Source organism: Micropterus salmoides, unplaced genomic scaffold (assembly GCF_014851395.1).
Source record: "Micropterus salmoides isolate LMB-PRFRI ecotype aquatic unplaced genomic scaffold, ASM1485139v1 Ms_hic_scaffold_6, whole genome shotgun sequence".
NCBI lineage: Eukaryota > Metazoa > Chordata > Actinopteri > Centrarchiformes > Centrarchidae > Micropterus > Micropterus salmoides.
Window position 1 is genome coordinate 21,911,845 of NW_024044348.1, and position 72,089 is coordinate 21,983,933.

The 72,089-nt window shown below is 41.2% G+C and overlaps 2 protein-coding genes across 3 annotated transcripts; one reads left to right on the forward strand and one right to left on the reverse strand.

Moving 5' to 3' along the window:
- Positions 1 to 1,791: 1,791 nt before the first annotated feature.
- On the reverse strand, positions 1,792 to 8,486 carry LOC119890172 (fibulin-7). Its single transcript, XM_038701284.1, has 8 exons — positions 8,331 to 8,486; positions 5,864 to 6,023; positions 5,598 to 5,768; positions 4,841 to 4,966; positions 3,452 to 3,631; positions 3,223 to 3,360; positions 2,645 to 2,780; positions 1,792 to 2,450 (listed from the first exon to the last, which is right to left on the reverse strand). Exons 1-8 carry the CDS (start codon positions 8,397 to 8,399, stop codon positions 2,087 to 2,089), a joined length of 1,344 nt encoding a protein of 447 aa, XP_038557212.1. The 5' UTR covers positions 8,400 to 8,486; the 3' UTR covers positions 1,792 to 2,086.
- Positions 8,487 to 10,171: 1,685 nt separating this feature from the next.
- Positions 10,172 to 37,917, forward strand: LOC119889720 (C-type lectin domain family 18 member A-like). 2 transcript variants are annotated; one of them, XM_038700520.1, is made up of 12 exons: positions 10,172 to 10,938; positions 11,998 to 12,089; positions 15,376 to 15,609; positions 15,726 to 15,823; positions 15,908 to 16,029; positions 16,459 to 16,581; positions 16,766 to 16,858; positions 17,386 to 17,492; positions 17,767 to 17,896; positions 18,070 to 18,166; positions 18,993 to 19,084; positions 37,737 to 37,917. In XM_038700520.1, exons 1-12 carry the CDS (start codon positions 10,812 to 10,814, stop codon positions 37,772 to 37,774), a joined length of 1,353 nt encoding a protein of 450 aa, XP_038556448.1. In that variant the 5' UTR covers positions 10,172 to 10,811; the 3' UTR covers positions 37,775 to 37,917. The 2 variants fall into 2 exon arrangements, with proteins under 2 accessions (XP_038556448.1, XP_038556449.1); XM_038700521.1 differs by having other exon boundaries at positions 10,173 to 10,938; positions 16,474 to 16,581.
- Positions 37,918 to 72,089: the final 34,172 nt, after the last annotated feature.

Consider the following 72,089-nt stretch of genomic DNA (forward strand, 5'->3'; position numbering starts at 1 on the left):
AGGCGTTACTGTACTGACCACAGCAACTGTGGGCAATTCTGGCATACCTGTTATTCCCTCCCTCCTCCCTTCACCTGCATACCCACATTAAACAGCCCTGAGCCAAACTGACTGTGGAGTCCTGTCTGCACTCTGTGGAGCCTCAGCAGACACAGTCACACTCTCCTTTGTTCCATTAAACTTCAGACGAGACCGAGGTATTCCCTTTCAAAAGTAAGTAGTGATAACCCAGCCTGCTGTCAAAGAGAGTGTGCTGGTTTCTTATGACCATACCTCACAACCAGACTGAGATCAGGATATTGATTTCAGTCCCATACACACTGGCAGCACTCATTAGGAGAGGTTTTTATCTGTACGGTGTGACTCAGCCACATTGGAGAGAGCTGCAGAGAAAGTGTGGAGGAGATGGAAGAGTGGGGATAGAAGGTTGAGAAGGTGGATGTAATATGATATGGTAGAGATGGGCCAAAAAAAGAGGATAGTGAGGGGTGAAAAGTGAGACAGCAAAGACAAAACACCACTTTGTAGCCCAGTTTCTATATTTGTGTAAGTGGTTGTTGTGCACCAGGCTGGACCTCGCAACAAGCAGTGGACAGGTAAAACACAGAGAGGATAATCTGGAGTAGAAAAGGAGTCTGGTTTGGATACTGAATCATCACCACTCCCTGAGGGACAGACATAAGGATGGTCTCCCATTCACCTCTATCTACATGTAGTCTTCCATTAAGACAGAGAGAGGTCTATTCTGGGGTGGTAATAAAGACAGCAGTTTTTAATTCAGCCTGCACGCCTCAGCCAGTGACTGGCTACTGTGAATTGTCTTCTGTTCAGCCCCCTCTGTTCAGCCATCACTCTCTGTCTGCAATCTCGTTTTAGGATCCCGTGGCTAAAGCTCCCCTGCCCCCTTTAGTGGTGTCATTGGTGAGTCTCAACCACTCTTATTTGTCTCCAGTGAACCGACACTTTGCCTCACTATCCACACATGTACTTTTGTGTGGTTTCTTTTTCAAAAAAGTGTAACACCAAGGAGTAGAGAGATGGCGGGTGCAAGCACAGAGGTGACACATTTCATCACGCTTCTCTAAAATGCCTCAGTTTTTCCAAACAAACAACTCCTCATGAAAGGGAAATGATTACACATACATTACTTGCAGCAGCAGCAGGGTGCATTTGACTTGTGCATTTTTCTGTGTGCTTGTTTTGCAAATTTCAAAGTTAAAGTTATTCATTCACTGTAAGAACACAGTGGCTCTTTGAGGAGCCTGTATTTGGCTGTCTGTCTGCTGAACAGCACTGCTCTGTACTGCATAAACTGAAGTTTCCATAACAACCACTACTCATATATCACTGCTATCTATCTATCTATATACAACAGCATATTTCAGCAGTTCGAGAGTGCATATGCAACATATGCATTTGTAAACAAATGAGAACTTTTTAGGGTTTACATGGTGTTTTAATGATTGTATTGGAAGCAAGAATATTATAACTGTACTGAAACCAGAATATAAACAAAACATGCAGAAAGAGAAATACAAAACCTTCACATGACATGATCCCATGTCCGTTATACATAATATCAATGTCATGTCAAACATAGCAGGATTGTTTTCTTTTAGGGTGCATTGTCTATTTTATCTGGTTCCTTCAGTTGAATGCTGTTTTACTGTTTGCTTCATCAGGTCCTTCCTACACTTATTTCTATCTTTGTGCAATAAATATGTTTTAGTTAATATAGTACACACAACACTTGTTCTTATTAAGTCAACCCAAACACCACACTCAATTTGCATTTCTATAGTTTATTACTAACATCCTCGAAGAACCCATATTCTAAAACATTTATTGCGCACAGCTGTGCAAGACAGGTGTTAATCCATCCTTCACTTGAGAGTCAATATGCTGCTTCATACTTTACTACAGTTTTGAGACCTGGCTGCTGCAACTCCTTAAGCAACAGTATAGGCGACTTCACCACGTTACATCAGATCATCACACATCCATAAATAGTGTCCTTAGCGAAATCCAAACCAGACTTTTGTTTGGCCTTTGTTCTATAAGTGTTTCCAATTTCATTCCTCCCTTTCTAGAACTCGTACTGAGAAACAAACATGGTGACTTTGGTGATGTACCTCCCCAGCTGGACTCGTCTCTCCAGCTCGCTCATCTCCACTTCTGCCTCCAGTGTGGCAGGACCCTGAACAGGGCTCACCAGCATCAGCTGGCCTGTCTGACGGTCTGAACGCTGGACCGTGAAGTGGCGCTGGGCTAGCTTTCCCCCCAGCAGGGAGAAGCGAAGTGTATCACCCACTGGACGTAATGCTGAGACCCTGAACATGACGCGGGGAGCTGACAGGTTGGACACCACAGCCAGATAATGGTAGGAGAAGGAGTTCGGGGTCTGAGAGCATGCCTTATTGTCCACAGAACAGGGGTTACGTTCACAACGCCTGGAAAAAGAAGTGCAAACTGAGGAAGATGTAGCTGAACGAGTTCATCCAAATGTGTGTGAATCTATGGAATGAAACTAGTTATACTGTCAAGGTTTGTCGAAGATTCAATTCAAATTATTCTCAAATTAAATCTTGTTCATTCAATGGGGAGTGAACCTAGATGTGATAAAATAATTAAGGATAATGCTCACATAGGCGACGTCTTGACATATGTTGCGTTAGGGATTTTGGGACAGTCCACACGGACACACTGGAAACCACCGTACGTATTAATGCACATCTGGTCCTTTGTGCAGTTGTTTTGTCTGGTGGTGCACTCATCAATGTCTGTAATAAAACATCAACACAGTAAGACTTTAATTTAAACTTTAGTGGGGAATCATCATTATCGTACTGTACGAGAATTACATTCTTCATGTTTTGCAAAGTGGAAACATTTTGATAGGAGCCATTTTTAAAGAAACCCCTGTAAAGAGTCTCAAATGTTTGAGCTCTAATAAAAATAATTATTTAATGTCTAGGGCTGGTGTTTGTGGCTTTGGTCCTTAACAGAATAGGCTTTCTAAGTAAGCAACACAGTAGCAAGAATGTTAAACTATATATAAAAATGGGACACCAGGCCAAAGGTGTCAAATACTGTGTTGTGGCATTTAGGTATAAACAACATTTTGTGGAATACTTTATGTAATGTTGAGTGCAGACTCTTGAAATAAAGAAAATGAAAAGTGGAAGTAAAACAAAACACAGAAAAAGAAAACCCCAAATGCACCTTTACAGCTGCGTCCATCGCGGGTTGAATCGTATCCGACAGGACAGGAACAGCGGTAGCCTCCAGGGGTGTTAACACAAGCATGTAAACACAGTCTCCCAGCCTGAGCATTATGGAACACCTCACATTCATCTATATCTGAAGTGAACACCGTACACACAGTTAACATCCTACATGGAAACATAAAGGTGTGTATCTGTTTTAGTTACATGGCAAGTTTTAGGCGCACCAGTGCAGGTATTGCTGTCCCTGCCAGAGATGGTGTATCCTGGCTCACAGGTGCAGTGGGTGGTCCCCTGGACTATAGTGCATCGAGATGGACGAACAAAGGGCCCAGTGGTGCCAGCAGGCAAGGTAGCAGCAGCAGCAGCAGCAGTGGCGGCAGAGGTGTTTGTTATGGTGACAAAGACTGAATAAGGAAGACAGAAAAGAGGAAAAGTAAGCAGTAGCTCTGAATCTACCCTGGAGCTCACCAAAGTTCATTCAATCAATCATTAATGAACAATGTGTGACAGACATGGCTGATGTGTAGAGTATTATGATATGAGACATTGTCAGTCACACCTGCCAGTGTCAAATGGAATTTAGGATGAGAGTAACTGGATTTTATCTCAGCATAAAGCTCTTATATATGTGTATATTGCTTTGACAGGGCAGTATTGTAAGTATTGTGAACTCCAAGCTGCAGATACTCTGCATGTGTAAATTCAACATTGTGGTACGATTCATGTAATTCAGGTTTTTTAAACAGGTGGGCTGTTCACACAAATAACATCCAATGTCATGTGATTTTTTTAGTAAAGACGGGATGACTCCCCTAGAACTATACTAATAAATAAGCTACAGCAATACAAACTTAGTACCAATAAGCAATAAGAAATAGTGTTGTCATTACAGAGTTTGTCTACCAGGACAATGTCCCGCTCTGTACACATAATTGTCAAAATACTTAATACAAATACAAATGAATACAATACTAATTTAAGGGATCCTTATCCAAAATGTTTGCATATATTATGTATATATATCTATTTATCTGATATATTATTACTGGTCATTATCAGGACTTTAAAACCCTCAAATATTGACATCAGTTATCAGCCTTAAAAATCCAGCATCAGATTCACCTGGTGTCTACAGTGTTATCTACAGTAAGACACTTCATGTCGGCGAGAAAATATTAAATAAACAGAGAACAGCAAAACAAACTGAGCTCCACCATCCACATCAGAGAGCAGACCACTGCAACTCAACCACCATCTTCTTGGACTGCTGGAATTCAATAAAACCCACTTTGTGGTATGTAGCACAGGCTTGTATTGGCAAGCCAAACCACTGGCTAATGTAATCTCCTTTAGCAGACTGGGGGATTTGGATACCGGCCTATAAAACATTTGCTCTGCAGTAAAGTGTTGTCTTGAATACTCATTTGTTATAAAGGTAATTAAGGTAATATACGCTAATAGTAAGATATCAAACCATAACGTGCCACCCCCTGTCTCAATCCCCAGCTATATGAAGTGTTACTTTTTATCTGAATGTGAACAGCTGTTAAGAGTAGTGTGAAGTTAAACTACATCTCTGTGGTCTGAGTAGTATGTCGTGTAATTATACGTACATGTTGGCACGGGGCTCTGACAGGTGGCTCCAGACCAGCCTTTGGCACAGACACAAGAAAACTGGTTTACTTCATCCACGCATGTCCCACCATTCAGGCACGGTAAGGACGCACACTCATTGATGTCTGAGGGAGAAGACAGGAAAGGATAGGTTATATGAGGAAACTCCATTGCTACACTTGAACCTTCTAGAGACACAAAGACATATGCAACCAAATATCTTTGATGCTTAAAGATATAAGAAAACATGACATCATGGCATGTGTATGTTAGGGAACCAATAAGGGAAAAATGGAGCAGATGAGTTAATTTTAGGTGCAGCCCAAGTGTAGGAGAAGCCCTGTCTTGATCAAACAGCTTTCGAGCTGTTATCTTAATGTCAGCGAGCTGTCAGAGGACATAGACGTTGGAATATCGCATGTCACAGCATTCAATAAGCTCTCTGGACAGCGACCAAAGTACATAAAGAGGAAATCTGATCATAGGTCACATATGAAATGTATCTCTACCTAGAAAAACTTTTGTGACATGCATAATGCACAAAAAGAGGAATGGCAATAGAGAGCAGGAGAGGTGAAGGATACAAAGAGGACGATGACAGGGTTGTAAAAGTGATCAGTGAGTTAGATAACAGGGTGAGTGATGGTCAACGTGAAAAAGAGGAGACACTGGTGGGAAGGGGGTGAGGAGGAGGCAGTGGAGAAAGTGGCCAGCACAGTGACGCCAGGTGGCAGAAGATCAGTGCTAGTCTCTCACCTCGGCAGGTCGTCTGCTGGCCACTCCAGCTCAGGCTTTCCTGACAAACCCTGCTCTCTGACCCCACAAGTTCATAACCAGGGTCACACAGAAAGTGAACCTCATGGCCTGTGCTGTGTGACTTGCCAAGTTTCCTGCCATTGATGGGTGTGTCTAGTTTTGGGCAGGTACCTGTTGGATAAGTAGAAAATGAGAAAAAAGGAGAATGGCACATATTTCAACATCTAATATTAGAATAAATCAGTCTTTCTGAGGGTTTTGCTTACTGTTGATGGCTCTTGTGCTCTGCTTCCCTGCACTGCTCTGCAACAGGTTTATTTTCTTCTTCAAGTTGCGAAGGCTCTGCATGTAAGAGGCTTCATGGGCTGAGAGAAGCCTCTGGACCTGCTTCAGAGAGCCCTGTATTTCCAGTCTACTAGGACAGTCCTGTAACAAAACAGAGAGGACGACTCATTTCATAAGAGTTGATTAATATTTCACTATAAACTTGTTCCAAGCTGCAATTTACTGACAAGATCACAACAATCTATGTTATGTTGAATGTATCTAATATGGATTTTCTTATTCTTTGCTGCAATGTTAAATGTTAAAAAGTGTAGCCACATAATTGTAATTAATAATTTTGACATGAGAAGATTGGGACACTGCAATAATGTTAGCCATATATGCATTTAAGAGTGTATTGCACTATACATAGTGCTACTATTTAGATCTTGAACGTGACCGATGTTGTGTTCAAACTTTTTATGAGATGCTACACCTTTTGGCTCAGGTAAGTTAAAAATAAGTCTTTGTCAACATGAAAAAAGAGACCACAGGACCACAAGACAGTGATGTCACTGATGTATTAGTCGGAGAACTAACTTTCTAGTCATTCACAAGATTCAAAATGGAGTTTTTTTTTACCACCAAAAAATCTTTATTCCTTTAATGGTGTCTGAGCCTGAAAATGTACTTTCCTACAAAGGGGTTTCTAAGGTAACCACATGAGTCTACATTCTACATCATTACATTGCATTTGTAGACTTCTGTCTATAATTGAAATTTCCTTTCCCAGAAACCAGACTACTTCACATTAATTACTCTGTAAATAATGTGTATGGGTTTTTTTGCACATACATGTGACCTCAAACATTTATGGAATATCTGAGGTGACTCTCCTAAAGTACATTAATCTTTTACTAAATTATAAGAGTAGGTGGTTTAATTAAAAGTACAGTATGAAATAAAATCAAGGTTGTTCCTAAAACCTGGAGTTGGAGGGAGCTCCACTGCATGTAAACAAATGAATGTCTACTGAAGGAGTGCACTTGAAGACCTGTGCAGCACAGAGACTGGGCTGTTGTGTGAGGAAGTAGTAGAATCAGAGTATGTTAGGCCACTGTAAGAATTGGCAAGTAGGAACCTCCTGGTCTCAAAGCTAAATCCTGTAACTCAGTCATAAACACAGAAACACTCTCTGAAAGTAACCGGTTTTTAGGTGTGACACTTAAACGCTTAAAATCTTCATTACGTAACATTATGTAACCATGGGTGGTGATGGCACTAATGGATAAGACGATGCCTTTGGTATGAGAGACCCGGGTTCAATCCCCCACTGTGACCCATCCACCCTTGTGTCCCTGAGCAAGACACTTATCTCCTAGTTGCTCCAGAGGCGTGTGACCTCTGGCATGTATAGCAATTGTAAGTCACTTTGGATAAAAGCGTCAGATAAATGTATACCATGTGTCACTATTGCTTTTACGTGGTGGATTTAGGGTCAGTCATGCGGGTATAAACGCCCTCAGCATAAACATCACCTGTGTTACAAACTCCCTTTTTATTGGCTGGAGGGGCAGGGAGTGGCACTGAGTTGTTTTTTATTCGTTCAACAGCGTCATTCTACACCTCCTCCCTGTCGTCTCATGCATGTTTTCAGACAACCAATTAGTGTTTGCGCCCAGCCAGAGTTATGTAAGAAGAGTAAATATTTGTTGAAAACACCTTTCTGATTTGGACAGAACTGGGGGTTGGAGAGACTTCAGTCAGTCGGGATGTGGGTGGAGGGTTGGGGAGGGGGGGTGGCTGGTTGGTGTTTATGGTGTAGCAGTCAATGGCCTCTTTCTGCCTGTGCTAAGCGACATTTCTCATGGCTTCATGTTAACTGGGTGACAGTGTGTAGGAGGCATGCATTACTGGACCTCAATATTACAGTACAGTACTATTAAATACAACCCAACCAGATTTGTTGTTACGTACACATTCTCGTGAACACATCTACAAGACCTAAACCATCACACTCACATTCTTATGGACATTTATAAACACACAAACATGCTGGCTATCTCTCAGTACCACACATGCAAAGACATAGACATGCATGCAGAGGCCTAGAGACTCATTCACAGACTGATGTAGCTTGTTGAGAACGTTCAGCAGGATTACAGTGAAGCGTAGCATAGATATATTGTGTGTATTCATTCAATGGAACCTCTGGGGTCTTGTTCTTGAAGCTAGCGTGGAAAGTGAAGGTGACTCAAAGTTTGCTCTGTGAGAAATAAGGACATTCACAGCAGGACCTCTTGGTAGTAATAGTATTAGTAGTAGTAAGAGATATTTGAGCAGTTTTTGCCTTTCAAGCCACGCCTGATAGTTATTACGAGGCATATTGTAATCAATTAATCAATTAAATAGATAGAAGGATGTAATTCATTAATCAGCATATTAGCATGTGACATCGTTCTCACTCACCTGTCCAAAAGTAGAATGGAGCGAGCAGAAACACAACAAAGTGATGGCAATTGCAGTTGACACAAGCATGTTTCCACTGATCCCAATCCAGTCGACGATCAGTCATCAGATGAGTTAAAAGTCGCAGGCAGTGGGAACTCTGAGTGTGTGCAGGGACTCCAGGTGAGAGAATGACCGCAGTTAGCAGTGGAAAAGCTGCTGCAGCGAACTGCTGTGGAATGTTGGGTTTACTCTATACGAGCCAATCAGGGAAAGAGACTTTAAAAATGTGACCACATTATTATCCCTGTACTTAATTAACAGTGCACTTCCTCTCTGGTAAAAGCAACTTAGTTTATGTCTTGTTTAAAAGAGAAGTGGAAGAAAGCTGAACTTTGCCAGAAAAGATTTTCTGGATCACGTACAGTACAATGATGATCATTCTGAAGGACACAGTAATGTAGCACTTCAGTGCTTTGCAAAATGCAAACAAAAAGATATTAACACAATACAAAGACACAGGATTAGAACCTATCACTAGTTTACAATGTATTCTGATGTTGTTGAATGCTTGTTTACAGCAGTGATATTTGTAAACACAAGAGTAAAGCGTTATATTTACATGAAAAAATACATCTATATAGTAGAAAGCTGCATTTGTTGCCACTGATGGACATTGATGGACTAATTTACATAGCTTCAGAGAAGTTGTGCCCTCTACAGGCATATATTCATACATGCAGTCCTGTCCTGTATGGTAGTTGCACTGAACAAAGAAACACATATTTTTTCAGGTACAGTACAAGCAAATGGCCATACCTGACAAGGCTATGGACTTTGAGACAGTGGGGTAGGGATGAAGACAACAGGTAGTAAATATTTTCCTTTATATATTATCACTGCAGTCTGATAATGATGGTGATTAACTAATCAAACAAACAATGGTAAAGACTCAGTATAACTATGCTGCTGTAGACAAAACATTTATTGTGTAGACTTTTGTCCTCTGTCTGTGCAGCCGACACCATGGCAGAGTATTGAGGAGGCTCGTGCTCCTAAGTACTGCTTTGAGTTCAAGCAGGAAGGAGTTCACGGTGGTTCCTTTGGTTGTTGGATTCACCTGAGAAATCATCCTAGCGGGTGGCCGTGTCTGACTCAGCCCAGAACAGACTGCATGCACAGCTGTCATTTGTCTCAGCAGAGTCAGACAGTCTCTAACTGATGCAACAAAATTGAAGAGATAAGAAATAACAGGGCAGCCTGGGGACCGAATCCTCAATGCAAAATGCATTCAGCCCAGTGGGGAGAGGAATGAGCATCTATTGTGTTGTGCTGGCTGGGGTCATGTCCAGACACTGAATCATCCCACAATGCGCAAATAATGATTCATGCTTCCCACACTGGGTCCATAAAAACCCATTGTCACCATGTCTACACAGATGCCCAGACAGCTCCATCCTGTACCTTTCCACACTCAGACCAATTGGTCATATTGTACCAATTGAAGTTCTTCCACCTGAGTGTTCTGCTACACTTTAATATCTCAAAAACATCAAAACAAACTTCCCCTCATTTAACAATGATGACCACTCAATACAAACATTTTGTCATTTGGATCAGGAAATGATGAGAGAGATGATTAAGCAATATATTTTATCCCCAATGACTGACACACCTGCTGTCAGCGGTAGAAAGTATTTACTTTTAAATGCACTCAAGTACAGTATGCTTTTGCTTTACTTGAGTATTTCCATTTTGTATTAGCCTACCACATCATTCTGTACTTTGTGTTATATTGCATTTATTTTACAGGATTGTCACACTTTTCAGATCATGATTTTACACACGAATCACATGATCAGCTTATAGTGTTGTTATCCAAAAGCCAAAACTCAACCAATTAAAAAGCTGAATGTTGAATGAATGAAATAGCACAATAATTCAATAGTGTAATATTTATAAAATGTTACTCTAAAACACACATACCTTTAGTTATGCAACATTTGCCTTTTACTTATAATGTGGCATATTTACAGGGTAGTATGGGCTAGTTTGTACATATTTTGTCTTTTTGCCTGGATTTTAACCTGAAATGTTCCTTTTTATTCTTTTAGAGGCAGAGGTCGATCTGAACTTTCTTTATCCTCCATCTGGATGATGAAGACCAATTGTTCCTTGTTCCTTGCGCATGTTTGCCATTACCTGCACTGAAAAACGTGCAAGAATAAACTGGGGAATTTACCCTGATTTTTTAACAGGTACGCAGCAGAAGGGAAAAGCGTTTTGCATAGATTAGCCTACTTTCCAAAACAGACTGATAAAAGGTACAGCCTAATGATGAAATGAAACAATAAAAAGATTACGACACTCTGTAACAGCCTACCGTCCCTGTAGGAATAGTGAATCTCTGAACAACAAAAGGGTGGAGGAGCGTCGTGTGTGTGTGAGGGGGGTGGGCAGGATAAGTGGCCGCTGTTGTTGGAGACACTTCAGGAGTTCACGATGTTGTTTGTAACAGCCTGCCGGTGTTTAGATCTGTTTGTTGTTTTGTCTATGCTGTTTCCGTTTATCCACGCGAACCGGATTATCACAGACAGACCGGACCACCAGAAGTCCACCACCACGACCGGTAAACACACTGAGCACGAGTTTAGTGTCCTCGAGGGAAACCTTTCTAAACGAGACCTTGAAGGCTAGTGGGCTTCATCAACCTGCGCACATTTTGACCGCAAAACAGAATTTAAACATTTAAAAAAAATCTAAATTAAGTTAGCCCATAGCAAGTCAGTTTAATAGATTACAGTTTTATAACTGGAGGGTTTTAGTCTGTCTTGTGTTTGCGATCAGGTGGCATTGCTTTAGGCTGTAGACTCAAGTGGGCTTTCTTAGCTAAGTCCATCTGGCAATGCACCAACAGCCCAACTTTTCTGCCTCACTGCCTGCTGTGCTACAGACGTTTGGCATCCTCTTGAGAAATTACCATTTTTATGGTACTTTCCCAAAACACGTGAAGAAATAATTAAATCCATTAGATGAGTCCATACTCTTTAACTTTTTGGTGAAATGTACTCAGATGTAGTTAAGTGACATTATGGAGTAAAATAAGTGAATTTGATGCTCAACTGATCAAAGTCATTATTACATTATTGTTTAACCTATTTATCAATAAACAGGATATACACTAATAATAAATGGTTTACAACACTTTATAATGTAGTTATAAGGAAATGTAAGGACATTTTAGTTGTGTATTAATCTTTAGACATGTTTTATATAACTACATTGGTATATTGTCATTCATTATCTATTTATACCTGTATGTTTATAGTGCTTATTAGTGCTAATATATGGGGTTCCGTTTTTACTCACCAGGGTATTATTAATGGGGGATATAGTGATATAAGCCTAAATCATCTTGAGTTTGTAATAGCATGTGTGTTTTAGGGATGCTTGCTCCCTTGGTACATGACAAAAATATTGTTTTGGGTTTCATGTGACCCTTCAGTTGTTGAATTGTGAGTGAAACAGTGACAGACTGTATGAACCCATCCATGCTCTAACCTTACACACACACACACACACACACACACACACTCAAACATCCCGCCAAACACATTTGCATTCCGTTGCTATAGCAACGGCAGTAGAGGTATAGTAGCCTAATTGAGTGTTTTCTGTTTTCTTCCAGGGCTCGGGGTGAAGGAGCACTCACAGATTGTTGCCCAGCACAATAGGCTGCGCAGCCGGGTCAAACCCATGGCAGCTAACATGCAAAAAATGGTTTGTGGCATCTATTGTCTGTTTCTTCTGTGTGTGCTTGAATGGTATGAACGCTCTCATCTAAATGTGAGTTTAAGGCAGTTTAACATTCAACTACGACAGGAACAGTAGCAGCATAGTCACACTCAAATTGCTTAACCAGGAAGGACACTTGAGATCATTTGCTTTGGTCCCTCTGGACTTTTACAGTTAAAAATATCACTAAACAAAAGCATGGATATAATATATTTTTTTTCATTGAGCTGTCTTCCTCTGAAGTGCTGATAGTCTCAACAGTGTGAAATAGTGGTGTGAGTGCACAATTCGTTCAGCTGCAGTGAGCTGAGTGATACTGAGGACAGTTCAAAATCAATAAGTTGTGTGTAGTCTTGAAATGACATCAATTTTTTTTACCAGAATAAGAATAAAACTAAGCAACATTTCTTAATACTAATAATCAAGACATAGAGTTAAAATACTGTACACAAAATGCCTATACAGTCACATACTGATAAAACAGTAAGATGGTCATGGTGGTGTTGCTGAATGTGCTGCAATTCTTAATATTAATTTTTAAATCAGGTTTTTCTTATCCCACTCTCTGCAAAACACTCCAGCTAAATCCTATTTTATCCTATTATATCTATTGCTATGGTGTACAGCGCTTATCTGCACAACTGTCTTGCCTGCATGTGATTATGACCAAGAAGTAACGATGGATTATGAGACTCACAATGTACTAGATATCCTCTGGGCCTAATATGAGATTTGTGCCAGGGCAAACTGTCACTTTGTCATAGATTACATCCTCAAAGCCACCCGCACAGACTGAGCCCCTTTCTTCGACTGCTCTTCAGCCTCCGAGAACTGTTCTCAACTGATAAGGCTGTAATGAGAAAAAGAGGATGTGGATAATCATTCTGCATTCACAACTCTGGTCTTACAGGTAATTTGCCTGAGAAAACCCTCAGAGGAAGATTTGCCGAGCTGAAGAGGCATATTAAAGAGCTTTACTGATAACGTTAAAAGGCTCAAAGCTTCAGCTGTGTTTGTGAATATCTGAATAAGGATTTTTTTTTCCACACAAGAACGAACCAGTAAGCATTGTGGTGAGATTGTGTTGAAGTGATTATAATATAGTCCTTTAGGCTTTGCTTTCAGGGTGAGAAAAAATACCAATATTTTAGAAATGAATGATGCTCCTCCCTTTCTTACCCAATGCCCTGTCTGTGGGATTTCTTTGCGCTCTTGAAGCTAAGAAGTATTATGAGGTCATACTGTCGCTCTCAAAGACATAAATTAAAGTTCAGTGTATACTTTTGACATGTAAACCTTGACCTCTGTTTGTAAGATTGCATCTCATTAAACTCATACATTTTAACACAGCTAGGGTGAAAAAAAACAGACATGCAGACCTTCACAGCAAAATTATTAATTATTAATTCAGCAGCAGTTGTTGGTGGTGCCACAAAGAAGGCAAAACATAGATGTTTCTTCGTGAGACATCAAAATCCCTCAGCTGATAGAACATGACATCCTTTAAAATGAAATCTCTTAAATGAAATATTGCCCAGTGACCTTGTACCCCTCTGGTGGCATCAAAGTGTGAGCCGGTGACTTCGGCTTGCCGACATCAGAGAGCAGAGTGAACAATGAACTCAAGGGAGCTCAGCTTTTCTACACCACACATCAGTGTCACACCTTTGATGTCTATCTTCCATACTCTGTCTAACCATAGAGAAAAGTTGTTGGACATTAGACAATAGATTATTTGGAGGTTCCACCTTTAATAGTGCACAGACTGTAAAATGTGAAATACAAACAGGATTCCCTGAATTTTTCTGGACTACAGGAAAGTCACTTAAGCTAAGACAACAGCTACAGACATTCAAGTGTTGCTTCTTTAACCGGAATGAGAGTCTGCTTTCTATTTAGGCAAAAAAGTAATCACATGAAAGTAATGTTTTACAAAGTAATGCACCCAACAAAAACCTCTGATAAAGTAATTTTTCACAACTTAAAAAGCCCCAATAAAGAGTGTCGTATTAGTATGTGCTGCCCAAGATAGTTTAAAACTGACCAGTCCTCCGAAGAGGTATAATAAATTGAAGATGTGGTAATTCAAAAACGATAATCATTCCGCTTCAGTTCACTCAACTTCACTCATTTGTTTCATTTCATTCATGCATTATATTTTTTCTATAACATCTCATGCGGAGCTTGAATCTGTAACTCCCCACATGTCATTGCCTTTCCTAATAGTGAAAGAACCTGAAGTGATGATTGTACTACAGCAAATATCGCAGAGTGACAGTGGAATGTTTACGTGAAAACCAGTTGTTCATTTAAAATCTTGGAAAACGTTCTGCTTAGTGAAGGTATTTATACCAGTGTGGCACACAATGAGTGTCGGTCTGTCCCTGCCATGCAACAGGCAGGGCGTCTCCCTCTGTGACTGGCTCTGACCCTTGAAAAGGATTAAGTGGGTACAAAAAAATCACTCATGTACTACTAGGAATGACCTTCATGCCAAAGAGTTTCTCTTTCATCCAGTTTTCATCAGTACCCACAAAGTACAATATGACCTTTATTTGAGGTTTAAGGTGGAGCTCCAAGTCCATCAGACCCCTTTAATATATTTTGATGATTAAATAAGTTGATGATGAATATTTCCTGTTGGTAATTATTGATATAATTGAAAATTAATTATTCAGTTTACTAAATAATATATTGTTCATTATTCATGTTAAATTAAAAGACTTTAGAATTCCTTCATATGTATCTCTGGGTTGTCTGTAAGATGTCTCGAAAGGTTTTGTGAGCTTCTGACAGACATGCAGCAGCTGACTGATGACCTGTGACAAGGTCGCCTGCCAACTCCATCCATCATCGTCAACCGCTTATCCTGCATACAGGGTTGCGGGGGGCTGGAGCCAATCCCAGCTGACATCGGGCGAAAGGCGGGGTACACCCTGGACAGGTCGCCAGTGAATCGCAGGGCTGCCTGCCAACTTCAAATATTAATAGTCAAATCTGACAGAACAGTACATAGTAAATATAATCTGAGGGTTTGTTATATATTTTGTCAACTGTGGGGGAAGAGTTGAAAAGCTTTATTGTTTTTTATATAGATCTGCTTTAAAATCATATAAAACAATTCAATCAAAAGACAGATACAGTCCTGTGAAGCTTCTTCTGACTGCAGTCACTGTGCTGGTTAGCAGTACACCTCCCCTGTGTGCAAGATAAAATAACATAACATAATAAAAATGTGTAATGATACTATTAAATGTTATTGTCTTTATAGGAGTGGAATGAGACGTTGGCCTTACTTGCAAAAGAGAGGGCAGCATCGTGTGAGAGAGACCCCTACCCTGAGCACTCCTCATCTTTCATTCACATTGGCTGGAACACACATCTTTCTGCTTATGGTGTCACCTCATTTTCTGATGTCATTCACTCTTGGTTTGAGGAAGGGAAAGATTTTCTCTACTTAAGTGGGCAATGTAGAGAGAATGCCACATGTCAACACTATACGCAGGTATTAACAAGCAGAACTGTACCTACATTTATGTGGAGTTGTACTTTTACACCTCATAGTAACTGTGTTTTTTTTTTAAATGTGCTGATGTGTCTCAACTGTCTGTTGTTGTGTAGTTGGTGTGGGCCACTTCCAGTCACGTTGGCTGTGCCAGCCAGCTGTGTCTGAGAGAGGGAGACCTCTGGGAGAGATTTGTCTGTGCATATTACCCTGGGTAACATTTACACTCATTTACGTTTTTTCTCATTGTGTGCCTCTTAGTATATGTGTTCTGCATTATATATTTGTGTTGCTGCAGGGGTAACTGGGAGGTGAATGGTTGGCTTGTGATGCCCTACAAGAAAGGGGTGTACTGCTCTCTCTGCACCTCTTCCATGTCTGGCTGCTTTAGACTGTGGGACCATGTAGGTGGATTATGTGGTAAGACAGTAAAAAAAATTAAATTAAAATAGATATATAGATAGATAGATAAATATAGATTAAACACAAAACCTTGAAACAGACACGCATGCATAGTATTTTAGACAGATTAAAATAAAATAAAAACTACTATTATCTACCATCAATGTCATATTTAGTGATTACTAGCATTGCAAATTAAGTCCAAATAACAAAGACATACACATGATTTAGTTCTGCTTATGAAATCTTTTGTTCACTGTTTCTACCAGCTGATTTTTATGCAGGTTTGTTATTCATCAAGTGTTTTGAGTGTTCCACACTATCCTGCTTATATCATTCGACTAGAAATTACAGTTCTTCTGCAATGATGTTGACAGCTGATTTGGGTATAAATGATCAAATGTGCAATTTCCAGATGTTCATTTTGGCAACGTGCACGTTTATTAGTGTTTTTTCTCTCAGAGATTCCAAGGAATCCGTGTCGTATGAGCTGTGGCCAGCACGGCCATCTTAACATCTCATCCTGCAAGTGCAAGTGTGACCCTGGCTTCACCGGACGCCTCTGTCAGGGTACCAGTTGTTAACATCAAGTGTAGTAGTATCAAGATAGTATACATATTGGTATCATAAAATTGGTCTGTTCTCTATATCTTAGTATTTTATTTATTTATTTTTTATTTATATTTTTATTATTTATTAGTATATTCAAAGTAGAGAGACATATTTCACAGTATTGTAAGTGTCTGTTTTTCAGTGCGGTGCAGGGTGCAGTGTGTACACGGTCGTTTCAAAGAAGAAGAATGCTCTTGCTTGTGTGATGTTGGCTATGGTGGTGCTGAGTGTGCTGGTAAGTGCAGTGTTCTTTAGTATATGTCTCTTTGTGTTTTCATACACCTCAGCAATTTGCACTCAGAGACACAGATTGGCTTAAAATTCAAAAGCATGCACATACTGAGAAAATTCATCTAGTTGCTGCTACACTATTTATCTTGAGGGATGCAGAGTCTGGTAACATGATGAAAAGGCGGTGAAAACATGGTGAAAGCACCAACCATGTTTACATGTTAAATCAAGACCATTAGTGGTTATGTAATGTACCGTATATATCAAGTAGAAGTGGCACAGTTCAATTACTCAGTGTGAATTGTCTCTATGTATTTCTGTGCATTCATGTTTTCTGGCTAAATAGGCAACACAATCATTTCAAGCTGATTTAGGTTTCTGCAAATTTTACATGTACATTTTCACATTTACAACCTATAGCGTTAAAATTTTACACTATTTCTAAGTTTGTTCTTTGAAGATGAGCCATTATGGATGGTCAGCATCATTATTGTTCTTTTCAATGTATTTTGGCGGCTTATGTTTCAACAGAGAAAGTGCAGTTTCCCTTCCACCGCTGTGATGTGATAATAGATGGTAACTGCTTCATGGTGTCTTCGGAAGCTGATACCTACTATGGAGCCAAGAGTCAATGTAAGGTGAGAGACAGGTGTGTGTGTTGCCTACTGAGAGAGTGAGATGAGTTCTACAGCAGTGGTTCTCCGACTTTTTCTGTCACGCCCCCCTAAATAGCCTTGCTTGCGTCAGACACATTCATGCAACTTTAGGTCTGCTCAACATCCATGCCCCCCCCCCCCCCCCTCCACCAGTTTGAGAATCACTACTGTACAGCTATAGCACATCATACAAATCAACATATAGAGGCTTTAATTCTGCTTTCAGTGTAGCCTTTTCTTTTGTTTAAATCACCAGGAACGAGGCGGCATTCTAGCTCACATCCACAATCAGAAGGTTCAGGACATCCTGGCATTTTATCTCAGTCAACTGGAGACAAATAACGAGGTCACCAACGTTGACTTTGAGACAAGAAACTTCTGGATTGGTACATTTATTTTGGTCATCCTAATAAATGTTAAAATGTCATAATGTTTTCCAACACCGGACAGCACCAGATTAGCTGGCAGACTGTGCTGTCATTTGGACCAGATGTACTGCCAGGTGGGGGTTGTGGAGATCAGCTTCATGGATAATACTGCAATGTTTTTTGCTCCACAGGTTTGACATATAAGCCTCTGAAAGATTCATTTCGCTGGGACACAGGAGAGATGCCCCGATTCAGCAGCTTTGCCTTTGGGCAACCTGACAACCAAGGGTAAGAGACACATTTACTTACAGACATTAACTACTGCAGAGTATATAATATAATAAACAGAGACAGCTGAGTACAATAGAGCTAAACAAACAGACAGACACATGAATAACAGATCACTTGAAAGGTAGAAAATTACTTTTTTGGTGGGCGCTTCAGGCTTTTTAAAAAATCTGCAGATGTGTATGCCTGTGGATCTACAATATGTATGACTGAAAGATTATACCAAGAGATTACTATAGTTCGGTCTTTCATTTGTTTTCATCTCTGAAATAAAATCCAGCTTTTAAATAGCATTTTAAATGACATTATTCACCAAGGTTATCTCAAATAAATGACATTTTATCTATGGACTAACCAGGAGAAGCCCAGGCGAAGTGAAGTTGGCTGACTTGCAACCTTCACCCTGACCACTAGATGTCTCTCTCTTTCTGTGTCTCCCTTTCTCCATTCCTCTGATCTGTTTGTCTGTCTATCTAAATAAAAACACCTATTACATCTTGAAGCAATAATTAGTTCTATAATAAACTATAAATTACTTATACATTCAGTAATTATTACTTTGAATCATGGAGTCATTTATAATACTGAAATACTATGATTTCTAAATCTGAGATTGAATTCTATTTGAACTGAAATATGTTCTTGTTTGCTTTGTGACTTACTGTAGTAAGAATTGCAGCGTCCTCTGCTTCATACAGCTTCATTAGAAATTCAAAAGAAAACTGGTCTGAAAAAGACCCATCAACTTTACAGTAAACCTTTCCAATCTGTAGCTGATAAAGCCTGAGATTACAGAGTCACTTACTCCTTCTCTTTCTCTGTCTAGTTTTGGAAACTGCGTGGAGCTGCAGGCATCAAGTGGCTTTAACTGGAATGACCAGCGCTGTAAAACACAGAACCGATACATTTGCTTGCATGGTAAGGCTCCTTCTGGGAAAGGGTGGACATAAGGATATAGGATTTCAGATGGTTAAGACTTGCCATTGTTGACATACTTCGGGCATCAATCTAGCTGACCGATATTATTGCTTTTTCTCTTGCCACTGAAAACTATACACATTTGGCGACAAGATTGGCTGAACTTCTTCAACTGCAGCAGCATGTCCACAGATGACATGCAAGGGACACTGGTTTGTCCATATTTCCCCCAAACTTGGCCTTGGCATGCTACTGTCTGTCCAGCTCCAGCTGTTTCAATGCAAAAAAACACCAGGCTCTGGACTTCATGGTGTCTCTGTAAAACTGTGTTGATAGAATCATTAGAAATTCAGGTTATGTGGGTTTGGCATCTTTTGACAAAAAAGTAGCCGACCTCCATTTTCTTTGCCTGAGTGTGTTTGGTGGTGCTGGTGGTGGTGACTGGCCATTCTGTGAAAGTGTCTCCCAGATGGTACAGGGAAAGGGTGCCTGCCACCAGTGCACAAGTGTTCTGGAAGGTGACTGACTTTTATGCGACCAGATTCACATCCATCCTTTTGTTATAGTAATGTCACTGCATCAAGTGTCAGACTTTTCCCTATTAAATGTGACTCCTGCGACTTTTTTACATTTATGTTAGACCATTTTGACTACCAAAAATACAGTCTTGATATACCATTCAATTCTCAAGATAATATACCTACAACTGCTAACAATTTTTTTATTTAACCCCCAGCATGACAATCCGACAAATGAATGCAATCTAATGTTCCCTCAAAATTTAGTTCTGGTTTGGTCCACCAAATCCTTATTTTTAAATAATACTGTTTGAGCATTTTTACATTTAGCTGACACTTTTGTCCAAATCAACTTACTATTGTTAAGTATGTCAGAGGTTGCCTGAGGTTAAGTGTCTTGCTCAGGGACATATTGGTGGATGAGTCACAGTGGGGAATTGAACCCAGGTCTCTCACACCAAAGGCATGTGTCTTATCCACACCTCCCCGTTTTTATTAGAGATACCAATAGGCTATAGAGAATACCAGGGATCTGATATGTGGGTGTTTACTGGAAATGGTTGAGTTTTTGTATGATTATGAGAGCAATGATATGCCATAAAGTAAATGTGAAGGCCAGAAAACTAATACATTGAACTAAAAGTGGCTCAAATCAGCGAGCTTAAATTACATTTACATTTAATCATTAAGCTGATGCTTTTATCCAAAGCGACTTACAATTGCTATATACACTTACCGGCCACTTTATTAGGTACACCTGTTAAATTGCTTGTTAACACAAATAGCTAATCAGCTAATCACATGGCAGCAACTCAATGCATTTAGGCATGTAGATGTGGTCAAGACAACTTGCTGAAGTTCAAACCGGCATCAGAATGGGGAAGAAAGGGGATGGTTGTTGGTGCTAGACGGGCTGGTCTGAGTATTGCAGAAACTGCTGATTTACTGGGATTTTCACGCACAACCATCTTTAGGGTTTACAGAGAATGGTCCAAAAAAAGAGAAAATATCCAGTGAGCGGCAGTTGTTTGGACAAAAACGCCTTGTTGGATTTCAGAGGAGAATAGGCAGACTGGTTCAAGATGACAGAAAGGCAACAGTAACTCAAATAACCACTCATTATAACCAAGGTATGCAGAATACCATCTCTGAACCCACAACACACATCGAATCTTGAAGCAGATGGCCTACAACAGCAGAAGACCACACCAGGTGCACATTACGCACGCCGTGATGTCAGTGCCACTGTTAAAGGGACAGTTACATATTTCCTCCAGCTCAAGATAGTAAACATCTGTACCACAGGAAGCTGGATTCCAACAACTGATTTCCGGAACCTTCACCTTGCATCAGTGTTTACAGCAACAGCACCAGCAGCTTACATTATACAACAGCCAGTCCCAATAGGGGCTCCCGGCACCGAGATGCCATCACCTCCAGTCATACACCTCTAGGAACCACAGCAGTGATTTCAGCAAACATCTCCAGCCGGGGCACCGAGATGCTAGTGCCCCCAGCCGCCCACCCTCAACCAACCACAGTAACAGACAGCAATTACACCAAGCAACCCCAGCAGCTGCCTGCAGTAGGGGTTTGGCACTGAGATGCCAGCCCCCCCCCCCGCCACACCCTACCACTAACCTCAGCAGAGGGCATCAGTAGGGACTTCGGGCACCGAGATGCCTAACATCGAGCTCTTAGTTGTTCCGATCTCAGTCGTTTTGAGCTAACATCGAGCTCTCAGTCGTTCCGATCTCGGTTGTTTCGAGCTAAAATCGAGCTCACAGTCGTTCGAGGTAAACATCCGGCTCTCAGCTGTTCGAGCTAACATCTGGTTCACGATCATTCGAGCTCTCAGTCGTTTCACGCTATCATCCAACTCTCAGTTGTTTCGCGCTTTTGCCCGGCTCTCAGTCGTTTCGCACTATCGTCCGGCTCTCAGTTGCTTCGCGCTATCGTCCAGCTCTGACGTCTCGAGCTCACAGTTGGCTCTAATTGACATTCAGTTAACAGCCATTTCGAGCTCAGTCATTTTGAGCCTAAAGCATTTTCTAGGTAAGGCGTTCCGAGTTGTCTTTACCTAAATCGGTATAATCATTTCAAGCAAACAGTAGTCGTCTTCAAGGTAAGTTGTTTTCGAGAAAACATCGAGCTAACAGTTGCCTCAAGCGAAAGCTAACACTCCTTCAACCCAACCGTTAAACCAAAATAGTTTTGAGCCAACAGTCGTTTCAGCTAACATCTGGCTTACAGTCGTTTCTAGCTAACATTAGGGCTAACAGTTGTTTCGACCCAACATCTGGTGTACGGCCACTTCGAGCTAACATCCGGCTCACAGTCATTTCGAGCTAACAGTCGTTTCAAGAGAACATCGAGCTAACAGTCGTTTACAGCGAACAGTCATTTTAAACCAAGTTACCTTTAGTTAAAGTCACTACGAGCTCAGCTGCTTCGATCCTACTTCAAGTCAGTCGTTTCGTGTTAAAGTAGTTTTGCATTACAGCTTTTGCATTAAAGTTGCTTCAAGCTATCGGCCGCTTGAGCTCCCAGTCACTTCGACCTCTCAGTCACTTCAAGCTCATATCAGTTGTCTTTTACCAAAGTCACTCACGTCGCATTAAGCCGTTTCGCGCTAAAGTCGCTTCATGCTAAAGTCTCTTTGAACGCTCAGTTGCTTCGAGCTCACGTCGAGCATAGTCATTTCGAGCGAACATCAAACTAACAGCTTTTCGAGCTATCACCGAGCCAACAGTCATTTCATTCAATCCAAAATCATTCGAGCGAACAGTCTTTCAAGCTAATAAGTGTTTCAAACTAAGCATTCGAGCTAAGTCATTTAGAGCTAAAGCCGTTTCGAGCTTATTGTTAATTGTCTCGAATGAGCAGTCTCTTCAACTAACAGAGCCTGCGGGCCAGTCTCCAATGACCCTGAACCCTTGCAAGACCCTTGTGAACCATTGCAAATCTGGGATCCCAGAGTACAACACGCCAGATCGTCTCCGAGTTGGTTCCAATGACCTCTCGATTCCCAGTGCCACCGCCACTCCCGCCAAGCACTCTCTAGTCATGCTTTTCTCCCATCCATTACCCCGGTCACTCCTTCAGTATCAGAGCTACCCTTTCCGCCTCCGACGTCATTCTCAAGCATCTGATAATGTCATGCGCTGCTGATCCTCCCAAACGTACCATCGTCACACTCATTCAGACCTCAGATCAGCCAATGCTCTCACGTAAACAGAAGCTTTTGGGGGTCCGTCGTGCCCGGGTACTACGGCGGATTTCCCTATTTTAGGCCTCTTAGTACCAACTGACCATCGTTTAAACACGATAGCCTACCTGAGTATTGTTGCTGACCATGTCCATCCCTTTATGATCACAGTGTACCCATCTTCTGATGGCTACTTCCAGCAGGATAACGCACCATGTCACAAAGCTCAGATCATCTCAAAATGGTTTCTTGAACATGCCAGTGAGTTCTCTGTACTCCACTGGCCTCCACAGTCACCAGATCTCAATCCATCGGAGCACCTTTGGGATGTTGTGGAATGGGAGATTCGCATCATGGATTTGCAGCCTACAAATCTGCAGCAACTGCATGATGCTCTCATGTCAATATGGACCAAAGTCTCTGAGGAATGTTTCCAACACTTTGTTGAAATATGCCCCAAAGAATTAAGTCAGTTCTAAAGGCAAAAGGTGGTCCAACCTGGTACTAGCAAGGTCTACCTCATAAAGTAGCCAGTGAGTGTATGTCAGAGGTTGCACGCCTCTGGAGCAACTAAGAGTCTTGCTCAGGGACGCATTGATGGATGTGTCACAGTGGGTCTCTCACACCAAAGACATGTGTCTTAGCCACTGCACCATTGCCACCCCACAGACTCTTTGTTTTATGTAAAAAATAGTATTATCGCAGCTCTGTCACTGATAATCCAGCAGGGTAGTAGTAAATAAAGGCCAGCTTTGCGCGCTCCCTTCAAAAGGGAGGGGCGGATGGGGGGCGCAAAACAGTCCCTTAGCAGCCCTATGAAATTCTTGTTACAGTTACATATATACAACTATATAAATTAAACTATAGTGTATCAGTGTATTATAATCCTTATGTGCTTCAAAAACATTAAGGAGCCTATGAAATTCATGATATTATCTATATACAAATAAATTAATTCAAGTATAGCGTATTATAGTCCTTAAGCCTGATAGACTTTAAAGCAGATAGTACAGAGAGTCTTGCTTTCTTGGAGATGAGTTGTTATTTGTGTGAGTTGAAGTGTTTTCTGGGGTGGACATATGTTGTTTTCTGGGGTTTATCTTTTCACATCGCCTGCATTTGGGGCCACAGCTGTGAGATCACATGTCTAGTTCTACAAAACACCTTAAACATTATTGGTTGCTCAAAAGGGTCAGGAAGTTTCATGTGCCCAGCACTGTTTCTTGAGATTTTTTATTTAACAACGCCATAGAGGTTGCAATTCTCTCACAACAAATCTGAGACATCCTATCACTTCTGAAACTATATATTAATCTAAGTTTCTGACAGCTCATCAGAAGCTCATATTCTTTAATATTGTAACAATTCTGCTTTAACAGAACAGCTGAGAATCAACCATAAGAGTTGTAAGCAGGAATTTGATAGTATTTTTGTCCAGTTACCAGCCCCATAAAACTCAACCATCCTTTCACTCACGGTTTCAATAGTAAACTGCCATAGGATTGACAGATACCGATAAAAAAATATTATATTCTAAGCAGAAACGTTTAAGAAAACGTAAATTACAAAGTATATTTTGTATTTCATACAAATAGAAGGTTTTTTAGTAATTTCTATCAAAAGCAAAGCATCAAGGGATGTCTGAGGGACGGCCTTTAAAGCTGATAGGCTAAGGTCCTCAAATTCCGCTGGAAGCCATGAGAAACTTACTCACTCTTGTGTTTTGCTGGCAACATCTTGATTATTAGCTAGTAAACAAGATACTTCAGATGTGATACGTAAAAAACAAATGTTTCAAATGCATGAGTGGTTATTTTTCGTTCACATTCCTCCCGAGTAGTGACGTCACTGATCGAAGGGGGACACTCACACACACACACACACACACTCACACACACACACACACACACACACACAAGACGGGATGATCCCGGTACTAATTTGGATTCGCCCGTTTGAAAAGAGAGTAATCCAATGCTCTACATCTGTGTTTAAACGTGTATTTAGGTTACACAAACAATCCACCCACTTAACAACGATAGCGGTGAGTTAAAAGAAATAGCCCGTGATTTATTGTAAACGACATTGAAATAGTGTTATTTTCCAGAACAAACAGCGCATCACATCCATACCATCGTTTGGCTCGATTAGGAAGCGATAGGCTAGTGTTATCTTTTGTTTGTTTTAAACTCTCAGTAACAAAAATGATTCAGATGTGTGTGGGAGAATAGGATGGGATCACAGCTAGACAGCTGTCGGTTTGACATGAAGGTGCGAACGCGGTTGTATATTAGCCGCTGTCTAACTCAGCATAGACCCTGATGTCAGACTAAACAGGTATTGCAGGATAAAACTGAAAGTAGAGCGTAGATGCTTTATCTTTATCATTGTGGGATACAGTAGTACCTGATAACAACAGCGCATCACATAGACTAAATGTTACGAGGAGCAAACGGTATAGTAAGTGATGGGATGGATTTATGCGTGAGAACGCAAAACAGATATGGCTCACAAGATGTTTACAAATGGACACACATAGCCCACGCAAGACGGGATTCCCCTGTTTGAAAAGAGAGTAAACCAAATGCATTACATCTGTGTTTAAACGTGTATTTAGGTTACACAAACAATCCACTCACTTAACAACGATGGTGATGAGTTAAAAGAAATAGCCCGTAACTTGTTGTAAACAACAATGAAATAGACTAGTGTTATTTTTCGTTCTTGTTTTAAACTCCACCTGTATGGCAGCAGGGGACTGTAAAGACCTGTGGGTGATGCAGAACAGGGGTCTCAATTATAAAAACGTCCCCAGAAACCTGCAAATGCACCCTTGTAAGCTTGTTCCCTTTATAAATCACAATCAACTTGAAATGTGGTCTGTGCGAGGAAGCGCCATATCCGATCCCTTCAAACGCTTACAACTGTCTATAAATGGTTAGTGGAATTAATATTAATATGTACTGACTGTGGGAAGAAAAGGAGGCAAACTCTGACAGTGGAGCTACACAACGAGATTTAACTCAGTGGTTAAACTGTCATATAACACAAAAACAGATGGCTCTCACAAGATGTTTACAAAATAATAATTGTGTAATTATTTAGCGTTCTTGTTTTAAACTGATTATGCATGAGAACACCAAAACACAAGGCTGTCAACCTGTTGAAAGCAGGCGCCTGTCGGCCTGCGCTGAAAGAGCGAATCTTGAATGTAGAAAACCTAACATCCGTCTGATCAACGTAATATCAGATATTTATCTTACGAGGAGCAAACGGTAGCCTATAGTTAGTGAGAGGGACGGATTTATGCATGAGAACACAAAACAGATGTCTCTCACATGATGTTTGCAAATGCGTGCGCGAGTGTTTATTTATCGTTCTTGTTTTAAAACTATTAGTAACAAATATTTCAAATACATGCGGTTCTCCTTCCTTTATAACCGATCTGCAAGAACGGGGCACTCCTCCTGCGTAGTGACGTCACTGACCGAAGGGGGACACACATACGCAAGACAAGGATGACCCGGTTGAAAAGAGAGTAAACCAAATGCATTCCACCTGTGTTTAAGCATGTATTTAGGTTGAGCAAAACAGTCCACTCACAAAGATGGCGATGAGTTAAAAGAAATAGTTTGTGTAGTGTCATTTTCCATGACAAACAGCGCATCACATCCATACCATTTTCCGGTTTTATACTGCAACACAGAGCGTCGGGCATTGTGGGATTTAAGCTGAGATAGATATCACCCTATCTACTATTCTAACAATAGGAGACAATTTAAGTATCTGAGAAATAAAAAGGCTTTCGAACTAAAAAATAAAACATTAGCTGCAAGACTTCAAGTCGTGTACACGATACGCAGAGTTTTTCCTGATCTGAGAACTTTACCATACCATGGCTGTTAGGGAGACTGATGGTTTTGATTTTAGACTACAACATCCTTTTAGTCTAATTGTGTCAGGTCCTTCAAACAGTGGTAAAACATATTTTGTGAAAATGTTGATTGAAAATGCCGATAAGCTCATTTCAAAACAGATTGAAAATGCTTGATGATTGATTTTAAAGCTAAGACACCTGATGATTTCAGACTCAGAACCGACTTGCTTTCAGACCTGCCTGTTGTGTATGTGCCTAAGAGAAAGTAAATAAACATGTCTGATTGCATTAAAAGAAACCTGTCTTTACTGCAAACTATGCACGGAGCATCTCCATCTCAGAGAGTGAATATTATTAAATCTGCATCACCAGACCTTTTGGTAGCGTCATGCGAAATAGCTTACAATGTTTTAAAAGATAAAATTCCTTTAAATAAGACACAGTATCAAAAATTTAAAAAGAAGAAGGCGGGGATTACACTGCTTGCCAATAAAAAGGTTTGCGCTTCAAAGAAAAAGAAGACGTTGCTTAAACAGTCTGATAAAATGTCCTCCTCAAAAAACATATCTGCATGGACTGAACATGGGGAGTTTGTGTTTAACGGTAATGTTATTAAAGGGTCTCATGTGTATGATTTGATAAGAGGAGTAACTGCTTCTCACAACATGTCTGACAGCCAGAGACCTACAGGTTGGGATGAATATCTGAAATCGTTGGCTATATTGAATATACCTTTATCAGTTGTACCAAATCAACAGGTCAAAAGAAAAATTGACGAGATTAAGAGAAAGGCTTTTGGAGAATCTTTTCCTCTTATTACTGGACCGCCATCTACACCTCTTGTTACCAGAGGACATCAATTAGCAAACAATGAAACAAGTCCATTTGTATCTCCTAAAATGTGAATGAGTAATTGGATAACTTTTTAATTGTATATCGTTATCAGTTTTAAATAAATACATAGAGACATAACTATAATTTCAAAGTGTTTTTATTTATAATAACAAAAAACATTGTCGTACATGTTTCAATCTATAAATCATTTTGATGATGAATGGCACACAACTTCTAATATTATTATACACACTTAAAAGAATCTGATACTTGGACACACTGGTTACATTCTGCATAATTATCTTGACCACATACAACCGAGGGTCGTATTATTTTCACAAATTTGCACACCCTAAAATCATTGCATGACAGTTTATTACTATATTTAGTCATTACATTGCCATAAGATAATCCTCTATCCATATGGTAAAGAAAAAACACTACAGACCGCACACTACAGAATCCACATCTTGCACTTGTCTAACAGAATGTTTCGTGGACTTACAATTACTGTTGAGAAAGACAGAAAAGGATTCAGGAAAATGTGAGTATATCGGAGAGTTCCCAAAACTGTCAAAGAATGATCCCACACCCTGCTTGTCAATATAGATAGTGACCCAGTGTTGTCCTCCCAGGTGGGAGGGGTCTGTGTTTACCACCAACATGGCGGGTCTCTTTTTAATAACTGATTTAGGAAGCTGGTAACTAGCAAATACTCCAAGAAAGACGCCTTGCTTCACTACCTTATCAAGTACTTTTGACAGTTCTATCGTATTCATACTATTGTTTGTTAAAGTTAGAAAAAGTCAATGAGAACCTGTCTTCCTGATGATATCTCAACTATAGAATCATACGTGCCGTAAACAACCGTATTTATTGTGCGTTGAAGCGGATTTCTAAAACGAGCCTCTAATCTAACGCTACCGTTTTTAATGAGCGACATATGGTCTCCGCATCCTTCATCAGGGCTCAGGTTAAAAGAGAAGAGACTATATCCATTACAAAACTCATCGCGGGTTATGGCCATAGCGTTGTAGATACTTTCCAGTTGCTGAGTACAATTGATGGTACTCCCTGATGGCATTCCCTCTGGTAAAGTTGGGTTGAAAGGGTTTTGAAGGATATTGCTGGCCGTCAGCGTATAAACATAAAAACTCTATATCATAATGGTTAAATGTAAATGGATTATGTGCATAACTACCTGTAAATGCCTCATGATCTACAAATCCTACTACAATAAATTTAGGTATTTGCCCCAAGAATACATTTTCTTGATTACAAACACAAGTGCCCGTTGGGACGCTAACATTTTTAAGACACACTCTGTCTATGGGATATTTAACGTTGCCATGCGTTAAGATATCTTTAAAGGACGCTGTAACGCATTTACCACTCTTATTTTTTAAACAACGCACCCATGCGTATTTTGAAAACAAATCTATACACGTTAATAAATAGCGTACCCCATCATTTTCAGTAGAATTAGCGTGTCGCGACATGTCGACTAGATCTATCTGGAATTGCCAATCTATTGAATTCACTAAAACCTTGTTTCTCTTAAAATGCACTGGAGCCGTCTTGTGTAGAGTACAGGCATCTTGCTTCATGAGCCATTTTTCTACGTCTGAATCTGCGTACCGAACCCCTGTAGTGTCAAATATGGCCTTTTTAAGTTTTTGCTTGCCTCCGTAACCCCCTGCATTTTCAGTCGCATAGTATATATTCCTCATCACCTCCTCCATGATCTTTGTTACAAAGACTGACGCTTCAACGTCTGTGTTCAAGTATTTTATTTCCAGTGACATACGCAACATATCCGTCAGCAATGATTATAAGTATACACATTTCAGAAAATCAGTACAAGCACCTATGTTTTTACAAACCAAAGATTCAGTTAAGCAATACATCACATCAGCAACATCAAATACACACAAATCAATGCTAAAAGTACAAAAACAAAACACATGACCTGTATGAAAATCATTGTCGTTCACAGGAAAAACATTTGCTATATCGAGTAGAGTAGATTTCACATCTGCATATTTATCCGCTGTCATTCGCACCATGGTACGCCATCCAGAGGTCATTCGTCTAACACATTCTGTCTGTTTGTCAAATCTAGAACAACATAGTGTCCTATCTGTGTCACATATTGCATTGTTAACAGCTTCACACAACAGTGTTCTCATCTTATACACGATGTATCTCTTTTTGACATGGTTTAGTAGACTAGACACATTCCCCATTGTTTTTTGGTGTTGTTCCCTTCCAGATGTCCAGAGATTCCTTGACTACTGTGCTCACACTGTCCTCCACTCTAACTACCCGTTTAAGCGAAGCAATGAGAAAAGGGTTCCTCAGCCATATCTGTAGAGCAGCTGCTGCAATGCCTCGAATACTGCATTCACACGTTGGCACCAACCCAAGACCGCATAGTTCATACTTTTGAGCATCAGTGAAATTTTTGTTAAAAAGCTTCTGCGTAATTTCTCTCTTATGTCCTTTAATATAAAAGAAGGGCAGCGTGTCAATGCATGTGTGAGGTTGTTTTCGGCACCATTCGTCTGTATATGCACAATACACACATGTTTGTATAGCTTTTTGTTGCAGTATATCGTATAAATAATAAGCTACGGTTACCTGTATAATACCGGTAGCAGTAGTGTTAGGAGATGTGTCTTTGTCGCAACAGTCCAGAGTGTCCAAACATGCACCCTTGGGCTTGGCCCTGCTCTTGTCCTCTTCTGCTTTTTCTTCAGGAACAAGAAATGTTAAATTTCTTTTCCCCAGATCTTTGCCATAGTCATCCACCCATGAGTTATCATCGTCCCATAGTACTGGAAAATATTTAGGGCTGCTCGATAGACTTTCACCTGATGCACATGTCCTCGTACCTGCACAAAACATTTTAATTAGAACAATGTCACCGTCAGCCCCGTCGTGGAGGTCTTTGAGGTTGTCTGCGGTGTTTGTTGTTCATCTTGCTTGTCCTCAGGACCAAAAAGTTTTCTTTTGATCCCTACATAGCTAACATAAGGTTTATACCATCTGAATAATTTATCAATGTGTGAGAAGATTTCAAGGGTTCTATCCCATTCTCCCCACTGGACCACAAAGCCGGTGCTGAACCACGTCTCCCACTCTTTAGACGTGATGGGGTAGCCTTTTTGTTGCTCTGGAGTTCCCATCCTTGCCTTTTGAATGATAGAATCGTCCTTACACGATCTTAAAAAGATATAGGATTCTGGGTCGTAGGCTTCAAGGTCTGTTTCTACACAATAGAGCTCTCCTGGCACAGACCTGCACCATTGTGTGGTATAGACTCCTTTTGAAGCACTCATATCTTTACAGACTTTGTTTCTGAAGTAATTCCAGTCTTTGGCTGAAAAACTAATGTGCGGTGTGCTTTCACGAAGAAAAATTTCATCAAGCTCTCTTGTATAAAGATGAACTCATACAAGAATCCCGATATTCTAAAATCTTCCACCGCCCATTCAAACTGAGGCTCCCATGCCTTTCGGTCCAGAAAATCAGCCAATGTTGCTGGGGGTTCTTTCTGGGAGCCATACTCATTGCAACAGGATCTATAATTATACGTCGTTTTGGAGTCATTACTCCTAATTGATTACCTGCGACGTCCATGATTGTGATGCTGCAAAGATGGTGCTGTTGTTCTGCACGAAAATAGCTCTTTCCGATACGAATTAGTCCCAAAAATCGTTCAGTCACACTGTTCCATGCTCTCGCGGTCAGATATAAGTCAAAAAAACTAGCCCCCGCTATATATATACAACCATTGCTAAAGCCACTCCCAAACAGCCACTTTTAGAGGCTAACACCGGACATCCCATATACATATTTTGGTGATCGACCCCCACCCCCACTAATAGAGGATGAGGCCGGACATGCCCTAATACACCCCCCATGTCTTTGTTGTTCAACCTTGCTATGACCCCAATCTTTTTTTTTTTTTATTAATAAATTTTAATTTTAATTAATTATTTTTAATATAATTTTCAATAATTTTTTTGATTAATTAGTTTTGATTAATTAATTAATTAATTTTTATTAATCAAAATGTATTCACGTGCACGACTGTTACACGCACTATGCGCGTGCATGTGAACGTGCACACGCATAATGCATGCTTTGCTGGCCTTTATTTACTACTCAGGGTGAAGTGTAAAATGTTAAACCAGTGTGTCCATTAGAGGGATAGTCTGGGATTTATGAAATGTGGCTGTATGAGGACTTATCCATAGTCAGTGTTTTACCTGCAGTAAATGGCATCAGCTTACCCAATTTGGGGAAAGAGAGTGTTGTACCAGCCCAAAAGTTAAGCAACATATTGCTGTGGACAGGGTCAGCAACAAAATGTATTGTAGCCACCCATAAGTAGGCCTACTGAAAAAATCTATATCAGTTCAAGTGTATGCTTTGTGATTAATATTTTAAGCACTTTACCTTGCTATCAGACAGGCACTTCCTGTGGAACTACATTTTCTCAACTGTAGAACTTCAGTATTCATATGCATAAGCGCAACTTGGCTGTGCATGTATTTCACATAGCGTACACTTGAACTGATACAGATTTTTTTTTTAGGTGGCTAAAATACATTTAGCGGCTGACCCTGTCCATAGCAGTACGTTGCTTAGCTTCTGGGCCAGTACAACACTCTGCTTTTTAAAACGGTGAACACGCCGACCACCATTTACTGCAGGTAATAAAATGTCTATCGATAAGCCCCACTTCAGTAATCCCAACATATCGCTTTACATTTACATTTATCTGACGCTTTTATCCAAAGCGACTTACAATTGCTATTTAGAGGGTTAAGTGTCTTGCTCAGGGACACATTGGTGGATGTGTCACAGTGGGGGATTGAACCCAGGTCTCACACCAAAGGCATGTGTCTTATCCACTGCGCCATCACCACCCCGCTTTAATGATGAACACAATTTTGAAATCATTGCGTGATCCAGCCTAAACATTTAAACATGGTACTCAGTCTAAATCAATGGCACTCAGTGCTCGGCATCAACAGCCTTTGAACAATCAATATACGTCCACAAAAGCTTGCAATGTTTAGACACACACATACCACTTAACATTGATCATAAGGAATGCGATGGCAGATTTGTTTGTTTTGTTCACTTAATTGTGTCTTTGCAAGTGCTTGGTGTGTAATCTGGTATTGATCACTCATAGCTGAAAGAGTGATCTGCTATGAATGTTGTCAATGTTGTTAGGACAACATTTTTATAAACTGCTTTTTGGAGACCTCTTAACCCTTTTGTGGTGTTTGTATTTTTGTCAATCAGCCAATGTTTGTGGGTCTTTTGGACCCACAGCATTAATGGGGTTTTAAAGCCATAACAATTTATGTAAAAAAAAACATAACAGATTTTGACTAAATCTCATTTTCAAGCAATAAACAGCATATATGATTAATACCTCAAAACTTCGGTTAATAGTCCGGGATTTTATTTACTTCCTTGAACGCACCCTGCCTCTATTTGGGACAGGCGTCTATATGGGACATACTGTACCTTTAATTCTGTTCCTGCAAATCTCTTGCTCAGCAAAGATGGGAAATAGGCTATCAAATTGTTTCAGCCAGTAGGTATATTACTTATATAAAAGTAAGCCTATCCAATAACATTAATTAGGAATCATTCATTTGATCTAGCTCTGAGAGACTAGGCCAACCTATAGCACAGAGAGAGAAAGACCGACCATATCCTTCTTGGGTCCACAGACATCATATCACTTTTTCTTGTTGCTACTGGCTGCAACCTAGAATGAAAGAACTAGTGCAGAAATTTTACGAATTGTTTTCAACTGAGCTGCCTTCTACTATTCATGAATGCAATCTAGTATGGGCCAAGGCAAAGAATTTAGATTCTGCTGCTGATTAGCTTAAATTTAGGCAACTGCTAAACAAGTGTACTTCGCTGCTCAGGAAGGTCATGTCGGAATTTTTTTTTTCAGTAACCACTGAAAACCTGAATGACCCTAGTAAGTTTTGGAAAGTCTGTTTCTGGCAATAGTGTCACATTCTACCTTTAGGCCATGTTTAAGTTTTGCACTCTGTGAGTTTTGGTCAGTTGATTATCTGTTATTTTGGTCTGTCGTGTTTTGGTGGTCTTGTCTGTTGTCCTGTGTCCAGTCTGTGTTTATGGTGAGCTCTGCCGTTTTCTTGTCTCCCTTATGCACTCTGTGTTCTTGATTCTAAGATTTGGGTTTTGCATCTACATTTTAGATCTGTTCTGTTGAGTTTAATTCGCTGTGAGTTTACTTTTCTGGGTTATTATCTATCTAGTTATTATCTGTCAGCTAGTGTTTAGTGGTGTTTTGGTATTTTCCTTATTTCCGTTCTGTTCCTAGTTGAGTGTTGTCCTGTTTCCTGGTTAGTTCTGTCTCTGTTCCCTACACCGGTATGTGTAACAGCTTGTCCATGTTTTCTGTTGGAGGTTTGTTCCTTGTCTTGTGATCTCTGTTTAGCCTTGTTTATTTCATTGTTCATTCGCAGGTTCTGTTTAGCTCACCTTGTACCTGTCTGTCATATCTCTTAGGTTTAGTTCTGCATTTTGGTCCCGTGTCTTAGTTTATGTCTGTGTTTAGCATCCACTAACCTAGGTTATGTCTGTTACCCCAGTTATCACTCTGCCTGCCTGTCTCTCTGTTCCCCCCTGCTGTCACTGCCTGCCTGCCTGTCTCTCTGCCTGCCTCGTTAACCTTGATCCCTGTCACCTGTGTTGCTTGTTAGTCCCTGTGTATATATGCCTGGTGTTTCTGTTCAGTCTCTGTCTGGTCATTGTAGTGTGAATACACTTTGTTGTGTCGTGTGATGAGTGTTCTGCCTGATTTGGAGTTTCCTGAACTGTTTGGATTTTGCCTCCAACCTGTAAGCCATCCTGCTTTTGTGGATTAAAACCCCTGAACTTAATCTCTGCTCTGGTGTCTTGCATTTGGGCTCTCACCTCCTCTGCACTCACCCACTCAAATAGTCATATTAATGAAATGTGTATGACAAAACTGAAATGCTCACTTTTTTTAATTGGCACTATGTTTCATCTGGTCAGCTGTTCGATTCCACATCCTGGGCTTCTGATCAACCCTGTGTTGAGGAACCTGTGAGAGCTGGTCAGACTTACAGTTTTTCACCATTCATAGAGCAGAAAGTATATAAGGCTCTGAAATGAGAGATAGCCAGCAGGTCAAGATGTCTTGACCCCAGGTTTTTAAAATTGGCAATAGCCAAACCACTTGCGTATCTGTTAAATCTTTCCCGAAGTGTGATGAAATATCTGCAATATGGAAGTCTGCTTTTGTTCTACCGTTTTTAAGGGGGGAGATCCCTCACTTTTAAACAAGGCCAATCTTGAAGCTGTCTCCCCTGGCTAAAATTCTTGGAACCCTTGTAAATGGACAGCAAATGCTGTTTTTACATACAAATTCTATTTTATTTATGTATCAATCAGGCTATAGGAAAATGCATAGTACACTTACAGCAGCTATGTAGGTTTTAAATGATATCTGCACTTGATAAAAAAACAACAGTGTTTCACTTTTTATTGATCTATCTAAGGCTTTTGATCCAGTAAATCATACTATACTGAAACAGAGGCTGAGGGCATAGGTCTTTCTCAGCATGCTGTTTTATACTTTGCTAACTCTGTCAAATAGAACTTAGTGCACACAGTTTAATGGGCTAGAATCTGATATATTGCCTGTTCCAAATGGTGTTCCCCAGGGCTCTGTACTTGGCCCTCTTTTATTAACTATTTATAAAAATAATCCACAAATGTACAAAATGCCCAATGCCATTTTTATGCACACAACACTGTTATTTATTGCTGTGATTCCACATTAGCAAAAGCTTTTCACAATTTTCAAACTGCTTTCACATTTTATTTTAGGAATAAGTTTTTTTTTTTTTTTAAAGCCAGACGGAAACTTATTTCGGCAACTTTTCTGCCTATACTAGTTCATGGCGATAAATTATATACGAATGCCTCACTGTTTGTGATCTATTAGTATTGAGATTTATCTCAAACTGCAAAGCTCTTACACACCATTGCACTTTATATGCTGGGATTGGATGGCCTTTCCTGGCAACCCATAGACTCAGTCACTGGTATAATTTTATTTTTATTTGAGGCTGACTCCACTATAATTTTAGCTCTGTCGATTTATTAACACAATTGTTAAGTTGTTCTTGTTTTTTATATCTGTATTGTGGTATTGTATTCTTGCAACTTTTATATAACGACTTACTGCTGCCTATCTTGGCCAGGACACTGGCAAAGAGATTTTCAATCTCATGAGACTTTCCTGTTTAAATAAAGGTTTAATAATTAATAATACAAAATGTTACTTACCATACACAAACACATACATACATACAGTGGTGAAAGAAGTACTCCGATCTTTTACTTTACAAAGCAGCAATACCACAGTGTCAAAATACTCAAGTAAAATGCATTAAACATTTTTACTAAAGTAGAAAATTATTAGCATCAAAATATAGGCTACATAAAAGTACTAAAATAGGAATATATTAAACAGAAGAAACAGTTATTATCAAAACATTTATAATTTTTTTGGTATAATTTATATTCATTGAATTTAATTGATCAAATTTAAACATAATCTTGTTTATTTAATTTTGATGTATTTAAATTCATTTATTTATTCTAAATGTGTTAATTTAGTTTAATTTAATTGATTTAATTTATTAAATTGATTGAATTATATATAAATTGAATTAGATTCATTCAGTTTGATTTAATAAATTTAAGTTTATTTGAAATATTTTATTTATTTTTAATTAAAATTTTTAATTTGATTTAATTTTAATTGATGTATTCAATTATTTTATTAATTTGATGTAATTTATCAAATTAATAAAAATATTTATGTATTGTATCCAATTAAGATTTAATAAGATCAATTACATTAAATGATGGTTCCACTCTGGGCTCAGCTCTGTCCAGATGAGACAGTGAGATCTAAGATATTGAAGAATATCACAAGCTTAGAATTTCTTCTTTTGCAGCTGTAGCCAGTCACAAGGTAGTCTAAAATGTCTACCCCACCTTTTGTGGCATTGTAATCCATTATGATTTCTGATTTTTTGGAGCTCTTGGTCACAGATTCTCATATCTCTATGCAGCGCACTCATGGGTACCATATTTTTGCCTTTCTTTGACATGTGGACACCAAGGATGTACTTTGGCTTTTTTCCCCCTTCTTTTTCCTACCTTTGTCAGCTTCCTCGGAGCTCCTGCCCCTGCAAGTAAAACAATTATCACATGTGATGTGCATCATTTCAAAGACAACCTGCATACCCTGGAAAAGTTATTTATACTGCACATGAATAGCTTTTAGGCTATCGGTGCATGAAATATAACAGTTATATTGTGTGTGTGTGTGTGTGTGTGTGTGTGTACTTGCACACACTACAGAGAGTAAAGTGTGTGAGTTTCATGGTAAAAAACCTCATTATACACTTGTTCTTGAATGAACATTGAAAATGAGTCCTACAGACCTGAACACCACACCAGGGTTAAAGTCACACTCTGCAGTTTGTGTTAACTAGGACCAATAGATCAAAGGGGACTTGAGGGTCACATTATATCAGCGGTAGTTAAGCAAGTAGTGTAGAACATTAACAACCCTATCTAAACATATCTAAATAATAATCATTTTTGCACCCTTCCTCTCAAAATGAAAGTAGATTTTCATACATACAGTGAAATGCATAAATTCAGCTGATTAAAAGCATACAAAGGACTCCACCCCATTAGAGTAATTTCCTGCTTTCATTGCTGGTGGTGTTAATTGGTAATAAAATGATAAGTGGATATCACACAGCCTGAGGCAGTTGTTAAGCTATGTTTCTCCAGAGTACTGTCTGTGTGCGTGTGTGTGTGTGTGTGTGTGTGTGCGCGTGTTTGTGTGTTTCCATATGCATGAAAAGGAGTCTACAGATTTAGTCTCTTATGTCGTGTTTTACATTATTAACAGTTTCTTCACGTTTGACTAATCAAAGGAATCCTGGGGATTTATGACACAAACCACATTTTTCCTGCACACTTACTTGTTTTTCTTTTTTTTTTTACAGCAGTTTTGTGCTCTACATGCTAACTTTCATACATATTTTCATTGTTCATGTTTTTATAACGTGTGTGTTTGTGTGTATTTCACAGCTGCAGAGCACATTGTCCAGTGGGAAGAAGGCAGGTGACCCGTCTCAAAGGGGTGAAACTATGTGTGCAGTACATGGTTGGGACAATGGTCACTGTTGTTGCTATATGCTTTGTCAATCATTGTACATGTACTGTATATACTGTTGGTCTAATGCAAATGTTTTAACATTAAATAGTTGTATGTTACAAAAAAATATATTATTTCATTCTTTCATTCAGTCAACCTTTTCTCTTATATCTCCTTCAGCCCTCATGTGACCTCAAACCTATTTGGTCTTAGAGGGTACTTCGGATATTTTTTTAAACCTGAACCTTATTTTTACATATTGTGGAGCCTAAATGACTAATACGTACAACTTTTTCGCCGTCATCTTCCTGCAACTCGGGGGGAGGGGGGGATACCAAGAGCCAAATCCAGCAAGAAAATTACCTCACTGTCATTGGACTGAGGGCAGACTGGAGACTAAATGGTATCTTGAGGTACAAAGTGGTATTTCGAGACAGGATGGGAAGAGACTAGCTGGTATGCATGCTACCTTCCGTAGATTTCTCTGCAATACAATACATAGACGTCTTTGACATACCGTCATAACTGGAATTTTTTTTTCACATTCTGTTTGAAATTTTAGTTTTGATGTTTTAAATTAAAGTTGAGAAATATAACTCCTTCAACTGATTAACTTTCCAAAACTGCAAAAGTAGAATGAGTTTCAGAAACTGTGACTGAGCCGCCTTTTTTCCTCCTAAACCAGGTAATCATGAAAAACTTTGGAAGGAACATTCTATTTGCTGAAAGATTGATTCAGCACCTCGGACAGCGAACATTTCTGTTACAGTGTAATGCCTATAAAGATTACAACTAGAATTGTAATGGAAATGCCTCCAAAATTAAACTGTTGCTGCTCATGGCATTTAATATTTCAGACACAATTTAACACACACTTACCAATGACATTATGACACACACTTACCAATGATATTACTAATTTTATATAAATTTTTCATGCTCTTATCTTGTTTTTTTTGTATTATTCTTTACACTTGTTAAAGCACTTTGTAACTTGTTTTTGAAAAGTGCTCTACAAATAAGGATTATTATTATTATTACTAGGATGTATAAGGTATGATAAGGATGCATTCAGTATAAGGGTAAAACTGAACCTGAACTGGGGCGTAAGATTCACTTGCCCTCAACAATCAACAAAATAGATTCCTCAGAGGTGCTTAATGTGTTTCTGTTGCTGACTTGCCCACAGAACTCACTAACACAGTGACTCAGTGGCCAACAACAAAACTGGACTCCAGAGGAAAGAGGAGAGAAAATGTAGTAACAGAAAAACAGTGAAAGGTAAAGTTAAAACAGTGAAATATGAGTTAAGAAAATTAACAAGGAGAATTACTTTTAAAGATAAAGTGTAAATTTGTTTTATACAGGTTAGCTAAACATACAGTAAATTGTTTCTTGATCTGCAACACTCAGACTGAATAGTAAACTGTATAAAATTTAATTTGTAAAAAAGATCATCTAAATACAGAAGTAAGTAAGTAAGTGTGTGTGTGTGTGTGTGTGTGTGTGTGTGTGTGGTTTAAATGTGCGTCAGGTCAGTGGGTGTTTAATGGCGGCTCCAAGGTCAGACACCATGCTGCCCCTTCAGTGAACAGAGGAAGATCCTGCTGGATGGTAGGTGATGATACCCTCAGAGGGAAGAGAGGGATAAAGGCTGAAGATAATGGGGTCAGACCAATGTGCAGAGCTGCAGTGAAGTGGTGCAAATGAACAAAACAGGGATGAGATCACAAGGTTGAACAGCTGGGAGCAAGAAGAGCAAACCAACATCCTAATTTTCTTTCAGCTCTACTGGGTTTCCACTTTACTTGACACACTTCATTCTTTCCCTCTGTAAGCCAAGTATACAGTACCTCTCAAGGGCATAGGTTTGCATATGGACGGTATGGACATGTGAGTGAATTTGTTTGCATCATCTTTGGAATTAAGTCATATCAGATGATTATGATGCGCCCTCTCAGAGGTTTTGTCAAATGGCTGAGATACATGGGATTATAGCTTAACTGTTGTTTCAGAACAGTGGACAGCGCTGCGAGAGTGAGAGAGAGCTGCAAGCTGCAAAAAGTTGTTTCTAAGCGTCTCCCCCTGCTGATTTTGACCAAGCGGCATCCTCCGGATCTGGAAAGTGAAGCCAATGTGCAAGTGCCTTAAACCTGCATTCTTTCTAATGGCCAGCAGGGGGCAACTGCAGTGGTTGTAAAAAGAAGTCCAAATGCTTTAAACCAGAGACAATTTAAACTCAATGACAAAATGACTCTAATTCTTACTTGATTTATCACCTCAGTAAACGCTTTCCGAATGATCGTCTCAATCGCTAGTTTCAAGTCTTCTTCAGTAAAGCGTGATGTTTGCTTTGTAAATCATTCATATCCACTACACTGTGTACATTTAGTTAGCTGTAAACTTGTTTTTGAGTGTTGTCAGTTTACAGCTAAGAACTAAGAGTGTTTTCAGTTCATGAAAGTTAAGTTCGATTGTACTGAAAGACATTCTAAGGAGTTAGGCTGCTGATTTTTTTCTGGTAAATACATTTTGTTTTAAGCCTTTCGTCAAAAATAGCATTCTATTTAATATCACAGTTAACGTAAATGCACAGTGCTTACCAAGCTAGTTAGTTTGTGCTATCTGATAACTTAGTCACCAGCAAACTGAGTTTAGAGCTTCTCTCCAGTTCCACCCTCTCGTTAAAATATGGTCACTTCTGGTTCCAAAAAAAAACAAGACGGCCAAAATGCCAAACTAGAGGCTTCAAACTGGTAACGTTAGTCCACAAACCAATGGGGGAAGTCACAGACTATGTCCACTTCTTTTATACAGTCTGATTTTGACAGTGAATAATCCACAGTCCATAAAAAAACATTAAGCGCTCTGCTAATGCTTGCTCTACATGGTGGTTAGTCTGATTTGTTAATGCTAAGTGATAACTTGTCAATAATCATCAGCATTCATGCAGAACGAGTTCAACATTTCTAAAGTTTGCTGTAGCACTACGTCAACCTTTGTTTTAATGCCCCACCCCATCCAGGCTGTGATTGGTCGGTTCACGAAAAGTGACATTGATGAGCAAGTTTATGCACACGCTTGGATAAAAAAGCACCCAATCTTCTCCCTACTCCGTCTCTGCCAGTGGAGTGGGCAGGAATGAGTAACGTTCCCGGCAGCTTGTGAGAATTGTTGATATGAAGAAGAGAAGGTGGGACCTAAAGAAAAGGGTCAAAGCAATGCAAAAATGCACACAATGAATGCTAACTTTTAAAAAGAAGTAGCTGAATCCTGGACATTTTGGGCGATTTTGTTAGGTCCCAAAAAGAGGACATGTACTGGAATAAGAGTACGTATGGCTTACCCTATTTAAAAGCTATCCATTATATAAACTTTGGCTGGAACGGCTGGAATAGTGTTGTGTAGCAGGATGCGGGTAAAAAACTAGATAGTGCTCCAAAAAGGGCATTTGATGATTGGATGAAAGATGTTTTATTGGACACAGATCTGACAAAATGGTAGACGTAATAATGTCAAAGTGTGAAAACATCAAGTTTTGGGATACTTGAAATGACTATTTCTAACAGCTAACAGTAATAATAAATAATAAAAGTTCTCTTAGCTATGCTAATCTAAGCTAACCATCTCCTGGCTCCAGCCTTATATTCAACAAGCAGATATAAGACTTTTTTGCTGATGTATTGGTTCATGCCCATCACAACCTCTCTAAACAAAGTGTGAGCGTGTCCTGAATGTGTTTGTGTGTGTGAGTGTGTACTGTATGTGTGTATTTTTCACCTCAGATGCGTTGCTCGCATAGCTTGCTGCTGGTCTCATGGTGCCCCCTGATAAGCTGGTGCTGCAGAGGGTTTCAGAATGGCGCTAGTGGCAGTGGAATTAGCTTCCATTGTCATGATAATGACAGTGATACTCTTGCCCCATCCCCGACTCAGACCAGCCATTGTATGGAAACAGGAATGCAATTTCTCCTGCAGCGGCAACTGCCAATCCTCTATGAGAGTAAAAGGTCCCTAAATGACTCTCCATTCAGGCGAGGCTGAGGGGCTAGCAGCCAATTAAAGTGGGAGCAGCAGAACAGCGCCATCCCAAAGACCTAAGGCTAACTCTAAACACACACATTAAGCAACACCAAGACACACATATCCCCCCCCACACACACACACACCCACTCACCCACCCATTAGTCCCTGTATTTTCCTTTTACAATGAACATCTAATACTCTAAAATATCTTTTTCCTTACAGACCCGATTCTTTGGGGGGCAGTTTGCAAAAAATAACTCAAGAGGTGTATTCAGCACAATATGTACACAGACTCAAGAACATGAGTTATTGATTTGAAAATGCTTAGATATTGGAGTTGGGGGACAGAGTTCCTGAGCAAAGTAGAGACACTCTCCAAGACCATCCATCATGGTTAAATTCTTTGCTGGTGTTTATGGTATGAGACAGTCTCCTCTGGGTGTTTATCTGGCAGCTGAGGCAGAGTCACGATGGAGGGTGAAGGGTTTTGAAAGTGTTCACTCTACTGAGCTGTGAGTAAAGTGGATGTCTGCCGTGAGGCTCTGAGAGCCTTGAGCTGGGAAGAAATCCATTGAGCCAAATAAGTGTGTTTTAAGCAACACCACTAATAATCACCTAGCCCTGACAATGACTCAGAGATTCTCCTCAGACCAAAACAGTTGTCTTGAATGCCTTGTTTATTCTGTAGCCAGTGAAAACGCCCTGTGATAACTGATAACATACTGTATATTTTAAATACATGTCTATCTTTAATCATTTATATTTTTTGTAGTTTTACCAGCCTTCTGCTCATTGAGAAAATGTCCTGTTTGGGCATAGATGATCTCCTTTGTCAACCCTTCTAACTTAAATCTTGTATTATTGATATTTGTCACTTGCTAGCACACATACAGAAATAGTTATGTCAAGAAAAAGAGAGAGAGAGTGTTGAAACCCTGGCTTGGACAAATTCCATACTTTACAAATACTAGCTGTTGTAGGAAATTATTTAGCCTCTAAAAAAAATAAAACTAAGGAAACTTTGTGACTCATTTGTAAAAATCATCAGTATGAGCTTGAGTCTATTACAGTAAGAGTACTGAAGAAGACAGACAAACGCATGGTTGGTTTTGGTCTTTGCATGGCTTTTGTGGACAAAAAGAAAAGTATAGAATAACACAAATCTTATCCTTCAATTTGCCAGATACTGTGTCCATAAGACACTATGACCTGTGAGCTTGTAACATTAATTGAGTGAGCTGTTGTATCATTAAACTTCTCCTCTGTTAGAATTATCTGCCAATCATGGTGGTAAAAGCCAGACTAAAGGTGTTTCTCGATTTTTTTTAACCTTTATTTATTCAGGGGAGCTTCACTGAGAGGAAGCCTCTCTTTTGCAGGAAAGCCCTGATCACATTCACACCACAGTACAACCACAGCCTGGTCTTCTGGCCATTAAGCAGCAGGGTTGGGGTTATGGGCCTTGCTCAAGGGCACCTCAGTGGTGGTAAATGAGGGAGGGCAAGCACTGCTTGGTTCACTTTCCACACCCAGATTTTATCCTGCTGGTGCAGGGCGACTCAGGGACCCCTGGCAATGTTGGCGCCCTAGGGGAGATTTTAAATCGGCGTCCCCCCCCCCCCCCCCCCCCATGCCCAACCCTAGAAAATCTCAGGGGTTGGGGCCATCGCTCCCCTATAATCAAGAATTATTTTAAACGTTCAGCAGCCAAATTCACAATTTTAGCATGTATAGATGAAAAGCCAAGTCAGTAATCATGGTCAATAATGAATAAGTGTGATCAGCATACTTGTCAACCTCAACATCATAGCCTAAATTGGGAGACCAAACCTATTCCCGTCCATATACTGTGAGTCAACCCAGAGGCTGTTTACTTGCAGTATGTCTTAGATTCCTAGAAATGCAAGAGCATTGGTTTAGTTTCAATAGCGGAGATGACTCAAATGAAGAGGAGGGTCTGTGGGCACCCCCCCCGGAAATTTAAAGCATTGAGGACTTAATTTTCTGCCTCAAATTATGGTGGAAAAGTCTTCACTTATGTAAAGGGGAATAAAAAAATTCAGGCAGCAGGTGACAATTCAAAATATAAAAAATGTATAGAATATAATGCAGTAAGGCTTTCAGACATTCTGTAGCTATTGTTTTTAATTTTATTGTTTTAATAAAATTTAATAAAATCCCTGCTGAGTCAGCACACCTGCAGGCATGATTCAGTCTTCCCTCCTCTTTTGTGTCTTTTGCATGGGGATGTGCATATGGCACCTTTTCACTTCATATAGTTATATATTCCTGGACTTTAATAAATCCTGTGTTTCAGCAGGTTTTCTGCTCATGTTCAAAACTTTCTGCACATTGAGAATCTCTCCCACATCTGTGTTCTCTGACATGTCGAAAAAAGAGCAGACTAATATTAAGAGACTAACATCATCATTTGATGAGAATTCATAACATTTTTATTCTACCTGCCCTATACTCTGCTGTGCATTAGGCTACTTATTGCTGGAATAATCCCCTTTAGACCGTTTGACCGACAGTGCACAAACTGCATGTTGCATGTGAAACCGAAACCAACTCACCACAAATCCCCACACGTTAACTACAGCAGCTCCGGTAAAGTGCTGCTCACAGTCCCAAACAAAGCAAGGCAACTGGGCTGAGATGATTTGTGCCAAGTCGAAAACCTCCTCTTGCGGCGCCCCCTGGCATTTTGCGCCGTAGGCAACCGCCTACGTCGCCTATGCCATGGGCCGGCCCTGGGGCAACCTCCTGGTCACAAGCTCGCTTCTCTAACCTTTTGGCCACCACTGCCCGCATACACTTACACTTACAATACAGTTTTGAGTGCATAAGTGCATTCACACTGACTATGGCACTCATAATGGTTAGAAAGTTGAGCGTGGAATGCTGGACACTTCTCAACAGTCACCATCTTAGATACGTAGCGGAAAAAGGGAAGGGACCACCAACGTATTTTAAAACTTCTAAAAAATGGTAGCCGTGGAAGCTGCAGCTCTTGCGATTTTGTAAAAGTAGAAGTATGTTAATTTTTATTCATTTTTAATAAAATCGAATTGAAGTCAACAAATAGACATAGGCTACATAGTGTATGCGGTGTACTGCTTGTTAAGTGTACTAATGGAAGTATCCGAAGTGAGACACATTGCATCATTCAGTCCTGAAAAAGTGTTGCCTTCTGACATTTTGAGTATTCTGATGTCAGATGAAAAAAACAGACTGATAAGTCATGAACAAGGAAATGAGAGGAACTAGGCATTATATGTTAGCTCTTAGCAGTACGTCGGCTGGCACAGGGTATCATTTGCATTCCAAGGTAGTAACAGACAGTAGAAAATCTGTCCATCAGACGATAATGCAAGACAGGGGTTTAGATGAAAGCTCTCATCAGACAGCAGGATATTTTTTCTTATTGTAAATAGGGCTCTTAGGTGTTTAAGCGTCTTGTTATAGTCATTGAAGGCTGCAATCAGTCTCCAATTATCACTCTTTACATCTCAATGAGGAAATCCAGCTGCACTGCAGGATCTGATGATACAGGAGGAGGAGCAGCCCTGTATGTTTATGAGGAGATGATACTTACAGAAAGAACAGGGTGATTTCTCATCTGAACAAATCAAGTAAGGATTCGCTTTCTGCCTCCACCTGCTTGTGTCCACTATTTATTGGAAGTAGGACTGTGTTTTTATCATTGCCATGCTTCTTGTAGTTGTTTGTCAGTATTGGTATTGGCATTTCCCTTTTGATGCTGTATTGAAAGCAAATAACATGAGGGCATCCAAAGAGCTTCCATTGTGTGAGAAAGATTGAATTACGATTATGAATTCTATTTAATTATTTGTCCAAGCCCTTTATGCTTCTCTAACTTCGTTTGTCGCTTCTAAAAAATTCAAATGGACAAAGACGAGTATTGGTTTATAGAAAAAAAAACACACTTAGTTTCAGATATGAACACAGTTTAATTTTACATCAAGCCAATATTCAGTCTAGTCAGAGTATTGCAATGATTATTCTGCTGGTCCTCAATCACCATTAAACCATTATTTCTCCGTCCTTTATCTACATGATGCCCTCTCTCTCCATCTCTGTCTTTCCGTCTCTCAGCCTCTCTCTCTCTCCCTCTCTCGCTCTACCGCTTTCTTTGTCTTTTTCATTTTCTCTTTTCAGTGCAGGCAGTATTGAGCGGCCGAAAGCATTTGGATGCAAGATGAACTTTGATAAGAGTTAATGAGAACACAGCATTGTACGGTGAAAGAATGGCTCAGGCTGCACTCAAGAGCCTCCTCACCAGGAAATGGACTGTAAAGAGCCGCAGCCACCCGCTCCTCCGGGTTTGGAGAAGGCAAAGAGGAGAGGAGAGCAGAGGACAATCAGAGGAAGACAATAGGAGAGACCAGGGAAAGACAGGAAAGAAATGGTGTGAAGGACACAGAATAGAAGAGAAGTAAAAATATGATATTAAGGAGTAGTAGAAGGGTACAAACATAATGACAGATTGTACTGTGCTCAGAAAATGTCTCACTGCATTCATAGATTGTAGGTTGTACACGGAACCACATTTTTAAATTGACTGTAAAATATCAGTGTGTTTTCACTCTTTGAAGCCAAATGTTCACTTATAAAAGCAACTTAATACCACTAATCACCACACCCTTTTGTGATTTGGTTGTCCATTTTGAGGCCTTAATCCATCCACAGATTTCTGGCTCTGAACAACGGCTTCTGACACGAAGGCGTGGTTCAGAGGTGAAACAGACTTGAAACGTCCAACCAGAGAGAGCAATCAGACACTGGTTTTAGCCAGCTGTTAAGTCACTCTTTATCTGATTTGTTGAGGTATTAAGAGGATACACACACTGGGTTCCTTAAGTAAAAACAGTATTTACAATATCCATAGAGAACTGAATGACTAGCCTTATTGTGACATACGATGTAAACTTGAAATTATAATATACAGTATGTTCCTTTAGAAGCTGAAAATCAGTTTGATTTCCATATTTTAGATAATTACTATACGAATACCAATATTTTCAGTAAAGTAGGACATTACCCAACAACCCTTAAACAAGTTTCACTGATTACATATGTTGCTGGTTCCACTGATAACCAAGAAAAGCACAACAAATGTAATCACCATTGATTGGCAGCTTGCTCACCATTGTTTCTCTGTCAAACATGATGATGTGCTTTTAGGGTTTAACGAGCTTTTCTTGCAATTGCCATCAAAATAACAGATACAAGAGAAAAACAGTGCTGAAGAAGTGCAACTTCTGTCTCTACATTCTGTGCATCCTGCTCTGTGCATACTGACTGGCTACATCACTTTATGCACTTTACTTTACTTTATGGTGTGTGTAATTCTGTCACGGTCAGTGGGTATGCAAAGCAGGAGAGAGCCCAAACGCATGACACTGTGAGCTGAGATTTAGTTCCAGGGTTTAATAATCCAAAAATACACCAGGCATGAACAAAACTCAGAGGTACAGGAACTAGTAACATCAAATATACAGCAACTGGTAATTCACACAACATACGACAATGACTGGACAGGGAATGAACAGAAACACCAAACATTTATACATAGGGGCCCAGGGACAGGAACCAAAGTTTCCTCCATACTGACAGGGAACCAAGGCACCTGCTCGTAACCCGTATCAGACGGAATGGATTTCCCCTCGGGGAGAATCCCTTGGATTTTAACCACCACTGCAGGGCTCTCATGTGCAGCAGGCCAGACGGGATTACGCTGGACGCTGCCGCCATGAGACCCAGCACCCTCTGAAAGTGTTTCACAGTGATGGTGCGGCCTAGCTTCACTCTGGTCACTGAGGACAAAATGGACCCGATGCGTGCAGGCGACAGGTGGGCCCGCATCGTCGTCGAGTCCCACACCACCCCTAGGAACGTAGTCCATTGGGCGGGCGTCAGCACGCTCTTCTTCGCGTTGAGCCGCAGCCCCAAACGCTGAAGGTGGGCGAGGACGACATCTCGATGTCGAACCGCTAACTCTCAGATCTATCGTGACAAACCAATCCTCGGATTGGATGTGACTGATGATGGCGGGGATGGTGAGCAACTTGAACCTGAATCTCCTCAGAGATTGGTTCAGGGACCGCAGATCTAAAATCGGACCTTTTTGGGAACTATGAAGTACCGGCTGTAGAACCCGAAGTTCTATGGTTCCTTTTTCCAGCAGAGAGCAAACTTCCTGTCCCAACACCTGGCTCTGCTCCGAGTGCACCGCAGTCCAGACCACCCCGTTGAATCTGGGGAACAGACCAGGAACTGCAGCCTGTAGCCATCCACTACGGTGCAGTATGGGGGGAGGGGCGGCTCAGGACCTCTTCCCCCGACCCCGGCGAGACTGAAGAACGGTCCTCAGATCTGTTGTCTCGTGGGGCTGTGGGCGAGAGCGTCGCCTCGAGTCCCTGGTGGCTGAGGGGGACCATGAGAAGCGACACTCTGCCTCTGCCTCTGGCGGTAGGAGCTGGACGACGGTTGGGACCGTCTCTCTGCAGCTGTCGCCATCCTGGACCCAGACCGGCGCGGGAGATACTGCCGGAACGCCTCTCCTTGCGTCCTGGCATGCTGAAACCTGCTGACAACGACGTCCACCGCCTCGCCAAACATGCCAGAGGCCACGACCGGCACGTCGAGCAGGAAGGTCTTGTCCCTCTCCTGGATGCCCGACAGGTTGAGCCACAGGTGCCGCTCGGTGGCCACCAGCGCCGACATGGAGCTGCCAATGGCGCGGGCCGTTTCTTTTGTGACTTGGAGTGACAGATCCGTAGCTCTACGTAGCTCAGCGATGTCCACCTCAGAGGGGCCCCCTCCTGAGTCCATGTCCTTCAGCAGGTCGGCCTGGTATGCCTGCAAAACCGCCATTGTGTGCAGGCTCGCACCAGCCCTGCCTGCCGCCATGTACGCCTTGCCCACCAGAGCAGATGTCACGTGACATGGCTTGGTGGGCAGCGCCAGCTCTTTAATGGACGACACGAGACCGGGCAAGAGATAGCTGGCCAAAGCATCCTCAACCCAGGGCATCATCCCATAGCCAAAACCCTTTACCCCCGCGACGTCGCTGTAAACCTGGAGCGGAGGAGTAGTCAGACGTGCTGAGAAGGGCTTGCCCCAGGATTTGCACAACTCGTCATGCAAATCCGGGAAAAAAGGCAGAGACCGGCGCGGAGGCGGCGCGTGGCTCTGCGGGAAGCGCTCATCCAGCTTACTCGCAGCATGTGTGTCTGGCACAGCCTGCAGCCAATCGAGCTGGAGCTTGCCCACTGTCCGTATCACCACCTCCAAGAGCTTGTCATAGCTGGGCGCTGACTGATGACGTTGATCCGGCTCCTGGAAGTCTTCCTCCTCCATAATGCTGAGCACATCCAGCTCCTCAGAACCGGACAGCTGCAGCCTCTCCGGGCTCACACCTCGTGCGGGAGAAGCCGAGAAGCGGGCTCCCGAACGGGGAAGAGGGGAGTCTGAGCCAGCAGACGAGGAACGGGAAAAAGCCTTGGCAGTCGCCTTAACGACCGCCCGGCCCGAGCCACGGGGAGAGCGCATCCGGCTGTCTTCGGAAAAGAGTCGCACGGGACCTCAGCACCCTCAGGGGCAGGGCCTCGCAATGGCCGCAAGCAGTCCCCTCAAGAGCTGCCTGGGCATGCGGCATCCCCAGACAAGACACACACGTGCTGTGATGTAGCGCGGGCATGGAAAAACACACTGCCTGAACTGCTCACCAGCCATCTCCTCTGCCAGACTTTCTTCCAGGTAAGAAAACTTCCTCTCGTGGTTGTACTTCAAACATGCCAGAGTGCCTGCTGAATAGAAAAAAGCTAATGTGTCCGGTGAGCCGGCATGCTTATATATGCCTCCAGTTACGCCGTCACACGTTACCGTTCTAGCAACGGCAATAGGATTGGAGTAGTTTCATTCATGATTTCAGCCCTGCCACGCCCATAGGCGCCCATAGTGTCGTCACCGAAGCAGTTCGAGTTCCCTCGAAGGGGAACTAAACAAGTACTAAGGCGGACACCGAGATAACAGGACAGATCAGAACCACCACACAGAACAAACAGAAGACTTGATACAAGACCACAGACAGACCCTGAACCCAGACACAGGGAACCCAAAATCAAAAACACAGAGAAGGTATAGCTATAATAATATAACCCAGACAAGGTCAGGACAGGATTGTGACAAATTCCCTGTTAAGACATTAAGTACACAATCTTACACGTTTGCATATTCCTAATATTTTAATGCTCCTAATCTGTTATTATAAAGATCACGTCTTATAACTGGCTGAACAACATGAAAGATCATGGTTCACAGTTCAATGATCAAAATGCTATGAAAGACTTCTGAAAAGAAAATGAGAAAAGAAAATGAAATGAATAGGACATTTACTATCAGAATCCACACAGACATGTCACATTTCAAGCCATATAAAACAAAATGACAGTGTGCCTTGAAAGCCAGCCATCCTGGATCTTTTTTCAGCATATATTTGTGAAGAAAGATCCACAGCACTAAATCCCTGTCTTGATCACCTACCACAGTCTCTCTCTGGAGAGAATTGTATGTACACAATCTGCTGCCAACCTTAAATGGGAAAGCAAATGTTCACAAAAAAGACAGCTCACCAATAATTATATTTGTGTAGCAGCTCAGCTAAATATGAGGTATCATGATGCAATTTTTTCTCCACATCAACTGGCAAGGGTGCTAACTTTTCCCATTACAATTTGGCTTTGTAGTGCAACCGGTTCTCTACAGAAAGAAATCTGTTGAAATTGTTAAGACTGCATCCAAAATCACTGGTTATTTCCATTCCTCAATCTATGATACTCACCACCGCTGAAAGAGTCTGAAAATTCTCACTCAGAATAACTCCTTTTGGAGGAAATTTCTTCTGGGGGAAGATTTAGACAACTTTGCTTCAAAACATGTCAATTTCAGGTGAGCATGTTACCCGAACAGATTCAACCTCGGAAAGTTGAACCATAGCCACTTCACATAGCTGCTTTAAATTTCTTGTCCCCCCCAACACTTTTTTAAAGATTTTCTATTTTACCTTAATCTTACTCATGGATTTGCATAGATGGTTTCTTTGGCATTCATGAAATGCAATGTATTTTAGCATTTTTTGCTATGTTGAATAGAGGCCACCAAACAATAGGCCACCTAATATTTTGTTGTAATTCCAAAATAATTAACTCAATTTATCATGCCATGAGAGTTAAAAAGATGAAAGCAAGTGGGGAGAAAGGGATTGAATATGAAACATGAACAAAATGTTAATATAATGGGGGATGCAATGATAAGATCTGAAGAGGAATGAAAAGAGAAGATTGTAAGATGTCAGTAAAAATAAGACATTAAAGACTACATGGAGTAAAGCAGTGGATGTGCTTGACAACCTCAGCTATCATCAGCAGAGAAGGGTCTCTAACAGTAAGAGGAGAGGAGAAAAACAGGAAAGAGATCAGGAGGCAAATGAGTGGAACATCTTGAGAAGGTTGCTGATAAATGAATAAATAAAGAGTTGAGAGGGGAGAGGGCTTCTCAAGGATGTTATATCTTAATTGAAAATGACAGCTGCAATTAAAAATGTAATCATTCTGTCCGTTTTCTAATTAAAAGCGAAACGACTGATAGTTTTGACTCATTAACTTCAAAGAGCGATGCAGTCTGACAGAGTGGGGGAAGTGTATCGTGCTGAGAAGAAGCCAGCAGTTGAAAAGTAGTGCAAAGGATGAAGTGGATTGATGCGTTGGTGAGGATAATCTGCTACAATGACTTTCTGTGAGAAAGAGACTCAGCTCTTGGTCGAGGCATGAGTGGTTAAATGATAATAACCAGGAGGCAGTGAGTGGTTATTCAGCATTGTCATGAAAGTTGTTAGACCTGACAAAAAGCAGCATGCTCACAGCAAGTAAGTGACAATTATGTTTGTTTTGTTTTTTTTAAAGCTGCCTCTTCATCATTACTGATACAAACCTTTTTCCTCCTAACAACCTAAGAAGACACACACACACACACACACTGATCTAATGCTCATTACCTCAGTCACACATATGATCCTGTCATCAGGAGGAGTCCAACCACCTACTGAGGGGTTGTTTGGTGTGTATGAGGACAACTGAATTGTCAGGCGAGTGCGTGTGTGTCTTCTTGGCTTGTTAAGAAAAAAAAGTTTGTGAAAATATGACTGCAAGATAAGACAAGATAGCACATCACTATAATTCAACATGAAAGATGTGTTAACTTTGATTTTCTGGCAAATTTGACTGAGAAAATTAAAAATTAAATTATTAGACAGTATTACTTTTTACTAGTACTTTTTGTTTTTACTCACAAACTACAATATCTGATTGATATCATTTGACAAACTGTAAATAAAATATAACAAGGGGGGCAACCCTCTGCTCTGAACACTCAAAGTCATTCCAGATTCTGATGGCAGTGTGCAAAAATGCAGCTGATGACAATTAAATCTTTCTGTAAGTGCACTCTCCAGTGAATCTGTAACAAATATCAAAATATCAAAACACTGTTTAAGCAGAGTATCAGAGCAATGTACATTCTGTTATTATACAGTCAGTTTCTGATCTATTTTTCTCCTCTACCTTGCCATCCACGCATCACGCCTCATCTCTGCTGTCTGACTGACTAGTGACTGAGATCGCTGATTTGCTAGGTAGCTTTTAGAGAAACCTATCGACTATGGGCTGATTTTTGTATCAGTACAGACTGAATTTGAATTATTTAGAACTGAATTTGAATTGCTCAACTTGAATAATTACATTTAAAAAACTGAACTGGAATTGCTCAACATGAATAATTGCATTTAAAAAACTGAATTTAAATTGCTCAACTTGAATACTTGCATTAAAAAACTGAATTTGAATTGCTCAGCTTGAATTTTTATCAAGTATAGATGTAAATGGTGTTGTGACGAACCAAAAAAGTAAGTGAGACTGTTGCTTATAATGCATTGCCAGTCTACACGGATGCAGCAGAAGAGCAGTATTCCTATATTTATTACACTGAACCTGTAACAGAGCTGCAGCATTGTCCCTGATACTAGTATAGCTGCAAGTTAATGTTAAGTAAATCTGAATTATAATGTTTTGGTCTCTGCCTGACTTTAAACACACTGCCCAACGGTTCTCTAACGTTAAAGCTTTGGGGCATGAGCAAGTTTGCAGCTTCATGTTAAAGTTAAACCAAAGAAAGTGACCATTTGTTTTTCACATGTGTACCACAGGGTCTATCAGGTACATATGCATATCACAACAACAACAGACCCACATAACGTTACCAGCGAACATCCAGAGCAGAAGACAGCTTAATAAGCAGAGCTAACGTTAGCGTTACAGTAGTTCCACAAAAAGTAACTCACCACATCCCACCGACTACTGTGGTGTTTTGATGGACTCCATGCTTAATGCTAACGTGGCTAACGTTATGTTAGCTTTGCAGTGAAATCCCACTAAAGCAATTTACCACACCTACTACTGTGTTTATTTAATTTACTTCATACAAGGCTTAACGTTCACACAATTCATCTAGACCAGGGGCGTCAAACTCATTTTCACCAAGGGCCACGTAAGCATTACGGTTACCTTCGAAGGGCCAGTTGCTACTGAACCAAGACTGTATAAACTTAACTACTCCTTAACATATTGTTAAATAACTCTCTTTATTTGATTATGTATTCAAGGATATTTATCAGATGTAAAAATATAGCCATAGTAAGAAAATGTCTCTGTGTTATTATAAATAAATGAATTTATCAGATTTAAAAACCCTCATTACTCCATCAATAAAAGATCAAACATTTCATTTTTACAGTAACTTTTCACTTTTTCACAGTCCAGAGGTGCAGAACCATGGTAAAGCAAATAATTGTGAGCTGCTAATAACATGAAGGACAGATGTGGCATTTGATAAAACAAATAGTCCAGCTGCACACAGCCTTGCAGAGGGCATACATCCAACTAATGAGAGACAGTTTGATTACCTGGAAAAATGCAGACGTATAGGCTACTGTAGCCTAAGCCTAGGTCACACTACAAGATTTTTAGCCTGATTTGCTGCTCGGAGAGCTCGGTGTCCATCAGGCTGTAATCGGGAGTAAATCAGCAGTTGATCTGCGGTTGCCAGTCGTTATGTGTGAACTACTCAACAACACATCAAAATGGCTCCCCGACACATTTCTGACACATCACTGACGCCAGCCAGATATACATCATGCCAAATATCTGCAGAAGTCGGCCGACTCGACATCCACATCCAGCCAAAGAGCAGGCAGCTGGCAGAGCAGGCAGCTACTTTTTCACCGCAAAACACATTTTACTCCCCTCCAGCTCTCTCTGTAGCTCAGACAATCCCTGCTACCTGCATGTCCTAATCCATTCTTTTCACCCATATTCTTTGTCTTTATAATTGCTGTCTTTATAATAACAGCTGTTTTGTCTGTAGGTTTGCGCCATTTCCCGTTTCACATTTCACGTGTGTTTTCTTGACAAAACATGGTTTGGAGACCAGCGTCAGGTACCAGAGTCGTTGTCAGCTCGTGTAGTCTGTGATGCCACAACGACACAAGACGGCAAGTTGTGTAGTGTGAACGGCACGGCCATTGGCTGACGCTGAAAGTCGTGTAGTCTAGCTAACTTAACTAACGTTGATCCTTCATCACTGATACTGCCTCATAACACAAAAGATATAGCCTACCGGGTTTTCTCCTTGAAGCACAAACATGTATTCATTTTCCCACCATTCATGAAATTGCCTTCCTTCTGCATCATTTTTTCTCGTCTTGGACATTTAGGGATTGTTTGTATACATTTCTCATCTCCACGTGTCGGAAAACTACCTTAGTGGGTGTGGAAACATCGCAATTTAGTGGCGGGATGCCGCCACTTTCGGGTCACAAAATCGACATGCATTGTGGGAGATGTAGTTTATGGCAGCATAGACTTATTTTAGGACAGTCATGAATCTTTAAAGCTTTTGCGGGCCACAAAATGACGTGGTGGGCCGGATTCGGCCCACGGGCCTTGAGTTTGACACATGTGCTCTAGTCTGTCTCTTAGTATGAAATGACGTTACTCCAACACTGCTCAGTGTGTGGAAAAGACGCTAGCACATTAGCCACGCAGCATGCTAGTAGCAGGTTCACCTGGCTAACATACTATATAACAGTAAAACTGCATATAAAGTTGGTTTCAACCCATCCCTGTACTTCAGTCCCAAAGTCAATACTGGTTTGTTATGTCACTGGTCCTCTGTGTGAAATGGTTAGTAACTTCAGTAACTTACAGACAAGGTGTTGAGCAGCCACAGGCCACACAGGCTAGGTGTAGAGCTGTCACAGCATTATACTCTCTAATGGTAAAACTGCCGTTTTTCTGCCCCTCAGCATAACTTTTCATTAACTGCATGTCATTTTGCTACACAGTAATGTTAATCCAGTAGAGACCGAATTTATTGATATGATATTTCAATATCGATCTAGCTTACTAATGCACAGGGCCACTTGCCATAGTTATGGCTTAACTACGCCCAAGTTAATCTAGTGAAGGTCTGCCCAAGTAATTGTGGAGCAACCCATATTAGTAGCTGATTTAGTTACAGACAAAGTAGTAGTTACCTAACCTCTAGTGTGGGCTTTAGGAGATAACTTACACACAGCCGGGGCAACAGGCTGCCGGTGTTGAATACAGGAAATGGTTAAAAACAAACGTGCTTGGCCCGAAAAAGCCCAAAAATCAGCCCATAATCGACAGACAAAAGGAAAACCCTGTGAAAGCTTTAGTCATTATTTGAATTATTAAGACAGCGAAAAGTGAAAATATATGGCATCTACATTATTGCATATATTAAGCTTCCCCTAATCATCAGAGCCGGTCCTAACCTGTCTGGGGCGGCCCTAAGCAAACTTCTGCTAACTTAACCATTCCCTTAGCCCTACCTGAACCATGTTAATCATTTGCCCTTACCACACAGTCACACCAGTGGTCCCACAACAATCCTCCCTTCTTTAAAACAGTTTGCTACATCTGTCTATTTAAGAAAAAGTAGACTAATAGAGAACATTATGAGCAATATTTATTGAATGTAACATTTTCTACATCAAACATTCATTATCAAAAGATAAGTGAATATTAACACTAACATAAAACAGAAACTGTAGAAAATAATATAACATAAAACAGAGTTTTTGGCTCTGCTGCTTGGTAATTAGTGCACTTTTACACAATTTAGTTGTTAAATGCTCCAATATGTTCACCAGCTAGTTGCTAACTAGTTAGCAACTAGCTAGCTAAGTTTGCTATTTGGTTCTGGGCAGGTAGTGTACAGCAGGTTTATCAGAGCTTTTTTAACTGAAAACAGTTTAACAGTCACTGATGAGAGCGGAGGAATTGAACCAAATCAATAACCTGAAAGACGCTCCATAGCGCTAAAGTGAACTGTTCATCACTACAATTCAGCCATTTGATCCATTACTTAGAAAATATCAAATACAACAGCTTTAAGAGCAAGTCAGCATTATGGCTGCAAGAACATATCAACAAAGTCAAACCAACATGCAGACATGCTTTCGACAACCCCTTGCAGTGTCAAACAAGACAATAAAGCAAATTTAATTAGCTTTTTGTTCAACTAGCTCAGGTGGATAGTGAGGACTTTGAAAACTGCTTTAATGTCAAATATGGTGCCTTCACAAACTTGTTGAAGACATCATCAGGTTCACCATAGTCACATAAAGACTGTAGTATGGATGTTGTATGACTTAATAACATAGCTTTTTTCCATATCCTTACATTTTTCCACATATACAGTAGAAGTCTGGGATTAGTGTCTTGCTCAAGGACATTGTCGACAGGACAACAACCCTATAACTGGCCTAAACAGCCTCCGTCTGGAAGGAGATTTTCAGATGTCAGTCAAACAATATACAGGATGTGATATTTGCTTGGTTAAAATATGAATTTGAAACACCATAATAATGATAACCTAACAACACACACAAAAGATCATTTGTGATTAAGGGATTTTGTTATTAATTGGTCTTGCTCTGTCTTACACAGTCTGACAGGAAGCAGCCGCCGTGTGCTGAGACACTTCAATCGCCATGAAAATGTGCATTTTCAGACAAAGATGCCACATTTGCTGCATCTCTCTCTTGCTTTGCCTCTCTCTCGCTCTCTGTTTCTCTCCCTTTGATATTTCAGCCCTAATACATTTAACAGTCATCTCTTTATCACATAAAAGCAACATACTGATTTTTGCTTTGCTCTGTAAAATCTATAGTTGCAACAGAGAGTTAAAAACAATTTGATAAGCAAAATGTGTATTCATGTGGAATGGCTTCATATTTTTTTACCTTGTCAAAAATATGATTACAGACACCAGATCAGTTCCAATTTAGAGACATATTTAAATACGCTAAAATAAATATTATTCTGCATAATTTGTAAAATCTTTATTTATTCAAAGAAGGCTTGCTGACCTTGTTTGCTCTTTTTTGTAATCCTTTCTGGTTCACATACATTCAGGTACAAACCACCATCTGATCTCTCTGGCAGCACACTGGCTAATATAGAGTTTTTATTATGACAAACCTAACCAGAGGAGCCTTAAAATGACTGATGCTATTTTAAAGTTAGTTCTAATATTTACAGGAAACATTGAAGGAGATTGAAAGGATAGGTTCTCGTCATGTTGTTTTTTTTGTTTAGATGCATCTTATGTCTCACTTGCTTAACTGTTTTTTTTTTCTAAAATGATGACTGCTTTTTGTTGTGTTTGTTGATTTTTATTGTGACCTTTTTTCCCTTTCCTTCATTGCTGTTTGTTGTTGTTGTGTTGGGTTGTTTTCTTCTTTATTGTGAATCTGCTTAGTAGAATTTTGTTTGACAAATTCAGCAGTTTAGGGTAAAACAATTCGCTTTTAGATCTTTAACACATTTTGAATTAATATTGCAGCAACATTGCAGTGTTTTGTTCCTTACTGCGTCAATAAAGTGACCAGAACCAGCTCAGGACTCCTTTAGTGCATTTCAACACACCAAACTAACAAACAGCAACATTTTAGAAAAAAGGTGAAACATTTCTAAACTTTTGTGAAATTATCTAGGATTTAAAAAATTTAATCTTGAGATTGTCATTATATTATTTTGCAAATACGTCTTTTAAGTGGTAAAAGTCAGCAGCTGTTCCCACCTCTCTGGACAACAACCTTGTTTATCCTCAGTGGTGTTACAGGCGGGTTAAGTCGGGCCTCCACTTTCTGCAAAATCCTTCTGCTTTAAGATACCTTCTGGTCAGCCTGTCTGTACTTTATTTGCAACAGAATTCTGAACATTTTGTTTGCATGAATCTGATAAGGCGAGTACCCATAACATTAGACCATTAGGTTGCATAATGTTGCTACATGGGGTAAATGGAAAACAAGGCTTGAGGGGACTTCATCTGGCCTAAATCACTGTTTTAGAGAAAGAAAGAAGAGAAAGACAAACTATAATAGTCAGTAATTATCTAGATAAGTGGCATATGTAGGCCAGAGAAAATCACCAGAAACTGAATGCTAAGATAGCTCTAAAGGGATCTATTTATTCTTCTCTCCACAGCACAAGCAGAGTGGAGCGTAATCTAGCAGCTCTAATACTATATATATATACATACATACACACACACACACACACACACACACACACACACACACATACACACATAAACAAACAATGGATCATGTGAAAAGGGGTTGCTTTTTCTAGTGATGAGCCAACTATGAATTATCTCTTAAATCTGCAGTTTCCCTCAGCTCAGAGCTTTATAGTGTCTTTCAGCGCATGGTTTTGTTTTTCTGGCCTGCAACTTTACTGTTTTGTTTCAGTCTCACTACTCTCTTCAGCCTCTTTTCCAGTTGAATCAGAGCTGTTTTCATTGAAAAAGCTCTTAAAGACCCACCGTACACTACCTGCTGTCACAGTCATGGTCGTGACTTCAGCTTTTCCCCTGTGTTTTTACCCTTCACTGGTCTCCCTTGTGTGTTTTCTCTGCCTAGCTGTGTCTGGGTCTTCGTGCTGTGGGCGTGGCCATGACTCTCTCTCCTCCCTAGCTCTTGGTTATCTGCCAATGACACACACCTGCTTCTCATCACCTCATCAGCCCTGCAGTTTATCTAGCAGGTTCTTCAGTCACTCATCGGTAGGGTGTTTTACAGGTGCTGGTCATATAATTAGAATATCATCAAAAAGTTGATTTATTTCAGTAATTCCATTCAGAACATGAAGCCTGTATAATGTATACATTCATTCCACACAGACTGATATATTTCAAGTGTTCATTCCTTTTACTTTTGATGATTATAACTGACAACTAATGAAAACCCCAAAAATCAGTATCTCAGAAAATTTGAATATTACTTAAGACCAATACAAAAAAAGGATTTTTAGAAATGTTGGTCAACTGAAAAGTATGAGCATGTACAGCACTCAATACTTAGTTGTGACTCCTTTTGAATTACTGCAGCAATGCGGCGTGGCATGGTGTCGATCAGTCTGTGGCACTACTCAGGTGTTATGAGAGCCCAGGTTGCTCTGATAGTGGCCTTCAGCTCTTCTGCATTGTTGGGTCTGGCGTATCGCATCTTCCTCTTCACAATACCCCATAGATTTTCTATAGGGTTAAGGTCAGGCGAGTTTGCTGGCCAATTAAGAACAGGGATACCATGGTCCTTAAACCAGGTACTGGTAGCTTTGGCACTGTGTGCAGGTGCCAAGTCCTGTTGGAAAATGAAATCTGCATCTCTATAAAGTTGGTCAGCAGCAGGAAGCATGAAGTGCTCTAAAACTTCCTGGTTCCCGGCTGCGTTGACCTTGGACCTCAGAAAACACAGTGGACCAGCACCAGCAGATGACATGGCACCCCAAACCATCACTGACTGTGGAAACTTTACACTGGACTTCAAGCAACATGGATTCTGTGCCTCTCCTCTCTTCCTCCAGACTCTGGGACCTTGATTTCCAAAGGAAATGCAAAATTTACTTTCATCAGAGAACATAAATTTGGACCACTCAGCAGTAGTCCAGTCCTTTTTGTCTTTAGCCCAGGCGAGACGCTTCTGACGCTGTGTCTTGTTCAAGAGTGGCTTGACACAACAAATGCGACAGCTGAATCCCATGTCTTGCATACGTCTGTGCGTGGTGGTTCTTGAAGCACTGACTCCAGCTGCAGTCCACTCTTTGTGAATCTCCCCCACATTTTTGAATGGGTTTTGTTTCACAATCCTCTCCAGGGTGCAGTTATCCCTATTGCTTGTACACTTTTTTCTACCACATCTTTTCCTTTCCGCCTCTCTATTAATGTGCTTGGACACAGAGCTCTGTGAACAGCCAGCCTCTTTAGCAATGACCTTTTTGTGTCTTGCCCTCCTTGTGCAAGGTGTCAATGGTCGTCTTTTGGACAGCTGTCAAGTCAGCAGTCTTCCCCATGATTGTGTAGCCTACAGAACTAGACTGAGAGACCATTTAAAGGCTTTTGCAGGTGTTTTGAGTTAATTAGCTGATTAGAGTGTGGCACCAGTTGTCTTCAATATTGAACCTTTTCACTGCTGGCTGTTCTAGTCTCTATTTCTTGTTGTAAGCTTCACCCTGATTTAAATTTAATATGCTGTGTAATTTCATGGAACAAATCCAAAAAACTTTACTTTTGCAACATAATATACACTTTTTTTTATTATTATAGATTATTCAGCTCCATCTGGATTCAGAAGTGGATGTACCAGTGTATCTATGTTTAGCAAATTCAATGTGCATGAGGGCAAATATCTTTCAAACATGCCATCTAATGTTTTTAATCAGTCTCATTTCATGTTTCCTCTGTAGTGTTTTATTTGTGTATGTTTTTGTATTTCTCTCTGCTCTGATTTCTGTCAACCTCTCTGGCTGACGCAGAAACGTCTGGTTAGTTAAGAGATTTTTTTTTTTCTTCGTCACAGCTGAGCAGTCCGAGTGAACAAGGCTATCCCTGACGCAGACAGATAGGGCTGTGGAGGATGATGAATGGGGCTGTTTGAGAATGCTACTCAGTTCAGCCACACTCTCCATTGTGTCTGTCTCATTGCACGAGGCAAGGAAAGAGGTGCCAATGCAAAGTTAACTGAGTTTTACACACTCACCATCCCTGAGAATAACTGAATCCTCCTTCTAATTGCTCATCAGAGAGTGGCCAATATAAATTGGATTATCCTCTGCGGTACCTGCTCTGTTCCTCGTTGAGCCAGTTATCTTTGTTCTATACAACACAAGTTTGGAAATGGCTTCCAGTCAGTGTGTATGTGTTCTGTGTCCCAGGGATGCTCCAGGGAGAGACATCCTCATCCAAAACCGAGATCAAACTGGACAGAGGAGACACTGTTATCTCACATTCAAGTTACCAGCATTAAAACCAAATCCTAACAACAAAGACTGGTTAATTCCATGTTTTATAACACTGTACATAGGCCCACATTTTACAAGGTTGTTTATTTATCATTATACAGGACAAGGCCGCATAATGAAACGAAATTTGTAGTTCCTTCGTGCTACACACACAACATATAATTAAGTGTAGGCCTATATTAAAATATGGTAACATTTATTAATTTAGCTGACGCTTTTATCCAAAGCAACTTACAATTGCTATACGTGTCAGAGGTCACACACCTCTGGAGCAACTAGGGGTTAAGTGTCTTGCTCAGGAACACATTGGTGTCTCACAGTGGATTTGATCCCGGGTCTCTCACACCAAAGGCATGTGTTTTATCCACTGCTCCACCACCACCAAAACAGTACAGTTATTTATAAACATATATAAAGACGCATATAACTTACACCCTGAACATTCCACAGTGCATTTTCTGAATTTGCATGGGGTGAATGTAAACAGCAGCAACATGATGATAGTATGAAAGTTTCATCTTCACAATAAACAGTCTGACATTTGGGAAACAGAGTCTATCTTGACTGCGTTTGTGCACCAAGCATCATCGATGTAAAACACAGTGTCCAGTTACTCTCATCTTGCCAGAGTCTTGCACTGGTCAGTATGAGTCCCATTTTGTCCAGAACGGCTCTTTAGGAGCAGAATTAAGTCCAAGCTGGGCCAGCATGGCTCCTCTCCTAGCTCTCTTTCCTGTCCTCAGAGCAATCACCACACCCGCCGTGGTGCCTGGTCCAGTTGTTTGGGCCTGGTGGATCTTGGTCTGCTTCTCTTTAATCCAAAAACCCCATCTTCATCTTCCAATGACTGTACTTATGTCAAAGGTAATGCATGTTTTGGCAATAAAGCCAGAAAAAATCGTATAAAAAACGTGTAGCGAAGGTTGAAGGAGCTAACGGCTTCTGCTTTTACAAGCGTTGCGGGTTGCCATAGCATCTTTTTTTCAGTCAAAGCAGAAAAAAGATTTGTGTTCAAGGTTAGAGATTCTCTATCACATCAAGATTGTGAAACTTTGACTTTTTAAAATAAAAATGAATTACAAATTCCCATAGTAATATAGATCTATGCACATACAGGGTGAAAAAAGACACAGTGGTGCTAAAGAATGGTGTTTATTGAACAAGAGAGTCTGTGAAGTGTAATAGCTGAGGGCCGGCAGCAAAGCAGAGTGAATGAGGTGCCAGTTAAAGTCCTATGAAATGTGTAGCTGGCCGCAGGCCTCTTATCATCATCCTGGCCAGAGCACCCTATAGCCACAGTTACCCAGTGCTTGGAAAAGGGGAATATTTCACCACCTGTGCGCTGTCACACTGATGGAGCCCTTCCTGATTTATTCACCACTGATCACTGTGTGCACACCTAGGGACACACAAACTGGCATGTATGCACGTGCATCCACACTCACACAAAAACACAATACAGACACACTGGCTCACACCCAGACTGTAGCTCTCTGTCCAATTGAGTTTGCAGGTCCAGTAGCAGAACATAATGAGGTTTTCACACCAAGACACTCCAGCTAGAGAGAGTGGCGGGGGAGGACTGTGTGAGGGGGAGTCAGTGGGTGTGACACAGGGAGAAGGGGAAGGAAAGAGAAAAGGCACTCAATGATAATGTATGAGCTGTCTGCAGTGCTCTATGGTGGGGGAAAAGAGTGCAGTGGTGCATTTTAAAAGAAGATTATCATGTCAAGATACAGTAATACCTCGGTGAACACTGATTTTCATTGGATGTTGATGCTCTGCTCTGTCTGTCTGAGTGTGAACACTAATAAGGAGAGGACGGTGTGTGTGGGACGTGTTGGCTCCAAGTCATCTCATAAACTGACCAGGTTGAACTAAAACAAGCCCTAACATACCCATAAGCTGCCTGTAAGTTCTACTGTCACCTAAGCAAAGAGCAGATACTCTGCGACTTGACCCGACCTTATATCTAAATTGTATCTGCTTAGGCTATACTACAATAGACCAGACCTGCGTTACGTCATCAAACACCAAGGCCATTTCACGTTTTAGGGGAAACATTTACACCTTTACATAATGACAGGAGCAGGAAAATGCAGAAAACCTGTGTAGCAGATTTTAAAATGAATAATGTACAAATCCAGATCTCTGGTTCCTTATCCTTGCAGTCTGAAGGTTTTATACAGTATGTAGAGTAACCTGAACTGAGACTCCAGAGAATGGTAATTCTCCATTTTGAATATGTGCCACATGCACAATGAAAGAGGTTGCTTCATCAAACAAAAGACACAACATGTGTGTTGACTGAACAGGGATGATATTTATCTACAAGAGAAACATATCTGAAAGAAATACAGAATGCTTCTGAGCCTTACTACGGAAGCCCAAAGCGGCTATCCGTTCAAACATTTCCGTTATCCATTTTTATCTCGTGATCTCGAGATAACAACTGTTGTTTTCCTGTTACAACGGGAGAACAAACCATAGCTGAATGCAGTGGTCAGCAGCTGCATTTCTTTAGGATCATTTCAGACAGATTTTCAGTGTCACTGGTTAGGTCACTTGGCAGAGCACAGGACTTGTGATTCAAGGATTGTGTGTTTCACACCTGCTCTTCACGATTTCTTGTCTTCTTTTGTGTGTTTTATCATCCTCTTCATCAAAGTTGTTATGAAGACATTTAGAGGAGTCCAATCACACATTTCCCAACGGCTATTTCACAGTTTCCGAAATAGCTGTCAGGAAATGTGTAACGTTAAATAGATTCCCCTGAATGAAAAGCACAGGAATTTCCTCTGCCTGGGAATGATGGGGAAATGATAAATCCGTAGGTTGACGGATTGGGACACACACAGTCCAGCATATGCTTTATTGTGAGCATTTGAAACAGTCTCCTCAAAGAACTTTGTTAAAGAGGATTAAAAAAAGAAAAAAATTGTTTTCAGTGAGGATTGAACACACTGCCCTTTGAGTCCTGTGCTCTACCAACAGCTCACCAGTAATACTGAAAACTCCTTTGAAATTATCATTCACAAACGCTCCTGACTACCCCTTTGTCAAACTAATGTTTTGTTATCTCGAGATCACAAGATAATTATCCCTTTATCACAGGAAAACGGAGTAAGAAAAATATTTGAATGAATTGCCGTACGTAGGCATGAGTGAAGTAGTCTTTAAATGTGCATGTGGCACCTTTTCACTTCAAAGATAAATCAATTCATTTTAATTCAGTTATACACCCTAGGTTTTCTGCTCATGTTCAAAACTTTCTGCACATTCAAAATCTCTGCCACATATCTGTGTTCTTTGTTTTGCAGAATTTTGAGACAAAAGTCGTAATCTTACTAGAATAAAATCGCAATCTAATGTGAATAAAGTCATAATATTTTTACAAAATCTTGTAAAAATATCTTGTAGAAATGCATTTCATGGAGTTTAGGTAGATGGATGCAGATCCTGAAGTAACTCTGTATGCAAGCATTAGTGACTTGAATTTGATTTAGGAGGCCATGGGTTGCCAGTGGAGGTTGCTGAGTAATGGACAGTTTTGGTTGCTCAGAAAGTTATATTATTACTTTACTTATTACTGGGTGATTACGTTACTAGTTATATTAATATATTACTTTCTAGTGTTTCCCACAGAATGACAACAAAAAAATTATTTTAAATTAGTATGTGGTGGTCAGCATTGATAATTGTCCACAGTATTGGCTAATTATGGGAAACACTGCTTTCACTACCACCCCCCTTCACCCCCAAACAAAGCAGTGTCCCCCGACCTTTTAACTAAGATCATATCCATAACAGCAGCAAGGGGTGTGTTATTTACAGAGCATATGGCCTAGGCCTAACGCTTCCTTTTTAAGTAAATCCCGACTTTTAAACATTGGTTTTTCTGCACATGTAGTCTAAATCAGGGTCATCTGTAGGAGACAACAACTTCTGGTTCTGCTGGACCACTGGACTCTACTCAGTCTAATTTTTCTGTACAAGTGTACTGCAGTGGATATTCTTACAACTCATGAGAGGCAATGTCACTACCGCCACCTGCTGGTGTAGCTAATAAACTGCTCTCACATTTAGAGTTCCCCTTCGAGGGAACTCGAACTGCGTCGGTGATGACACTATGGGAACGCCTCTGGGCGTGGCAGGGAAGCCTGCACACAATGGCGGTTTTGCAGGCATACCAGGCCGACCTGCTGAAGGACATAGACTCGGGAGCAGGCCCCTCTGAAGAGGATATTGCTGAGCTCCACCGAGCTACAGACTTGTCGCTTAGAGTCACAAAGGAGACGTCCCGCGCTATTGGTCGCTCCATGTCAGCACTGGTAGCCATGGAACGGCACCTATGGCTCAACCTGTTGGGCATCCAGGAGAAGGAGAAGACCTTTCTCCTCGACGCACCGATCGCGACTTCTGGCCTGTTTGGCGAGGCGGTTGACGCGGTCGTCAACAGGTTCCAGCATGCCACGACGCAAGGAGAGGCGTTCCAGCAATATCTCCCTCGTCGTTCGGGGGCCAGGATGGCGACGGCTGTGGAGAGACGTGAGAGGGCCCAGCCGTCATCCAGCTCCTACCGCCAGACCCAGAGGCAGAGTGTCGCCTCTCGTGCTCCCCCTCAACATACTCAGGTTTCGAGGCGGCGCTCTCACCCACAACCCCCCGAGACGAGGGATCTGAGGACCGTTCTTCAGTCTCGCCGGGGCCGGGGGAAGAGGTCCTGAGGGTTCTACCGGGGAGTTTCCCTGGCGGAGCTCCGCTTCAGGGTGCCGCCGAGGGCCTACGCAGAACACCGGCCACCAGCCCCGAAGGGCTGGTTCCCTTGAAGAGATTCGCACAAGAATGGCGGAGCCTTGCGAATATTTCCCCGTGGGTCCTGTGCACCATAGTAGATGGCTACAGGCTGCAGTTCCGGCCGTTTTCAACGGGGTGGTCTGGACTGCAGTGCACTCAAGGCAGAGCCAGGTGTTGGAACGAGAAGTTTTCTCTCTACTGAACAAAGGGGCCATAGAACGCATACCCCAGCCAGTCAGGGAGTCCAGGTTCTACAGCCGGTACTTCATAGTTCCGATTTTAGATCTACGGTTCCTGAACAAATCTCTGAGGAGATTCAGATCCAAGATGCTCACCATCCCCGCCATCGTCAGTCAGATTCAAGCCGAGGATTGGTCTGTCACGACAGATCTACAAGATGCATATTTCCACATCTCCATCTGTCCCTCTCACAGGAAGTTCCTGAGGTTCGCCTACGGGGGCGTGGCATACCAGTATCGGGTTCTTCCGTTCAGCCTAGCACTCTCTCCTCGCAGGTTCACCAAGTGTATGGATGCAGCTCTGGCCCCGATGAGGCTCCAGGGCATCCGCATACTGAACTACATCGACGACTGGCTCATTCTGGCCCAGTCTCGAGAGTTAGCAGTTCGGCATCGAGATGTCGTCCTCGCCCACCTTCGGCGTTTGGGGCTGCGGCTCAACACAAAGAAGAGCGTGCTGACGCCCGCCCAACAGACTACGTTCCTAGGGGTGGTGTGGAACTCGATGACGATGCGGGCCCACCTGTCGCCTGCAGGTCAGGTCCATTGTGTCCTCAGTAACCAGGATAAAGCTAGGCCGCTCCATCACTGTGAAAAACTTTCAGAGAGTGTTGGGTCTCATGGCAGCAGCGTCCAGTGTAATCCTGTCTGGCCTGCTGCACATGAGAGCCCTGCAGTGGTGGTTAAAATCCAAGGGATTCTCCCCGAGGGGAAATCCATTCCGTCTGACACGGATTACGAGCAGGTGCCTTGGTTCCCTGTCAGTATGGCAGAAACCTTGGTTCCTGTCCCAAGGGCCCGTGTTGTGAGCGTCATGTCGCCGGACAATTATTTAGACAGACGCCTCACTCACGGGGTGGGGCGCGGTCATGGATAAAACATAAAACATAAATTGCCTGGAAATGTTGGCGGTTTTCAGAGCTCTGAGGAGTCAGGACCGACAACACGGCCGTGGTGGCCTATTTGAATCACCAGGGGGGTCTGCCCTCGCGCCCATTATGCAAACTGGTGCATTGGATCCTCCTGTGGTCCCAGCAGAGACTGCTGGCCCTCAGAGCGATGTACATCCCTGGGACCCAGAATCAAGGAGCAGACCTGACCCGGGGAATGGAGACTCCACCCCGAGGTGGTGGAGTTATTATGCGAAGAGTTCGGCCCCATAGACGTGGACTTGTTTGCGTCTCAAGAGATGACGCACTGTCCTCTGTGGTTCTCCCTCTCGCCTCCAGCCCCGCTAGGGCTGGATGCCATGGTGCAGACGCGGCCGAGGCTGCGGCTGTATGCCTTTCCCCCAGTCGCTCTGCTTCCTGGGCTTCTGGAGCGGGTCCGTCAGGACGGTGTCAGCCTACTGTTAGTAACCCCGTTTTGGCCGGCCCAAGTGTGGTTCTCGGACTTAATTTTGCGCCTAGGCCCGCCATGGCAGGTCCCTGCTTTCCCCATCCACACTCAAGGTATATGTGGCAGCCATGGCGGCGTTCCACGCCCCTCTGAGGGATGGGACTCTGGGGAGGCTTCCACTGGTCGTGTGCTTCCTCCGTGGAGCCCGGAGGATGAGACCCGTGACTTGTTCCAGGCTTCCCACCTGGGACCTGGCGGTGGTTCTCGAAGCGTTGGCTGAGGCCCCCTTCGAACCCCTGGAGTCGGCTGAGGCCAAGCACCTGACCCTTAAGATGGCCTTTCTCCTCGCTATCACGTCTCTGAGGAGGGTGGGATCTCCAGGCACTTTCGGTGTCTCCGCAATGCCTGGAGTTTGCCCCGGGGAGGGTCAGAGCCATCCTGCACCCCTGTCCAGGCTATGTCCCTAAGGTCCCATCCAGGTTGGCAGGGTCCACGGTGCTGCAGGCGTTTCATCCCCCACCTCATGTGAGGGCGGAGGACGGGAGACTTAATCTGCTCTGCCCTGTCAGAGCACTGAGTATTTACACTCTGAGGTCTTCCCGGTGGAGGAAAGCAGACCAGTTGCTGGTGTGTTTCGGGTCCCCCAAGGCTGTGCTCCCCGCTTCCAAACACACGATCAGCAACTGGATTGTTCAGACTATTTCCCTGGCTTATCAGGTGCGCGGGTTACCTTCACCTATGGCCGTAAGGGCGCACTCTACTCGAGGCATGGCGGCTTCTAGGGCCCTCCTCGTAGGGGCGTCGCTCCAGGATTTGTTTGATGTGGCTGGCTGGGCCACCCCTCACACCTTTATCCGGTTCTACAGTCTGGACCTTCCTTCTGCACCCGGCACCCGTGCGCTCTCCTCCTAGTCGTGCCGTCAGGTGCTGCACGCTGGGGGCAGGCGGGGTTTCGGCGCGGCCCAAGTGGGTATTCTCGTTCCCATAGTGTCGTCACCGACACAGTTCGAGTTCCATCGAAGGGGAATGTCTCGGGTTACGTATGTAACCCTTGTTCCCCGAGAAGGGGAACGAGACACTGCATCGGTCTGCCACACCTCACCCCGCCTGGAGTGCCTTGCTTCATAGAAAAGGGCTAATGTGTCCTGTGTGCCGGCGTGCTTATATACCTCCAGTTACGCCGTCACACGCTACCGTTCTAGCAACACCAATAGGATTGGAGTAGTTTCATTCATGTTTCAGCCCTGCCACGCCCAGAGGCGTTCCCATAGTGTCGTCACCGACGCAGTGTCTCGTTCCCCTTCTCGGGGAACAAGGGTTACATACGTAACCCGAGACGATCTCTGTTTACAGATCTCTGTGGTACAGAGTGGACAAAATTCCACAAATGTGTAAAAAGGAAGTCACAAATGTAACGTGACCTGCAAATTGACAGGAAATGATCCGCAAATGTGCAAAAACTGTTTTGTGTGTAAAAATAGATCCACAAATGCATAAATAACACTATGTATGTGAAATTAAAATATGTGTGTACAAAGTAAATTGTACATATTTGCAAATTGCACTGTATTTTTGTGGTTATGATTTTACACAACACAAATGTAAAAATACATGTTTTGGGTTGTGAGATATTTGTGTATATTCTTTTTACAGATCTCCGCACTACACACTGGGCAAAATTCCACAAAATGTGTAAAAAGGAAGTCACAAATGTAACGTGACCCACAAATTGACAGAAAGTAATCTGCAAACGTGCAAAAACTGTTTTGTGTGTAGAAGTCACTGTATTTTTGTGGTTATGATTTTACACATCACAAATGTAAAAATACATATGTAATATGCAATACTATGTAGATAGTGAAAGATTTGCACATCATAGTACACATTTGTGGATTGTTTTCTGTGGGTTAAGTCCAATAAAATCTTCCATAAAAAACTAACAAGGACATTTGACACAGGACTAAGACTAAGACTAAATTTTAAAAAGGCTGACAAAATTATCACTAGATGGTTCCACATTAAATGGTGTAGTAAATTCCTCAGTTCCTTTTCTTTACTTTTCATGTCCTGAAACCTCTTGCCAAAGACCTGAAGCAGTGTTGCACACTCACCATGTGTCATAGTAGGCTTTTGTTCTTGCAGAGTAGGAAGCCTTTTCCAGTTGCAATTGCCACAGCTTTAATTTACCTGAAATTATTTCACATTTGAAAGCAGAGAGCTGAGAATCTGGTTAGGGTCTTGTGGCTTGACATTTACCTCTGACAGGTACTTGGTTATGTCCACCATGAAGGCCAAATCACAGCCACTTGCCATCACTGAGTTCCACAATTAATTTTCCCTTTTCTCCATTAACCCTCTGCTTTTGATGAAATTTATGGTGGAAACAACAGTTGTCATTACACTGTGGAGCTGCAGGGAATATACACACAGACTCTCTTGATGTATGATACAGTAGCACACAACTAAATCACTTGGATCCCTTTTGCGGGCCAAGCATGGCTGGAACTCCATCTGTGGCAAGGCCACTTAACTTTTCAAATGGTAGTTCAAATTTGATTATCGCCAAAAAAACTTGCTCAGAAAATCCTTACCTTTGTAAATGCCATTCATAGCTTGCAATTCCTCCCCGTATCAAACTCGGCAGTAATACCACACACAAAAATGGCTTGTCGTTTGTTATGTCTGTTGTTTCATCACGGGCCAGAGAGAGAAACTGACCCAATCCGGTATTGGCAATAACCTAATTTAACTTTGACTACATGTATATAGTTACTAAGTTATATTGGATTATTAGGTAATCAGGATAACAGCAAAGAAAGCAACTACAGAGACAGACAACTACCAAACTAAAACAAGAGACACGCTAATACACAGAAAAAACAGACAGAATACACTGACTAAAGTGTGAAAGATCTCTTATTATCTGGATAACTTTCTGGATCCAGATAACATTTTAAAAACAGTGTAAACCACGCTGTGGCGTTTAAGGTGGGGCGTGAGGTTTAGGTAGGTGTAGAAGGTAAGTTTTAGTATTTTGAAAAAAAAATCTACATAAAATAATTACAAAATACAACCATTTAAAAGTAAAGTTGTAAATCCTTCCCCTATTGCCACAATAAAAAAATAAGTCCCTCCCCAGTGCTTCAAAAAGTATTTGACAAGACTTTTTGCATGCCCCCCCACCCCTCATAAATAACGAACAGTCCCTAAGCACATCATAAGTTGCTCCTAGCATGAATCTAATTTTGCTTCTATGACCAACACTTTCCTCCAGCTAAGTCTCCTCTTTTTACAACTCATCCATTGACCCTGCTTTGCCTGGGAGACTGCTCATGCATATCTCAACCTCTTCCTGCCTCTGAATCTCCTCTACAGTCAGTCTCCTCGTACCAGCTCTTCAGACGTTTCATACACATTGTTAGTGAAACACAGACCTATCACACACATGTTGTTTTGTGTTTTTCCAGCTGAGGACATACACATTTGTAAAGAAAACAAGTGCAGATTTAATCGGGATTTCTAAACAAAACAGAAAATTTAAACAGAATATACCAGAAAGGCTGTATGCAGGTGAATGTGGGAAACTGAAAGATGTGTTTATGAAAACCGGTGGTCAGTGGGCACAGAAGCTAGTAATGATGATGCAGCTGAGATACAGAGAAAGAAAACTAAACTATGTGACATGTCTGCATTTCATTTTTTTTCAATTTCTTTATGCTGTACTGTTGCTTATTTGCTGTGAATGACAGCAAAATGCTGTAGTTGAAGTTTCACAATCTGACATTGTAAAGACATGAATAACCCCCATGGTGTGTATGAATATCTTTGGTTTGTGGGATTTTTTTATTGATAATGCAGAGCCTGGATCATCCCTGAGGTCAGGACGGCTATACAGCTGACACCAAAGGTTAAAAATTAATTAGACCACAATATATTGGAAGAATAAAAATGGATTTTCTCTCAGGCAAAAATAAATATTCATGAATTTAAAAAAATTTAAATAGCAACATTGTTAATAGTAAATATAGCACACCAGGAAGCAATAAGAACTTTCTTTTTCAGTCTGCAGTTATTATATTCAGTCTGGATGCCAGAGTGAGCTCCATTACTATTTTAATGGCATTCTGTTGTTTTGTTTTCTTGTTTTCTTACCACAATTGATAAACTTGACAATCAGTATTAATTTGGGGTCCTAAAATAGCCCTGTGCTATGACGTTCAGCTCATACTGAGCTCTACACTTTTGATATCTTATTTTCAAGTTCTCTCTTCAACCAATTTGCATTTCAATCTTCATGCGAATTCAGCTGTGACTTAAATTACCCTGCTTCTGAATACAGCAGCAGTTAGTAGCTTCGATATGAATGAGAAACAGGACGTAAGGATCTTACTTATCAATCTCGCACTGACTCCCCA

Bases quoted from the DNA above. Each gene is read 5' to 3' on its own strand.
- LOC119890172 (XM_038701284.1), bottom strand. From the start codon at position 8,399: ATGCTTGTGTCAACTGCAATTGCCATCACTTTGTTGTGTTTCTGCTCG. The intron at 5,769-5,863 runs GTAAGCAAAACC...CTTATCCAACAG, and splicing joins GAGCACAAGAGCCATCAACA to GTACCTGCCCAAAACTAGAC. The intron at 2,781-3,222 runs GTGCATTTGGGG...GTTTTATTACAG, and splicing joins CGATGGACGCAGCTGTAAAG to ACATTGATGAGTGCACCACC.
- LOC119889720 (XM_038700520.1), top strand. From the start codon at position 10,812: ATGTTGTTTGTAACAGCCTGCCGGTGTTTAGATCTGTTTGTTGTTTTG. The intron at 12,090-15,375 runs GTTTGTGGCATC...TTGTCTTTATAG, and splicing joins CAGCTAACATGCAAAAAATG to GAGTGGAATGAGACGTTGGC. The intron at 16,582-16,765 runs GTACCAGTTGTT...TCTGTTTTTCAG, and splicing joins CACCGGACGCCTCTGTCAGG to TGCGGTGCAGGGTGCAGTGT.